This window comes from Lactuca serriola, chromosome 4 (assembly GCF_051521515.1).
Source record: "Lactuca serriola cultivar US96UC23 chromosome 4, Lser_US96UC23_V15, whole genome shotgun sequence".
Classification (NCBI taxonomy): domain Eukaryota; kingdom Viridiplantae; phylum Streptophyta; class Magnoliopsida; order Asterales; family Asteraceae; genus Lactuca; species Lactuca serriola.
In genome coordinates this window covers 159,108,809-159,180,897 of record NC_136411.1, presented here as the reverse complement: position 1 = coordinate 159,180,897, position 72,089 = coordinate 159,108,809, and the positions used below count along the sequence as shown (strand labels likewise).

General features: G+C 36.8%; 3 protein-coding genes and 1 long non-coding RNA gene across 6 annotated transcripts; 3 read left to right on the top strand and 1 right to left on the bottom strand.

The window, feature by feature from the left end:
• Positions 1 to 31,064: 31,064 nt before the first annotated feature.
• LOC145102843 (uncharacterized) lies at positions 31,065 to 32,668 on the top strand. Of its 3 annotated transcripts, none has more exons than XR_013706284.1 (6): positions 31,065 to 31,242; positions 31,441 to 31,552; positions 31,632 to 31,859; positions 31,946 to 32,051; positions 32,313 to 32,361; positions 32,496 to 32,668. It is a non-coding gene; the product is annotated as an uncharacterized LOC145102843 (long non-coding RNA). The 3 variants fall into 3 exon arrangements; XR_013706283.1 differs by having other exon boundaries at positions 31,632 to 31,863; XR_013706282.1 differs by having other exon boundaries at positions 31,632 to 32,051.
• Positions 32,669 to 42,355: 9,687 nt separating this feature from the next.
• LOC145102841 (oligouridylate-binding protein 1C-like) lies at positions 42,356 to 50,741 on the top strand. The gene is made up of 13 exons (XM_079040328.1): positions 42,356 to 42,591; positions 43,112 to 43,173; positions 43,310 to 43,412; positions 43,493 to 43,569; positions 43,650 to 43,671; positions 49,079 to 49,118; positions 49,222 to 49,309; positions 49,407 to 49,482; positions 49,590 to 49,620; positions 49,719 to 49,838; positions 49,929 to 50,014; positions 50,120 to 50,296; positions 50,372 to 50,741. The coding sequence occupies exons 1-13, from the start codon at positions 42,478 to 42,480 to the stop codon at positions 50,648 to 50,650; spliced, it is 1,275 nt and encodes a 424-aa protein (XP_078896454.1). The 5' UTR covers positions 42,356 to 42,477; the 3' UTR covers positions 50,651 to 50,741.
• Positions 50,742 to 50,829: 88 nt separating this feature from the next.
• FLU (Tetratricopeptide repeat (TPR)-like superfamily protein) lies at positions 50,830 to 52,587 on the bottom strand. The gene is made up of 5 exons (XM_079040329.1): positions 52,423 to 52,587; positions 51,903 to 52,051; positions 51,667 to 51,826; positions 51,253 to 51,570; positions 50,830 to 51,171 (listed from the first exon to the last, which is right to left on the bottom strand). Exons 1-5 carry the CDS (start codon positions 52,496 to 52,498, stop codon positions 50,969 to 50,971), a joined length of 906 nt encoding a protein of 301 aa, XP_078896455.1. The 5' UTR covers positions 52,499 to 52,587; the 3' UTR covers positions 50,830 to 50,968.
• Positions 52,588 to 53,922: 1,335 nt separating this feature from the next.
• Positions 53,923 to 59,731, top strand: LOC145102840 (nuclear pore complex protein). Its single transcript, XM_079040327.1, has 24 exons — positions 53,923 to 54,100; positions 54,265 to 54,593; positions 54,796 to 54,865; positions 54,970 to 55,085; positions 55,244 to 55,275; positions 55,362 to 55,487; positions 55,575 to 55,733; positions 55,831 to 55,923; positions 56,132 to 56,299; positions 56,389 to 56,487; positions 56,553 to 56,737; positions 56,827 to 56,884; positions 56,969 to 57,057; positions 57,145 to 57,276; positions 57,360 to 57,482; positions 57,566 to 57,679; positions 57,757 to 57,945; positions 58,022 to 58,196; positions 58,284 to 58,440; positions 58,518 to 58,720; positions 58,810 to 58,951; positions 59,107 to 59,267; positions 59,342 to 59,461; positions 59,568 to 59,731. The coding sequence occupies exons 1-24, from the start codon at positions 54,021 to 54,023 to the stop codon at positions 59,634 to 59,636; spliced, it is 3,189 nt and encodes a 1,062-aa protein (XP_078896453.1). The 5' UTR covers positions 53,923 to 54,020; the 3' UTR covers positions 59,637 to 59,731.
• Positions 59,732 to 72,089: the final 12,358 nt, after the last annotated feature.

Sequence of the window (72,089 nt, the reverse complement as noted above, 5' to 3'; positions counted from 1 at the left end):
ATGCGACAAAGAGAAACAAAGTGTCGACTCCATGGAATCAGGAAGGGAGTAATCGAGGCTCACAGAAACTACCATTCAAGATGTAATTGACGGTTTCTATTTCTACAACCCCTTGATTTTATGGTTTATGATTCTGAGATGTAGTCGATAGAGGAGAGATACATGCGACCGTGAAAAAAAGGAGAGAGAGGAAGGGTGGTTGGCGGTGGTGATGGAGGAGACCAATTGTAGGTATAGGGCAGCAAATATGAGGGTTAAGGGGGTAATGGGGGTATAATCAATGATCGATTAAGGATTTTGAGGTTTTGCCAGCAGATAAGTGATGATCCAAGTGGGAGGTGATGCAGGTGGTGGTTGACAAGAGAAATCAATGGAGGCAGGAAATCCAGTCATCACCGGTTGTGTCGAGAAGAAGGGTCCGACGGGTGGTGATAGCAGAAAGATTATATTTTATATTAAATATTTTTTAATAAAGAGAATAAGAAATAAATATAAACCAATTAAAAAGAAATGAAAAGGGCAATATAGTCTTTTTAGGTCTGGTAGGGACCAAACCCGCAACAAAATTACATTTTAGGGATCTTTCAAGTTAAGATAAATAATTAGGGCTAAGCTTGCAGATTAATTAAAACCATAGGGACCATTCACGTAATTTACTCTTAAATAAATTTTATTACTATAACATATATATAAAAAGGTAGTGAAGTTTATAATGTTGTTTAAATAAACCTTAAAATTGATTATATCTTTATCAAATTTATTTTAAATGGAAATTTTCAATAAGGCAAGTAAATATTAAAAACTCGATGACAGTTTATTTTTCATGTTTAAAATTCATGTAACGAAACATTGTGCTTTATGACTTGTATAGTATTAAAAGGTATAAATTAATATTCTACAATCTTATCTTTGGAACTGTTAGTTTGTTATATTAATTTTTATTAACTTAGAAGGTTTTGTGCAAGGGTATAAAGTAGAAGATAGCAGAAAGATTGAGGTTGCAGTGACTCTTAAGCTTTGTAGTTAAAACGTTTTCTTAGTGAGTTTGTAACTTGTTGAGAGGTTGAATCTGTGAACTGTTGTTTTGTTTGAACAAAGAAGAAGTGAAAGTGTTTTTGTTAAATCTGTCAAAATATGTTTAAAGGTTTAGTTGATGATTTGGAATATACAGTTTAAGACCATAAGTCATTAAAGAAAAGTAAAGTAAAAATTCCAAATATTTGGTTGAAAACACCACTTTCCCTTTTAATTTATGCAAAGCCACACTTGTTTCCTACAATCCTCGTAATGCTTTTTTTAAAGGCGGAAGATATCATAAATAAAGTTATAAAGTGGCTAACAAGAAACTAACAACAACAAAGCATTACAAGGCAATTAGGAATGGCTGTAAATAAAAGGTGAACAACACCAAGAATATCAATATATACTTGCAATATGTGTCCTATGCTTAACCCAATTGAACAAATTAATTTGTATTTTATACACCGTTTTCTTTGGATTGGATCTTGATTTTCTAAATAAATGCAATTTCCTTGCCTTCCAAATCGACCATAAGACGAAATGAACCAATAGAAAGAAAAAACCGACTTCATGTGGGGCCTTATTTCATTGAATCAATTACCGAAACCTTAGGCCCAATATCTATATTACACCAGTTTTGGAGTCAAGACCAAATATGCCTCTCTCTTCTTGGTAGAGCAAGTTTGGAGTGGGGACTCCTCCAAGAAAAAACAATTACCCGAATTGCCATTGATCATTCACTCATTGGTCTTTGATTTTTTAGTTTTTTATTTGAGATAATGACTTAAAAAGTTAATATATTTTTTGATTTATACACATTTGGTCACTAATTTTTTTTTTATCGTCCATATTTACTCATTCAACTTGTTAAACTGTATACATTCAGTCATTATTACCAGCTACTTCAGGTTAGCCGGTAAAAATTACTTAATAGGGTAATATATTTTTCACTTTGTATACATTTAGTCCTTAATATTTTTTGCACACATTTAGTCTTATATATATATATATATGCAAAATAAGTCTGTAACACCCCGTTTATTAAGTGAATAAATAAATAAATTGATGAATGAATCGTAGCACTAAAATTAATAATAATATAGCAAATTGTTGGTCTCGAGGGGTTGACTGTCATAATTTTTAGAATGTCACACCCCAAAACCAAAAACGGCGGAAACGTTATGGGGCGGAGGACGTCATGTACAGTATCACAACAGTGTAAAGTAGTAAACAAGCAACAACATCATCCATTGCATTAATAGTAAAATTTTAATACAGGTGTGTTCTTTCATAGAATAAGACATGAAAATAAGTAATCAAAATAAAAGACGAGTCTTGACCGCTCCGTCTTCTCAAAACCTGGTCGTCGTACCTGTCTACTGTGACCTGAGAATACAAGTTATTTTGAAAGCGTAGATCAGCATTTAAGCTGGTGAATTCATAAGTATTTTAGTGTCATTGCTTTGTAAAACTATAAAGAAAAGACTAGTAAATGTTTGAAGGATAAGTTTGTATAAGTATGAAAATCCTAGAAAATCTCATATTTCCTGCTAGTATAAAATATAGTCTTCTACCAAGACACGACTGTTTTGAAGGTTTGAACCTCTACATAAGTGAAGGTTTTTCTCTTGTACAACTATTATTATTCAAATCTAGTCTACCTCATCGATTATGTGAATGTGACACAATATAAAGGTAATAAGGAAAATAATATAATTATTGAAATCGTATCCTTTTGTACTAGGATATTCACAGTGTGGTAACTCGCCGAACAGTACAACCGTAGACACCCGTCGACGTACATTCTCCCACTGTAGCTAATATTCGGGTGTGGAATGGTAAGTCTCGTATAGTAAGTATCTATTCATATAGTATGTAATACTATCTCTTCCTATAGTATGTATTAGTATCTCCTCATAGTACGTATTAGTATCTCTTTATAGAATGTATTAGTATCTCTTCATAGTATGTATTAGTATCTCTCCATAGTATGTATTAGTATCTCTTCATAGTATGTATTAGTATAGACTCATGAATGAACTGACTCTTGTGTGATTCCTTGTACTTGGAATAGTAAGTAGTACCTCCTAACTATACCTATTATAGTTACTAGTAATGTACGTGTATAACCGAAAGAATGTCTTTGCTACCCAAAGGTACTAAATGGACTGATAGAACTTTTATGTCTATATATGTATACATAATATATAACTAATATTTAGACGACATTCGGACAACTAGCCGATACCCTAAGGCAACATCCAAACAAGGAAAAGGAATTAAAGCGAACTAGCAGTCCTAAGTCCTTTAAACATTGGTTATATAACTATACATATATAGGCATGCAATTGACAATATAAAAGTATAAAAGAAGTTTTGTAAAACCTTTGAAAAGTTAAATAAATAAGAATTGATGACTTGATGTCAGCTTATAAAACGATTTGAAAACAATTTGTTTGATAAGAACAGAAAGTATAAGTAATCCTTTATTTGAAATACAAATGTAACAGAGTTTGAAAGGAAGGATACAGTATGTAAGACAGTTTGATAAAGAGTTTAACATGTAAAAATGTTTTGAGTAATCATTTCGAAGTAGTATACTAAGTAAAACAGCTAAAAGTGTAGTAAATCCATCTGCTTGCTGGTTATCAATCAGATGTGATTGATATAATAACTAGCATGATTCAACTTGTATTCCCCCCTCCCCCATAAAAGCATTTATAAACATTAAAAACATTTAAAAGGTTAATTAAGGAGGTATGAACTCACCTGTAGTGAGTGGATCGTATGGAAGTGTCGGACAAGTGCAAGGTGTCAAGTGAAGACTTGAACACACACAATTATCCTAATAACATATAAAGACACATATGTATACAATTAGTTATTATAACACTAATTAGTCAAGTAAAAACACCCTAATGTGTGGAAAACACGTTGGTCAAAGTGTTAGGAGGCCATTGGGTTGTAACAAAGGAGTGTAAAGTATTGCTATTGAGTTTATGGCCCAAGGACCACACTTAATGGAGTTTACGGCCTAGGGGAGTTTACTCCTAGCCGTAAACTCTCTAAAGGGTCTTGTTTAGAGGCTTAAAGGTAGGATGTCTTAAGTGGTTAAGTGTTCCAAGGTTAGACAAGAGGCTATGTGAGTTTAAGGTCCAAGAATTGACCTTAACATGAGTTTACCGCCTGGGGACCATTTCTCCATGAGTTTACGGTCGTAAACTCATGGTATGATGCACTAACTCGAAGTTTGATGTCCCTAGTTCATTGCTGGAGGGTTCTAATCCAAGTTCTAAGCATAAGGAAGGAGATTAGGGCAACTTTGCACCATAAAAGGGAGTTTATGGCCTTGGGAGATCCTTGGTCGTAAACTCTCATCCAACCCTTGATTCTTAATGTTTCTAAGGCCTAAACATTTTAATCTAGTATACAACAAGTTAGAACAAGAGTGCTTACGATATAGGAGCTTGAACTGGTCGTTTTGGCCAAGAACACTAGTGTGTGTTCTTGGTGAAACTTGAAGATCTATGAAAACATGATTTTCATGGATGAAATCAATGTACGAAGCTAGATTAAGAGGTGTATGAACTAATCAAGGAAGAATACTTACTAGTTTTGAAGATCTAAGGTGAAGATCGGGATGATAGTTGAGAGGATTTGAAGGAAAATCAGCCAAGGAAGCGAAGGAATGAAACAAATGGCCAAAACTTGATTGTATGGGGTGAGTTTACGGCCGTAAGCTCCATTGTGGTGGCCATGAACTCATGTTCAAGGTGTTTTAGGCTTGTTCTTTGTACTATAGCTTCAGCAGATAAACCCCGACACTTATCCCTTAAGTGTACAAGGCTCAGAACGCTCAAACAAACTCTAAACAGGCTAAAAGTTAGCAGGAATGAGTTTGACTTTCAATGAAGTGTTTGACTGTACAGGATAGAAAATTTTGGGTTGTCACATAGAAGGCAGGGTTTAAAGTAGGGATGGTAATGGGGCGGGTTTGGGACGGGTTTTTGTAATCCCATCCCCATCCCCGAATATTAAAATCGATCCCATCACCAACCCGATTCCCAACGGGTACCCGTTTACCAAACACTATCAGGTCTATGGGTATCCCAACGGGGTAACGGGGATCCTCGTTTAACATTCAAATTAAGAATAATTTTGATGCAATGAGAATACAAAACCATTAGACTTAGTGATGCAAACATAAACTCATATCCAAAATAATTTTGATAATGTACATAACCATTAAGAGCAGACGTGTTAGTTGTGATACATAAGTGGTTACTAGTGGAAAAAAACAATAGACACTAGCATTCATAAATCATAATATCACTATTACTCTAAATACTATGAATAAAAAAATGTCAAAACACTAGCACTACAAATAAACAGGAAGCTATCTCAAGAAATTATTTTTAAATTTTTCACAACAAAGAAGATAACTCAAGGATATATATATATATATATATATATATATATATATATATATATATATATATATATATATATATATAATCATATGAACAGTTTCTGGTAACGGGTTTCAGTTACGGTTTCGGTTTCGGGTGACCGGGACGGGTATTTTGTTTACCATCCCCGTAACAAAACCCGCGAATTTTTTTAAAAGCATACCAAACCCAATCCCGACCCCGATTTACCGACCCCAAACCCACCCTAGGTTTTTGGTTTTTTACCATCGGGTTCGGTTTCTTTTGCCATCCGTAGTTTAAAGTGTAAAATTCGGACTTCAATTGAAAATATTTAAGAAGACAGACGCTGCTTGGTAACAATTCGGACTAAATTTGTAAAGGAATTATGGAAGCAGGGTTCAAATGGTAAATATAATGGGTTTTAAGTAAAACAAATAAACTAGAAAACAATTCCTAAGTTCACATGCAACCTACTTTGGATCTATGTTTTAACTATTGAACATACAACTTTGAATTGCAAAACAAGAACCCCAGAGGAGGTCACTATTTTCGAAAAAAAATAAACTAGGGTTTAGTAGTTACATACCTTTCAATTGTTATAGCAAACAATTGACAATTCCCTTGATCTTGATCTTGATCTTCTTGGAAGCTTAGCACCACAAGTGTAATGCCTCTAATGGAATCACACCCAAACTAGCAAGAATGAAAGAAGAAAAGAGAGGGGAGAGGGAGTATGCAAAATCTCTACCTTAGGGTTTCTTCAAAAGAAAGAGTGACCAAAATATGAACCAGGAGGCTCCTTATATAGCTGAGGGATCTAGGGTTTAGGGGAAACCCTAGTTATCCTTTGCTTAAGGCCTAAGCAAACCCAAGGGCCTTATCCAAGCCCCTATGGACGAAATCATTAGGGTTTCCCCTATAGATTTCGTCCACCCTCTTCCAAGGGGTTTCTAGAGCCTTCCACTCAACTATTAGATAATTGCAAACTAGTCCCTGCACCTTACAATTAATACTTTTAACCCCAAAATTAATTCTGATTAATTTCTGGCTAACTATTAATTAAACATAATGATTTCTAATTAATATATGATATGTGTATTTTTATATATATTTTTATGCACTTTATCTTAATATTTTGGCCTTATTTATTCTACTTTAGAACTAAAAAGTACTCATAATGCTTTGAATTATGTTTTGCAGCTATTTGTTGTCAATAAAGCACAAAAGAAAAGACTGAAGCGGAAACCGGGCTTAGAAGCTAAAAAGAAACAAAATGGTGCTGAGGTAGCGGTTACGCCCCGCGTACCTTAAGAGTACGCCCCGCGTACCGGCTTGCAACAGATATATATGATCGCGTGTATATCCATAGTACGCGCCGCGTAATTCCTAGTACGCCCAGCGTACTTAGGTCGGTCATAAAGATTATAAATGTCGATTTATAGCTAACCAGAGAGGGGGATTCGACTTCTAACCTAATTTAGTCGACAATTAACTTCTGTTAAGCCGTTTTGAGGGTCTAGAAGGCGGCCGGAAGGCCGTTAAGCTAACGGAAGCGGAAATCGGAAGGATTGGAGAGCGGATACATGTTGATTATCATATGGTTTGCTGACGTGACCATGTTTAGCATTCTATGGTGGTATTTTCTGTATTTAGTTTCTGATTTAGGTGTAAAAACCTTTTACTTTGTGTTTATGATTGAATGAAGCTTTGATTATTAGACTAATTGCTATATTAAATAGTTTATTTGTGTTTAATTTATCTTGCCAAGCTTGTTAAAAGATCCTTACGTGTTAATGATGATTATTTTCTGTTAATTGTTAAGTGAATTAAGTTGTATGAACATCTGCTTGATTTGCTTGTCTCTTATGATTTTTGATGACCATCGAGATTATAAGACTAGAAATAACGAATGTGAAACTAGGATTAATTTGAGAATAAGTAAGTTAATGTGTGAGCCTTGTTTGATGACCATCAACAAGAGGTTGATTAAATGTCTACATTGATTAACTATATTTACAAGTCTTGCTTGATACGAACTGAACACTAGGAAGCATGTTAGTTTAATCAACTGATCACTGTTTGAATTGACTTGTTTGCTAAAGGATTAGTTATAGTGAACGCGAATCTAATCATTTTAGGAATCGGTGAACATTGAATAAATGAATTTGTGTATGCAATTGTCTATGTTTTAAGGTGCAATTTATCTAAACCAAAGTACCTGAAGAGATTTGCTTTCCTGTTAGTTTATCGAGAGTTGTTAATTGATTTATTAAACCATTTTATTATTTTCGTGTAACCTGTAACCTATAATCAAATATAATAAATTAATCCACCGTTCCCTGTGATCGACACCCGACTTACCTAAGCTATACTGTAATCTGACTAGGTACACTGCCTATAAGTGCATAGATAGTCTAAGTTTGTTAGGTTATAAATATTAAAATTAATGGGTACTTTTGTGCACATCAATATATTAATCTTTTAACATATTAATAAATTCATTTATATTAATTTATTAATCTTATAATAAATTAATATCTCTCCTTTCATAATTTCCTTGTCTGGTTGTTAGGTAAGAGGGCAACCCAAAAGGACTGTGTTGCTATCAATTCAAGTTCATATCAATTATAGCTATGGGCTTAGACACCTAATCCAACAGTCTCCCACTTGGATAAGTCTGTAACTATAATTGCTAGTATGCCTTCTAAATTTGACCAGCAAATTGTAGCTTCCAAAAAGTTGCTGCTGGACTCTGACCCAGTCAGTTACGTGTCCTAAGATAAGTGATCATATAATCCTTCGTTCTGCTAGATATCCCTAGACAAAATACATGGAATGTAATAAACCTCTTTTTTCCAGAATCTATGTTTCCCGATTCCTGATTTGTGATGATATAGGACTTCTAATCGAACACATCAATTCAGTCCTGGCTGGGCCCAGCACAAAAGTCAACACCAAATCATCGAGGGGCCCACATATATCGCTTTTCCGGTTAGGGCAAAAGGAACGAATAAACGTTGACTCATATGCTTGTATCTTTTACTCATCAAATTATACATGACAATACGTTTTATAACACCAAGTTACTGATGCGGTTTCGTATCACCAATGCATGACCGACTTGTAAATTACAACTCATATATCTTCGTTTTAAGATTATAAGATATTATCGTCTCAGTATTACTCGTAATGAATTCCATGAAGTAATACTCTAAGCGAGGTTTTATCTAATACTCAAATCTCAATTTCCGAGTACTTATGGACGTTGCAGCAAATCTATTGCCATGTCTATCCTTAGACAATCTACAATCCAGTTCATGACAGTCTTGATTCACTACTTACTTCAAAAAGTACGAGCGACTGTGGAGTTTGAATAATCTAATTATTCAGGAAGTAAAACATGCAAAAATGAAACACAATAATAAACAATTGACAAAGGTAGAGCCCAAAATTATAAATAATACTTTATTATTTAATCACCAAAAGTCAATTACATTTACTTTGTTACAAGTTTCAAAAACTAATCTAACTACTAAAACTAATATCATCTTTCAGTCCTATGCTCCGAGCATGCTGAATGTGCTTAGCCCTACTCAGACCCTTTGTGAGGGGATCTGCTGGGTTATCTTCAAATAACACCCACTTCACTATAAGATGGCCTTCTTCTACTCTATGTCTGATGAAATGGTACTTTCTGTCGATATGTCTGGTTTTACCAAGATCTCTCAGTTCCTTTGTCAAGGCAACCGCTCCTTCATTATCGCAGAACAGTTCCATAGGCTCCAGGATGGTTGGAACAACTACGAGATCCCCGATGAAGTTCCTCAACCAAGCTGCTTCTTTCGACGCTTCACTTGCTGCTATGTACTCTGATTCACAAGTAGAATCAACCACCGTATCTTGCTTGGAACTCTTCCAAGTAATTGCTCCTCCATTCAGTAAAAATACCCATCCGACTGAGAACGGAAGTTATCTCTATCCGTCTGAAAGTTGGCATCACTGTAACCATCTACTCTCAAAGTATCAATGCCACCAAGCACAAGGACCTAGTCCTTCGTCCTTCGCAAATACTTGAGTATATTCTTTACGGCTATCCAATGAGCTCTACCTGTGTTTCCTTGATAGAGACTGACCATGCTCAAAGGAAATGCCACATCAGGTCGAGTACATCTCATAGCGTACATGATCGATCCGACAGCGGAAGCATAAGGTACACGACTCATGTCATCTATTTCCTCCTCTGTACTCAGGCATTGAGTCTTACTCAATTTGGTATTGCTCTGGATAGGTAGCTCTCCCTTCTTGGAATTGTCCATACTAAACCTCTTTAGTACCTTATCCAAGTATGTGCTCTGACTAAGTCCAATTAGTCTCTTCTTTCTATCTCTCAATATTCTAATCCCAAGAATATAGGCAGCTTCTCCAAGGTCTTTCATGGCAAAACACTTTCCAAGCCAAGACTTAACTTCATTCAAGGTTGGAATGTCGTTACCAATGAGTAATATGTCATCGACATATAACACCAGAAAAGTTACTATACTCCCACTAGCCTTGATATATACACAAAACTCATCTTCACTTCTAGAGAAACCAAACTCTTTGACTTTCTCATGGAAGCAAAGATTCCAACTGTGAGATGCTTGTTTCAATCCATAAATGGATTTCTCAAGCTTACACACTCTATTGGGAAACTTTGCATCGACAAAACCCTCTGGCTGATTCATCTAAACATCCTCAGCCAGTTTCCCATTAAGGAAGGCAGTCTTAACATCCATCTGCCAGATTTCATAGTCATGAAAGTCAGCTATGGCGAGCAATATCCTGATAGATTTGATCTTGGCTACTGGTGAGAAAGTTTCATCATAGTCAACCCCTGGGGTTTGTGTGAAACCTTTCGCAACCAGTCTAGCCTTGAATGTGTGTACATTCCCATCCATGTCTATCTTCTTCTTGAAGATCCATTTGCAACCAACTGTCTTACGACCTGGTGCATTATCAACCAAATTCCAAACTTGGTTGTCATACATGGATTTTATCTCGCTTTCCATTGCCTCTTTCCACTTGGAAGCCTCTGGGCCTGCCATTGCTTCCTTGTAAGTGACTGGTTCATCTAAGTTTACCAGTCTTCTGTCACTTATGAATGTGTCACCATCTGAAGTAATATGAAAACCATACAACTCAGGTGGCACACTCACCCTAGTGGATCTTCGAAGAGGTAATGATTTATCAACCAGTTCAACAGGAACTGTTTCCTCTGGTTGAGTGCTAGTGTCATCTAAGGTTCCTTCATTGGTTGACTCTTGAATCTATTCAAGGTCAATGGTACTCCCACTGTCCTCTTTGAATATGAGCTCTCTTTCCAGAAATACTCCTCTTCGAGCTACAAACACCACGTTCTCACTAGGTATGTATAACAAATATCCAAAAGATTGCTTTGGGTAACCAATGAAAACACATTTCTCACCTTCTAGCTTCTAGCTTGTCGTGAGTCTCTCGTCTTACGAAAGCTTCACAACCCCAGACTTCAATATGTGCTAACGAGGTAACTTTCCCTGTCCACATTTCGTGAGGTGTTTTGGCAACCTTCTTTGTAGGGACAAGATTAAGGATGTGGGCGACTGTCTCTAAGGCATACCCCCAGAAGTGAATAGGAAGCGAGGCATGACTCATCATAGAACGAACCATTTCTAACAAGGTTCGATTACGCCTCTCAGCTACACCATTTAATTGTAGTGTCCTAGGAGGAGTCAATTGTGAGACTATCCCACTTTCTTTCAGATAGTCGTTGAACTCGATGCTAAGATACTCCCCGCCTCTATCGGATCTAAGTATCTTTATCTTTCTGCCCAATTGATTTTGGACTTCATGCTTAAACTCTTTGAACTTTTCAAAGGTTTCTGACTTATGTTTGATAGAGTAGATCTAACCATATCTGCTATAATCGTCAGTGAAAGCCACATATAATCGATTAGCATCCCTTGTGGTTGATCTGAAGGCCCACACACATCTGTGTGTACGAGATCCAACAGACCTTCACCTCTTTCACAAGACCCTGTGAATGGTGATTTTGTCATCTTTCCCAAAAGACAAGATTCACACATATCATCTGATTTTAGGTCAAATGATTCCAACACTCCATCCTTTTGGAGTTGGGCTATGCGTTTCTTGTTAATGTGTCCAAGACGACAATGCCACAAGCATGCTTTGTCTACACTATTAGACAAGTCAATATTAAGTACACTATTTCCTAAGCTATCAACACAAGTCGCTGTTTCATACACACCATCACAAGGTAAAGCTTCAAACATAAAAACACCATTCTTATAAACAGAAATTGAACCATTCAAATCATTAAAAGAATATCTAAAACCTTGTTCGAACAATGCATGAAATGAAATAATGTTTCTCGTCATCTCAGACGAATAGCAACAATTTATTAAGTCTAATCTAACATCATTACTAAGCAAAAGTTGATAAACTCCGATCTTGGTTACTGGTGAAGACTTTATGTTTCCCATGATCAAGTTTTTCCTCCTATGCTCTATCTCCTCACTTTCCCTTAGCCCCTGAAAATCAGAACAGATATGAAAACCACATCCAGTATCAAGGACCCATGAACGAGAAGATAACGAGTTATTAGCAGAAATAGTGTAAATACCTGCCGAGGATGGCTTCACTTTGCCATCCTTGATATCTTGCAGATATTGTGGTCAAGATCTCTTCCAATGCCCTTTTTGATTGCAGTAAAAGCAAACGGCCTCTTTTGGATCAGAAACATGGGGAGTGGAACCATTGGGCTTAGCCTTTGGTCCATTACTAGATGACACAGCTTGAGCCTTGCTTTTCCAGTTTTGCTTGGGAGGACCTTTCCTCTTCTTCCCCGTTCCCTGTCAATGGCCAAGACATGGGTACTTGCAGGTGTGGAGGGTATACTTTTACCCTTCATCCCTGCCTCGGTTGTCTGCAACAAGTTGTGCAATTGGGCCAATGTCTGCTCAGTGTTGTTCAAATGGTAAGTTAAAATAAACTGACCATAACACTCAGGCAATGAGTTCAAGACCATGTCAATGGCCAATTCCTCATCGAAGTGAATGTTGAGCTTGACCAAACGCTCTATGTAGCGTTGCATTCTTTGCGCATGAGATACAACTGATTCCCCCTCTTTCATCTTGCAAGCCTTGAGTGACTTGACTACTTCAAACTTTTCTTGACGAGCTCGCTTATGGTACTTTTCCATAAGGTCCTTGTTCATCTCAAAAGGCCAGTAGTCCTCATAGTACCTTTTCAGTTCTAGGGACATGGTTGCAACCATGATGCATGCCACTTTGGTAGCATCATCATAGTGCTTCTTGTATGCAACATACTCTCCGGGAGTGGCTTTGGACTCATCTAGTTCTTTGAGCTCCTTTTCAAGGACATACTCTTTGTCCTCGAATCTGAGTGCCATCTTGATGTTACGCATCCAATCGTTATAGTTCGAGCCATCCATAATGACTTTAGCGCAAATGTTGAGCAAAGAGAAGTTGTGGCTGGAGGATGAAGAAGCAGAAGTGTTTCCAGGAGTAGACATCTGAAAAGAAGGATAGTTTTAGTTTAGATTTCAAGACACCTCAATACAATAACCCAAAGATATCATATCAAGGTTAGGACCCAACTATGACGATTTACAACTTAGAAATGGGATGCCGAGATCCAAGTTCAAATCTCATAAAGGTAGGTGAATGACGATTCACTAATTCCACCATTAAACAAGATAAACGAAATGAAATTCCTAATTCTTTTGAGATACATTAAGAATATTTTAATGGCATCTTTGAATCTAGGATTATGCTCTACTATTTGTGACTGGGATACCGAGGATCACAAACTAGATGTGAATAACCATGCAAATGTGCTTGGTAACCTTATTGTCTTTATCATTAATTATTGATGTGCCAGTAAACCACACACGCTCCATCAAAATGATAATTATAAGATACACATTACTACTCTTTATTAGTGCCTTTTAGTGTGCTGGTTAACCACGCACGCTCCACTAACGACCAATAAAGCATAATGTGCAATTTCATGGATTAGCATACTTTTCACATTTTTTCCTAAAGTATCTAGAGTTGGGATTTTTAAAAATAATGTTCTAGTACTTTTTTTAATAGCATTATACTTTTAATGAGAAGTAGTTGTCCTATCAAATCCATTCTGCTAACGACCCTCCACTAATCAAGGAAGCAGTGGGTGAGAGTGGACACCCATTCAACTACCATTTTATAGGCAGTTTCCTTATACCCCCCTTATAGATTAACTTCGTGAATGAGGCATACTAGCGATTTGACTGACCATATTCTTATACATATACAATATTAGACTTTTAATTATAATATATATATATATATATATATATATAAGGTGTGTTTTAAAACATTTTAAAACTCCAAGGGTTTATATAAATTTCGAAATTTAAACTATTAAATTTTGAATTTAAATAAACCAATTATTTAGATTTAATGTTTATCTATTAATTATCTTTTAATTAATTTATTAAATCTTGTAAGGATTATCCAATTAAATTAAAAAATTAATTTAATCCTAATCCTTATCCCTCTAAATTTCGAAATTTAGGGTAAGGATAATTATCCAATTAATCTAATCAAGTAACAATTATCCAAAACAAGAAACCCTAAAATGTCTAGCATATTTCGAAATTTTCAAGGGAGGAGGCTAGGGTTTTCAAAACCCTAACCCTAATTTCGATTAGGGTTCTTTGGAGGCTAGGGTTTTCGAAAACCCTTTGATCCACAACCCTAAAAATCGAAAAAAATGGCCTTTAGGGTTTAATAGCTATAAACCCTAATTTGCAATTCAACAATTGTAGCAATTCAATTTAAAACAAACAATGGCTCTGATACCACTAATGGGTTTTAAGTAAAACAAATAAACTAGAAAACAATTCCTAAGTTCACATGCAACCTACTTTGGATCTATGTTTTAACTATTGAACATACAACTTTGAATTGCAAAACAAGAACCCTAGAGGAGGTCACTATTTTCGAAAAAATAAACTAGGGTTAGGAGTTACATACCTTTCAATTGTTATAGCAAACAATTGACAATTCCCTTGATCTTGATCTTGATCTTGATCTTGATCTTCTTGGAAGCTTAGCACCACAAGTGTAATGCCTCTAATGGAATCACACCCAAACTGGCAAGAAGGAAAGAAGAAAAGAGATGGGAGAGGGAGTATGAAAAATCTCGGCCTTAGGGTTTCTTCAAAAGAAAGAGTGACCAAAATATGAACCAGGAGGCTCCTTATATAGCTGAGGGATCTAGGGTTTAGGGGAAACCCTAGTTATCCTTTGCTTAGGGCCTAAGCAAACCCAAGGGCCTTATCCAAGCCCCTATGGACGAAATCATTAGGGTTTCCCCTATAGATTTCGTCCACCCTCTTCCAAGGGGGTTTCTAGAGCCTTCCATTCACCTATTAGATAATTGAAAACTAGTCCATGCACCTTACAATTAATACTTTTAACCCTAAAATTAATTCTGATTAATTTCTGTCTAACTATTAATTAAACATAATGATTTCTAATTAATATATTAATCTTTTAACATATTAATAAATTCATTTATATTAATTTATTAATCTTATAATAAATTAATATCTCTCCTTTCATAATTTCCTTGACTGGTTGCTAGGTTTGAGGGCAACCCAAAAGGACTGTGTTGCTATCAATTTAAGTACATACCAATTATAGTTATGGGCTTAGACACCTAATCCAACAAAATATTGGATTAAATTCGCAAACAAAAGTGTGAGGAGGGGCTGAAGTTGGATTTTTGGATCAAAGTTTAGAGGAACACGGGATATACTTAGTAACCTCTTTACCCTACTGTTACCTTGCCTAGCTAATCCCTAACCCTAAAAGCACAACTCTCCAGCCGCCACTGTAATGGAACCACCCTCATCAGCCGCTGCTTGCCAAAGATCGCCATCACCACAGTTTCGTTTTCGGTGACATTGTAAGCAAATAGGACGACCACCAGGAGCCAACGAATGGACAGATTCGTTGCTCTCATTTCTTTGCCGCCCTATATTCTTCTACTCCCAGCTTTTGACATCGGCATCGTGTGGAGATGAAAAACCACCGAAGCCGCCACCGCGAGCTTCCATTGCCAGCGTGGATGAGACACCTTGCACCCGACGACATGTTAAGCGAGGTTGTTGGGAGGCACCGTCAAGATCAATAGGAGGCGCTGCCAAACCCTAGCCACCGCCATATTTCCGGACTGTCGTGGCTGTCATCACCAAAAACCTTCGCTGCCATCACTATTGCACACCATCAGGTGGGCTGTGATTATGTTTGTGGTGTGTGAGGGATAGCTTAGCCAGAGATCGAAAGAAAAACCCACCATGGCAGCTGACCATGATGGTTGTTGCCCTGAAACAGTTTTATGCCACCACAAGCCACCATGAAGCGGTGGCTGTTTGAGTAAATCTTTCGATGGGTATGTTTGTGAAGTTGTTTGCACAGTGTATGGTCAGAAAATCAAGATCCGCAACCACCACCACTCGCCACCGTCGGCCACCATAAGGTGGTTATGTGTGTGTGTGTGTGTTTAGCTTAGTTGTGTGTGTGTGTGTTAACTGAGAGTTGTATTACAAACTGTCATTAGAAATTGGAATAGTGAAAAGAAACCCTAACCACCACCGTGAGGTGGTGGATGCCGCCTCCTGCCACCACCGGCCGCCGTGTTAGGTGGCAGTATGCCTCATTTGTATTGTGACTTGTTTGGGATGTTTGTGTTGGATTAGTGTCTAAGTCCATAACTATTTTGGTATGTACTTGACCCGATGGTGCATGGTGCTTTTGGGTTGCCTTCACTAAAGCAACTTGATAGGATGAATTATGGAGAGAGAGGATTAATTATGATTTATTAATATATTATGAGAATAATATATTAAAGGAGAAATCATATTGTTTAATTAATATTAGTCAAGAATTAATTGATAATTAATTTTGTGGCTAAAAGACATTAATTAAACTTAAGGGACTAGAACTGTCAACTGTGTGATAGTTGAATATTGGGCTAATGGACTCCATATTATAGGGGTGGACGAATTCTATGGGAAACCCATTAGAAATCGTCCTAGGCCTCTAAGGAGGTAGTCCATGGGTTGCTTAGGGCCTAAGCATCCAAATTAGGGTTTCCTTGTTAGATAACCCTAATAGCCTCACTATTTAAAGGACCCTTAAGCCCCAAAAACGTGGTCAACAAGATCCTTAGGGTTTCCACACGTTTTGGGCATCCTCCTTCTCTTCTCTTCTTCATCCTCTTGCTCTTGGTGTTTGTGAGCCATTAGAGGAGTGACATTTGTGACTCTAAGCTTTCTAAAGTCATTACAAGGAGGATTTGAGATTGTTATTGCTACATAACAATCAAGGTAATATCTTAAACCCATTCTTATGTTAATATTGATTATCATGTGCTAGATCTAGGGTTTAAAGTCTTGGATGAATTGCATGTACAATAGAGAAACCTAGATCCAAGCATTAGGGTTTGTATGAGCACATAGGATGTTCTTATGGCCAAAACTCATCAGTGGTATCAGAGCCTTGATTGGTTTCTATTGCATTGATGCCTTGCATGTTCATTCATGTTGCAAAATCGAAATTTTGGCTTTTTGACTGATGAACTCGGCGAGTTCCACTGTGGACTCGGTGAGTTGGCTCCTACTCGGCGAGTCCATAGAGGAACTCGGCGAGTTCGAGCGTCAGAAGGAGGCAGTTTCGGGATTTCTTGCTGTTTTACTCAAAGATACTTGCCTTAATTGTTATGGGTCATTAAAATTCGAATTTTAATCATATTTTGAGTATATCCTTGATTAAACAAAAGATAATTACCAATTGATTAGATGATAACTTCCTTATTTGATTAAAGCTTGATTATTTGTATTAATTGGGTAACTTATCTTGCAAGAAATTGATTTTAGGTCAAATTAGATAATAATTAGATTAATTGTTTAATTTAAGTTATTTGCTATTTGATCCTTGTGTTTTGAAAAGTTTCAAGACTTGCCCTTAAGTTTTGGAATTTAAATTTTGATTAAAAGGTTTGATTTTGAAATATTTAAATTCTAATCCCTAATGTTTTAAAATTTGCCCTCAAGTTTTGGGATTTAAAAGTTGATTAAAAGTTTAATTTAAGAATGTTAAATTCTAAAACCCTAGCATTGTTTTGAAAAAGTTCAAATCACACCCTTATGGTTTTATTAATTGATTAAGGTGTATAATTAAAGGAGGTTTAATAAATCCATAAAGTTTTGGTTCACAATTTAATTGAATTATAAGTATAATTGTTAAAATTGACCACCTAGTATTTTAAAAGTGTAAAATACACCCTATACTATATATAACATTAAAAGTCTAACATTATATATATGTATGAGTAAAAGTCAGTCTTACCGTTAGTAGGCCTCATTCACGAAGCTGGTCTATAAGGAGTGTTTAAGGAAATTGCCTATAAAATGGCGATTAAATGGGTATCCACTCTTACCCACCGCACACTTGACTAGTGGAGGGTCGTTAGCCGAACGGGTAGGATAGGACAGAAACCTTCCATTATAAGTATAATGAAGTACAAAAGTAACTAAATGTTTTTTTACAAATTACCAATCTTGTTTACTTTAGGCAAAAGTGAATTGATGCAATTCCATGAAATTACACTTTGTACCCTTGCGAAGACGTTAGTGGAGCGTGTGTGGTTAACCGGCACACTAAATGGTTCTAAGGAAAGGTAGCAAATGGTGACTCAATGTTTGTCATAGTTCGGTGGAGCGTGTGTGGTTAACCGGCACATCAAATAGGTGACTGTAACATGTGGGGGCACCATGTAAGTTTGCATGGTTATTCACACCCGCTTTGTGATCCTCGGTATCCCAGTCACAAACTAGAGGGGCATATCGAGATTTAAACATGCCATAGAAAGGTTCAATGAATCTCAAAGGATCTAGGAATTTTCAATGCATTTAAAACTTAATCGTTTTTTCGTTTTTCATGGTGGAAAATTAGTGAATCGCCATTCACTTACCTTCGAATGTTCTGCAATTTGGGTTACGGCATCCCTCTCCCGAGTTGTAGAATATTGTGTTGGGTCCGAGCCTTAATATCTCATTTGGGTGATTTATTAAGGACTCAATCAATCAACTAACTTGAATTTATTTTCTCCCGTTTTGTAGATGTCAAAGTACGACAACTATGGTCTTCCCAAATCCCGTGGAACAAGCATTCCACATGAAGATGATATTCCATGATTCAATCGAGGAACAAGAGATCATGCTTCACTTCCTCCACCTCCTCCAATTATTCTCCCTAACCCACAAGATCGAAAAAGTGAAAGGTTCAATGTCACTAAAGCCCTATTGGAAATGAAACATGAAGATGGTAAACCCGTGTGTGCCCACGTTCTGGGAATGAAATCACACATTGATAGGTTGATAATGTTGGGTGCGTCATTCCCTGATAAGTTGGTTGTGGACTGGGTTCTGCAGTCACTCCCTGAATCATATAATGATTTCAAAAGAAAGTATCATATGATGGATCATGACGTAAGCCTCGTTAACTTAACTTACATGCTCATTGCTGCTGAATCATAAATGATTTGGCAAGGCAATGGAGCATATTTGTTGGGAAAGTCAACCAACCATGCTTCAGAGGACGTTCTAGAAGAACCGACCTGCGTTTGCTGCCAAGTGAAAGGGCGTTGGATACAAGTCTGCCCTAAGAGCCTGAAGAGTCCAAAAGATTGGAGAGTCAAAGAGTATGGTTGTGCTTCAGGTAAAATCCACTATCTAACTCCATTAAGTTCCTATTCGTTGATTCTTAATACATAATGTGATAAGATTGCATTTGAATGTTTTGCAGGATCAGTGAAAAGAGAGGAAGCTTGATGAAAGAGCAAGATGAGTCTAATCACAAAGAAATGGATCTCGATACCATGGACTTGAAGATTAGATTTTAAGCTTAGAGAGTTATGATAGAGTTGTTAGGAATATTTGACTACATAGTTCTTCAGTTGATTTTGCATTGTAAGGACAAATGTTTTCCGTTGTTTTTATGAATAAAATAAATTTTGGTTTGACTCATTTATTTATTTATTTATTTCCTTGTAATGAAATCGTTATGAAAAATTGATGTTCGTATATTTCTACAACGAGTGCATGTGATTCTTAATTATGTTATTTGTGGAAATGTCGAGAATTTACCAAATAGGGAGAGTTTCTCATCACCCAAGTTTCAATTGGACAGAAACTTGGAATCATGCAACTTGGTTGCATGATGAATGAGAAATTTCATATTTGGAAATTAGACTAATTCGTTGACAAAGTTTCAAGTGAAGGACTAGGAGATCGAGTACACAAAGTTGTGTGTTGATCAAATCCACCACAAGAGTAACAAAGATATTCGTCATGATTTACTAAAGGTTTAGTAAATATGATTATACTTATAAGATTAAGTGTAATTCTGAATTGATTGAAAAAGTTTAAATCAATAGCAGAACGAATAAGAAGAATCAAGTAGGCAGAAAGATAAAAGTTTCTCTATTCTAAGAAGGGAGAGTGCCTTTTATTATGTTTTATGATAAGTCTTAATGATTGAGAACCATATCTCAATTGATCCTCTAAGTGAGTCTTAGTTCAATGGTATGTCTGAGAAGAGGAATCAAGAATTGAAGAAATGGTTAAATCAAAAAGTCGATCATACTTCGTTCCAAAACAAGTCTTAGAGTTAAGATTGTGACATTGAGTGACAAGTCTTAAGAAGGTTTATAACATTCATAAAATGTGGAATTTGAAAAGGTTTTCTTTTTCTTGCACATTTGAAAGTGGAAAGTTGTGATGTCTTGGATAAGACAAAGACCAACTAGGACCAATTTATGAAGTGTTTCGTCTTGATAAAAGGTACACTAACTCTTGAATATTTGGTTGTCAAGAAATGTTTATTGACAAGAGAATCTTATATGTCAAGGAGTTAGTGGGAGTCTTAATGGTCTTGAAAGGTTTCAAGAACAAATCAAAATAAACCTTATCGATCATCACTAGCACACGACTTGAGGTTCACGACCTATCGTGCTGACACTATCTTGTTTCTGTGCCATTTCAATTGAGTTAATTATGCATGTGAGTTCTATGAGTTCTCATTTGAATGCATAAAAGACAAGCACCTTGATTAATGAAAACTACATTGATAGGAAAGGGTGAGTTGTTAAACTACTCGGAAGACATGGTGGGCACTCGTGTTACCATAAAGGCAAGAAATCAAGATTTAGAAGTTCGGTCCATATGAGTTTGGATTTGTCGCAAACTTTGGTTTTGACAAATTCGCATGGATAGGAACACATACACCGTTAAAATCTAAGTGTCATAAGATTCTCTCCTTCATGAAAATGACTGTGAGGAAATGCTTTCACTAAGAAAGATTTTAAGAAAGATAGTGATTGTGAAATTGTATTCTCAAATTTGATTATGGTTACGGTATCCCTTTCCATGATTCAAATTGTGAGATTTGACAATTAGTCTAAATTGTTTAGACACACATATGAGCTATCTAAGACAAATGTGTATAAGTTTGAGAAGCTTAGATAAAGGATTATCAAAGCATTAGGTATTAGAAACATGAACTTAAGAAATTCAATAGGTATTGTTTTCTGGAAGTTAAGCTGTTTCTGAATACATGTCAAAGCTAGTGGGAGCATAAGAGTTATGCTTATGTTTATAATAATCATCGTGATAGTAGGAGCATAAATGTTATGCTTGTATGATTATTAAGGCAAGTATTGCAAGTTAGCAATTTTAATTATAGAAAACAATAGTTATACTTTGCAAAGTCGTAAGGGTTGAAAAGTTGTTTTGTTATAATTAAGGGAGAGAATATTATGCTTCATTTCAAATCTAAAGGCTTAGGTTGTGGAATGTTAATAAATTTAGTCAAGGATACATAGTGTGTTTTTAAATTTCGATTATGATTATGTCATTCCTCTTCATAGTTCGAATTGTAAGAACATAACTCATAAAATATTATGGCAGAAGATTGATAAAGTATCAAATATTTATGTAAGATATTATGCGTCGTGACCCATATGCTTCAGATATAGGATCGATTGCAAGTGCTATAATATTTGTCCATTCTAAAATTTTCCAAATGTCTAGCGCATTAAGAGGGAAAAAGGACAAGAATCGGTCTTGACTAAGATAATTAAACAACTATCAAAGGACGATCCAAAGCTCGCTGAGGATTGGTCACTTGTGAGAAGTTGGAAGTATGATATTGGATGGACCATATCGACATTATTATGAATAGATAAGATTCTATTGAGAATGAGTTGTCATATGGTAAGTATGGAAAGGTTTCCATATTGGGAGTTGAATATTGAGAATCAATGTCTAGATTAGAAACTTTTATGCAAAAGGATGTTCAAAGGAATGTACTTTGAGTGAGAGACATCACATCTAAGGAATTGTATTGTAACAATCTCCGATAGAGGACTTTGTAATTTCATTGGCAATAGTCATTGTGACTTTAGTGCGGTGACATTACGAAAGGATCATTACATGAAATGTTAGAATCTAACATATCCTATAAGTGGCAATAATTTGATATTCTTTCACTCGTGAAAAAGGATTAGGAGTTGTGAAATGAGTATGATAGGATATGTGTTCATTTGATCTATTTCACAAAGTAAGGACCATAGGTAAACATTGTGTGCATGCTGAGAGCATGGGACAAGTGTAGTAATAATTCAAGTAAGAAGTTGATTACCCGAAACAACAAATAATGAGTAATCAATATGGTGATTAAATAAAATGTTTTATTTATACCCAGAGTTTGAGGCCATATGGGATTACTATTATTCTTGTGTTTCACTTTGCATGTTTTGACTTCTTGAATAATTTAATTGGTTCAGAACAGTCAAATTATTCGAACGGACCACAGTCGTTCATATGTTGGAAGTAGGTATGAATGAAGACTGTCGTGAATTGGTGTGTGGATTGTCTAAAGTGTATTAGACATAAGCAATTGTTTGTTGCAACGTTCATGAGTGCTTATGAATATGATTTGAGCATTGGATTAAACCCACTCTCACTTGGATCACTTCATGGATTTCATCACGAGTGATTGGTGAGACGATAGCATCTTATATTCTTGAAACCGAGATGTGTGAGTTGTATCTTGCGAGTCGGTTGCACATTGATAATATGTAAACGCACCAGTAACTTGGTGTTATAAAACATATTGTTGTGTGTAATTCGGTAAGTGAGTGCAAGGGAGCATTGAGTCAAAGTTTATCCGTTCCTTTTATCGAAAGTAGGATAAAAGCGATATCTTTGGGCCCCTCGATGATTTAGTGATGGCACCTAAGCGCTTGGCCAAGTCGGGACTAAATTGATGCGTTCAATTATAGTCTGTTGTCAGTCATCATAAATCGGAAGTCGGGAAATAGTATAGAGGGAATGATTAAGTTCATGTCTCATATCTATACGATATCTAGAATGGAGGAATATATGATCCCTTATCTAAAGGACACGCGTATCTGATAAGATCAGAGTTGACAGCGGCTTTTCAAAGCTACGATTGCAGATCAGGATCTGAAGTCATATGCATAATAGTTATTAGACTTATCCAAGTGGGAGATTGTTGGATTAGTGTCTAAGTCCATAACTATTTTGGTATGTACTTGACCCGATGGTGCATGGTCCTTTTGGGTTGCTTTCACCAAAGCAACTTGATAGGATGAATTATGGAGAGAGAGGATTAATTATGATTTATTAATATATTATGAGAATAATATATTAAAGGAGAAATCATATTGTTTAATTAATATTAGTCAAGAATTAATTGATAATTAATTTTGTGGCTAAAAGACATTAATTAAACTTAAGGGACTAGAACTGTCAACTGTGTGATAGTTGAATATTGGGCTAATGGACTCCATATTAGAGGGGTGTACGAATTCTATGGGAAACCCATTAGAAATCGTCCTAGGCCTCTAAGGAGGTAGTCCATGGGTTGCTTAGGGCCTAAGCATCCAAATTAGGGTTTCCTTGTTAGATAACCCTAATAGCCTCACTATTTAAAGGACCCTTAAGCCCCAAAAAACGTGGTCAACAAGATCCTTAGGGTTTCCACACGTTTTGGGCAGCCTCCTTCTCTTCTCTTCTTCATCCTCTTGCTCTTGGTGTTTGTGAGCCATTAGAGGAGTGACATTTGTGACTCTAAGCTTTCTAAAGTCATTACAAGGAGGATTTGAGATTGTTATTGCTACATAACAATCAAGGTAATATCTTAAACCCATTCTTATGTTAATATTGATTATCATGTGCTAGATCTAGGGTTTAAAGTCTTAGATGAATTGCATGTACAATAGAGAAACCTAGATCCAAGCATTAGGGTTTGTATGAGCACATAGGATGTTCTTATGGCCAAAACCCATCAGTTTGGACAGAAGGACTAAAACCCTAATGGGCCTAATGAACCCTAATGGATATAAGGACTTGACTTGTTAGGGATATTGGGCTATGATGGGGTTGGAAACCCTAATTAGGGTTTAGAAAACCCTAATATTGGATTTATAGGCTTGGACTTATCAGGACCCACATTTGGGCCATTTGAATGGAATTGTGTATTAAGCCTCATCACACCATATGATTTATCTGGTAGAGTGGTGGACTTAATGGATTAAGTCCTTAATGGGTTAAGTGAGAAACACTTAACCCTAATTATCGTCTTATGTGAAACCCAAATTTCACGTGGGTTTATTGTTGGGCCTTGATGATTGGGTTATTGCTGGGCCATACAAGAATAAGTATATAGACTAGAATATATAGATGGGCTTTAGGGTAAGGCCCATATGTGAGGGTTTGGGCCCAATTTGGAAAATTAGGCCATAAATGGGCCATAGTTGGGCCTTCATGATTATGAGATGATGAGTTTTAGGTAAAACAAATAAACTAGAAAAACAATTCCTAAGTTCACATGCAACCTACTTAGGATCTATGTTTTAACTATTGAACATATAACTTTGAATTGTAAAACAAGAACCCTAGAGGAGAGAGGCTATTTTCGAAAATAAAAAACTACGGTTGAGTAGTTACATACCTTTCAACTGTTATAGTAAACAATTGACAATCCTCTTGATCTTGATCTTGATCTTCATGGAAGTTTAGCACCACAAATGTAATGCCTCTAATGGAATCACACCCAAGAACTAGCAAGAAGGAAACTAGAAGGAGAGAGAGGGAGGGAGTATGCAATTCTTGGCCTAGGGTTTCTTCAAAAGAAGGAGTGCCCAAAATGTGAGCCAAGAGGCTCCTTATATAGCTGAGGGATTTAGGGTTTAGGGAAAAACCCTAATGCTCCTTGCTTAGGGCCTAAGCAAACCCAAGGGCCTTATCTAAGCCCCCATGGACGAAATCATTAGGGTTTCCCCTATAGATTTCGTCTACCCTCTTCCAAGGGGGTTCTGGAGCCTTCCACTCAACTATTAGATAATTGCAAACTAGTCCCTGCACTTTACAATTAATACAGTTAACCCCAAAATTAATTCTAATTAAGTTCTGGCTAACTATTAATTAAACATTATGATTTCTAATCAATACATTAATCTTTTAACATATTAATAAATCATTTATATTAATTTATTATCTTATAATAAATCAATATCTCTCCTTTCATAATTTCCTTGTCGGGTTGCTAGGTTTGAGGGCAACCCAAAAGGACTGTGCTGCTATCAATTCAAGTACATACCAATTATAGTTATGGGCTTAGACACCTAATCCAACAGTCTCCCACTTGGATAAGTCTGTAACTATAATGTCTAGTGTGACTTCTAAAGTTGACCAGCAAATTGTAGCTTCCAAATGTTGCAGTCGAACTCTGACCTAGTCAGTTACGTGTCCTAAGATAAGTGATCACATGAACCTTCATTCTGCTAGATATCCCTAGACATAAGACATGGAATATAATCAATCTCTTTGTCCAAAATCTATGTTTCCCGATTTCTGATTTGTGATGATATAGGACTTCTAATCGAACACATCAATTTAGACCTGGATGAGCCCAACACAAAAGTCAACACCAAATCATCGAGGGGCCCACATATATTGCTTTTCCCGTTAAGGCAAAAGGAACGAATAAACATTGACTCATATGCTTGTATCTTTTACTCATCAAACCATACATGACAATACGTTTTATAACACCAAGTTACTGATGCGGTTTCGTATCACCAATGCATGACCGACTTGTAAATTACAGCTCATATATCTTCGTTTCAAGATTATAAGATATTATCGTCTCAGTATTACTCGTGATGAATTCCATGAAGTAATACTCTAAGCGTGGGTTTATCCAATACTCAAATCTCACTCTCTGAGTACTCATGAACATTGCAACAATTCTATTGCTATGTCTATCCTTAGACAATCTGCAATCCAATTCATGACAGTCTTAATTCACTACTTACTTCCAAAAGTATGAGCGACTGTGGAGTTTGAACAATCATATTATTCGGGAAGTAAAACATGCAAAATATGAAACACAATAATAAACAATTGACAAAAGGTAGTAAACTCATAAATAACACTTTATTATTTAATCACCAAAAGTCAATTACATTTACTTTGTAACAAGTTTCTGAACTAGGCTAATCTAACCACTAAAACTAATATCATCTTTCAGCCCTATGCTTCGAGCATGCTGAATATGCTTAGCCCTACTCAGACCCTTTGTGAGGGGGTCTGCTGGGTTATCTTCAGATGATACCCTCTTTACAACAAGATGGCCTTCTTCTACTCTATGCATGATGAAATGGTACTTTCTGTCGATATGTCTGGTTTTACCATGGTCTTTGGGTTCCTTAGTTAAGGCAACCGCTCCCTCATTATCGCAGAACAGTTCCATAGGCTCCTAGATGGTTGGAACAACTCCGAGATCTCCGATGAAGTTCCTCTACCAAGCTGTTTCTTTAGACGCTTCACTCGCTGCTATGTACTATGATTCACAAGTAGAATCAGGCACCGTATCTTGCTTGGAACTTTTCCAAGTAATTGCTCCTCTATTCAGTAGAAATACCCAGCCATATTGAGAATGGAAGTTATATCTATCCGTTTGAAAGTTGGTATCACTGTAACCATCTAATCTCAAAGTATCATTGCCACCAAGTACAAGGACCCAGTCCTTTGTCCTCCGCAAATACTTGAGTATATTCTTTACTGCTATCCAATGAGCTCTACCCGGGTTTCCCTGATAGCGACTGACCATGCTCAAAGCAAATGCCACATCAGGGCGAGTACATGTCATAGCGTACATGATCGATCCGACAACGGAAGCATAAGGTACACGACTCATGTCTGCTATTTCCTCGTCTGTACTAGGGCATTGAGTCTTACTCAATTTTGTGTTGCTCTGGATAGGCAGCTCTCCCTTCTTGGAATTTTCCATACTAAACCTCTTTAGTACCTTATCTAAGTATGTGCTCTGACTAAGTCCAATTAGTCTCTTCTTTCTATCTCTCAATATCCTAATCCTAGGAATATAGGCAGCTTCTCCAAGGTCTTTCATGGCAAAACACTTTCCAAGCCAAGACTTAACTTCGTTCAAGGTTGGAATGTCGTTACCAATGAGTAATATGTCATCGACATATAGCACCAAAAAAGTTACTATACTCCCACTAGCCTTGATATACACACAAAACTCATCTTCACTCCTAGAGAAACCAAACTCTTTGACTTTCTCATGGAAGCAAAGATTCCAGCTGCGAGATGCTTGTTTTAATCCATAAATGGATTTATCAAGCTTACACACTCTATTGGGAAACTTTGCATCAACAAAACCCTCTGGCTGATTCATGTAAACATCCTCAGCCAGCTTCCCATTAAGGAAAGTAGTCTTGACATCCATCTGCCAGATTTCATAGTCATGAAAGGTAGCTATGGCGGGAATATCCTGATAGATTTAATCTTGGCTGCTGGCGAGAATGTTTCATCATAGTCAACCCCTGGGGTTTGTGTGAAACCTTTCGCAACCAGTCTAGCCTTGAATGTGTGTACATTCCCATCCATGTATGTCTTCTTCTTGAAGATCCATTTGCACCCAACTGTCTTACGACCTGGTGCATTATCAACCAAGTTACAAACTTGGTTGTCATACATGGACTTTATCTCGCTGTCCATTGCCTCTTTCCACTTGGAAGCCTCTGGGCCTATCATTGCTTCCTTATAAGAGACTGGTCATCTAAATTCACCAATGTCCTAGCATTAATGAATGTGTCACCGTCTGAAGTAATATGAAAACCATACAACTCAGGTGGCACACTCACCCTAGTGGATCTACAAAGAGGTAATGATTTATCAACTGGTTCAACATGAACTGTTTCCTCTGGTTGAGTGCTAGTGTTATCTAAGGTTCCTTCATTAGTCGACTCTTGAATCTCTTCAAGGTCAATGGTAATCCCACTGTCCTCTTTGAATATGACACCCATTCAACTACCATTTTATAGGCAGTTTCCTTATACCCCGTTATAGACTAGCTTCGTGAATGAGACATACTAGCGATTTGACTGACCATAGTCTTATACATATATAATATTTAACGTTTAATTATAATACATATATATATATATATATATATATATATATATATATATATATATAAGGTGTGTTTTAAACTTTTTAAAACTATAGGGTTTATATATAAATTTCGAAAACTAAGCCATTAATTTTAAATTTAAAATAAACCAAATAACTACATTTAATATTTATCTATAAATTAACTTTTAATTAATTTATTAAATCTTATAAGGATTATCTAATCAAATTAAACAATTAATTTAATCCTAATCCTTATCCCTCTAAATTTCGAAAATTAGGGTAAAGGATAATTATCCAATTAATCTAATCAAGTAACAATTATCCAAAACAAGAAACCCTAAAAATGCTAAGCGTATTTCAAAATTCAAGGGAGGAGGCTAGGGTTTTTCAAAACCCTAACCCTAATTTCGATTAGGGTTCATGGAGGCTAGGGTTTTTCGAAAACCCTTTGAACCAAAGATCCTAGAAATCGAAAATTTGGCCTTTTAGGGTTTAATAGCTATAAACCCTAATTTGAAATTCAACTATTATAGCAATTCAATTTAAAACAATAATGGCTCTGATACCGCTGATGGATTTTAGGTAAAACAAATAAACTAGAAAAACAATTCCTAAGTTCACATGCAACCTACTTAGGATCTATGTTTTAACTATTGAACATATAACTTTGAATTGCAAAACAAGAACCCTAGAGGAGAGAGGCTATTTTTGAAAATAACAAACTAGGGTTTAGGAGTTACATACCTTTCAATTGTTATAGCAAACAATTGACAATCCTCTTGATCTTGATCTTAATCTTCTTGGAAGCTTAGCACCACAAGTGTAATGCCTCTAATGGAATCACACCCAAACTGGCAAGAAGGAAAGAAGAAAAGAGATGGGAGAGGGAGTATGAAAAATCTCGGCCTTAGGGTTTCTTCAAAAGAAAGAGTGACCAAAATATGAACCAGGAGGCTCCTTATATAGCTGAGGGATCTAGGGTTTAGGGGAAACCCTAGTTATCCTTTGCTTAGGGCCTAAGCAAACCCAAGGGCCTTATCCAAGCCCCTATGGACGAAATCATTAGGGTTTCCCCTATAGATTTCGTCCACCTTCTTCCAAGGGGTTTCTAGAGCCTTCCACTCAACTATTAGATAATTGCAAACTAGTCCCTGCACCCTACAATTAATACTTTTAACCCCAAAATTAATTCTGATTAATTTCTGGCTAACTATTAATTAAACATAATGATTTCTAATCAATACATTAATCTTTTAACATATTAATATATCATTTATATTAATTTATTAATCTTATAATAAATCAATATCTCTCCTTTCATAATTTCCTTGTCCGGTTGCTAGGTTTGAGGGCAACCCAAAAGGACTGTGTTGTTATCAATTCAAGTACATACCAATTATAGTTATGGGCTTAGACACCTAATCCAACAGTTGGGCCATTAGAAATGCCAAATATTTGGACTGGACTAAATGCTTGGGCCTTAGAATAAGACCATGTAAAGGTTTGGGCCTAATTTGGAAAATTGGGCCATATGTTGGGGTTTGATTCATAGTTTAACTTTTGGGCCTTTGGATTGGGCCTTGGGCTTGAATCAAGCCAAGATGGGGTAATGTAGCTTGTTACTCCATGAACTTATGGTTATGTTTTGGGACCTAATTATTAATTGGGTGATGTTTTGATATTGACAGATCGGGAGTCTGTCCTCCAGCAGTTGGGGTTGTGTCCGTGGGACTTTAGGTTACCTTCTAGTATAAGTGGGTCTAAGGCACCAAGGCCAACCCACTAGTAGTTGATTATAGATGAGATGATTGTCTTTTTGATAATTGTATGGTTTGATACTACCTGGTAAGTTTATGTGCTAGCATGATATGTTATATGTGATAGTGGTAGTAGGAGGGAAAATAGTCCCCGAGTTCGGTTGTTAGGACCGAAGGGTAGTTCAGGCACCCCGGATATGTCTGACGGTATCATTATGTTATGATATGTGTGGTAGTAGTAGTAGTAGTAAGGGGAGAAATAGTCCCCGGAGTTCGGTTGTTAAGACCGAAGGGTAGGTCAGCACCCCATAGGGGTGTAAGTGAGCCGAGCTACTCATGAGCTACTCGGGATCGAATCATTAAAAGCTCGACTCGAGATCGAATTAAACGAGCCCGAGCTGAGCTCGAGCCTAGATTTGAGGCTCGTTTACTAAACGAGCTCGAGCCGAGCTTCAATTAATGGGGCTCGCGAGCTTAAACGAGCCTATATATATATATACACACACACACACACACACATATATATATATATATATATATATATATGTGTGTGTGTGTGTGTGTGTCTATATATATATATATATATATATATATATATATATATATATATATATATATACATAGAGGCTCGTTTAGGCTCGATTAGGCTCGCGAGCCCACTAAATTGTTCATGAGCCGAGCTTGAGCTTCATTTTAAGGCTCGAATCGAGCTCGAGCTTCCTCAAATTAAACGAGCCGAGCTCGAGCTTGGTCAGGCTCGGGCTCAGCTCGGCTCGTTTACACCCCTAGCACCCCATAACTACTTTACATTGGTAGGTCAGCACCCCATAACTGCTTGACATGAGTAGGTCACCCCATAACTGCTTGACATGGGTAGGTCACCCCATAACTGCTTGACATGGGTAGGTCAGCACCCTAGAACTGCTTGACATGGGTAGTTCGGCGCCCCAGAATGGCCAGACATGGTAGGTCGACACCCCAGAATGATCAGACAGGGTAGGTCGTGCAACCAAGAATTGTCCGACAGTATGTATGTTATCACTACAAATAAAATTACATTTAGTGGCACAATATTTTAGTGGCATATTATATTGTGTGCCACTATAATTAGTGTTTAGTTGCACATTTTGTTTTGTCCCACCATATCTAATTGAAAATTCTAATTTTAAGTTGGCGCTACTAATTCCCTCCTAACACTCAAAACTTAAAAGAATCACACTTTGTATATTTGCCCTAATCAGACGCCAAAGTAACAAAGACGACTTCTCACTTTTCTCGCTTCCACTCCTCCGCTCCTACGTGACAACCAACGCATCCCCACATCAGACTTGTGACCACCATATCAGAGCGACGATGTAGCCTCGCATCCAACCGATACAATCTTCCCCTGGAGGCAGTACGATTTCCACACAGACTTTCGATTTCATTGATTTCCTTTTGCTTTGAAAACATTCAAGTTTGGACTAGTCACGTTCGTTTCATTTTGAAACAATATCGTCGATTTATTAGTTTTGAATTTGTTATTTTGTTAAATTGATTTTAATATAATAGTCAAACTTGTAATTATTGGGTAATTTGACATTTTTCATTCTAGGAACTTTAGGTTGTCAAGGGGACGAGGGTATATGTTTATGGATTTTGTCCAATGCACTAATGGTCACCTATGACCACTGATGCAAGAGTTATATTCCAAAAGATGAATCAAGGTGAATACGATTTCATAATTTATACTTTGTGCTTTACATTTGTACTTTTCAAGGTGATGTTTATGTGGGTTTGTATTAGGCACACCAGGTGTTCGACATATTGTCCATTGGAAAACTTCAACTACACCAGAATGGCCAAATATCAAAATGAAGAATGAAGTGGAGTATGTTGAAATTTCTTTATAGATAACAAGGGTGGGTCCATTGACTCCTTTTCACTCTGCATTGATTTGCCCTTGGATTTGAGTTTTTTTTTGGATATCAGAAAATCGGAAGGGTATGTAGCATGAATAAAAGTGGGATGAAGGTGGGTAAGTTCTCAAACAAAGCTTGACAATGTACACATTTACATTGCACTACACACAATTGCAATTGTCTGTATGTTTCTTGCAGGCAAGGTTGAAACACTCCTCATCCTTTGAAAGACGATGTTATCCTTGTTTCTTATGAGATTAGTAATAAAAAGGATCTTGAGGCAATAAAAAGAATCAAACAGAAGGTACAATCATTTCATTTAAGCTAAGCTGCCTTTTAAACTTTTCAAGAGTTTAAGTTTGTATATTTATTCTATCCTTACATGTGTTTTATAAATTTATTCAAATGGGGAATCTTTTTATAAATTTTGACTATGTAATAAACAAGTTGTTTAGGGGCAGAATGATGGTCACGATGGTATGTATCATTTATTATGACTTTTGGAAACATTATATTAAAAATATTAGTTAATGATGTTACATTTTACATTACATGTGTTTTGCAGGTATGAGAGTTGACGACAAAATGAGACTTGCCAATCCACCATCAACGAGGTATGTGAAAGGTTAAATAAATTATATTTTATTTTTTGAATAATTTGAACATTGATGTAATTACATATAAAATTAATGATTATTTTAGTATTACATTACATATTTGTGACAATATTACTCTTTATTTGTTTCAGGGTCGATCAAGTTTCGTGTTTGTTCCCCTCAAGTCGATAGTATTGTGTTTTGTGTATTAGCACAACATTTGGAATTATTGAATTTTTTATAGACATTTGTGTTCTAGATATTAAGAATATTGTTGTTAGACAAGTTTTAATTGAAATAATGATATTATGTGTTCCATTTTGTATCTTAATCGTCTTATTTTTATTTTCTACATTCCATTTAAAAGAAAAAAGAAAAAAACGAATCTAGATTAATAAAATAAATTTTTTGTTAAAATGAATCACTAAAAGTATGAAAATAACATTTATTTTACCAGTTTAATAGTGGCATAAAAATAATGCCACTAAAATCTACAAGTGTTGTAGTGACATAGTAGAAAAGTTCCACTAAAACCAACTAGGCTAGAACGATACAACCAAAAAGTGCCACTATAGGCCTTTAGTAGCAGCACTTTTAGTGGTACTTTTTTTTGTGCCGCTGATTTTCCAAAGGGTCTTTAGTGGCATTTTTTTAGTTTTTAGTGGTACTTTTTTTATGCCACTAAATGTCATTTTATTTGTAGTGTATGTGTTATGTGGTATGATGGGGGAAGTCACTAAGCTTTGTGCTTGCGGTTTTCAGTTTTGGTTTCAGGTACTTCGTTTTCAGAGGAGATGAATTGGCTCAATCGCAGCGCATCACACTATATTTCCGCACATGAGATCTTGGGGATTACACTATGATATTGTTTTAGGATAACATGTTTTGATTATTTCTACCTTGGTTTTGACATGGGATGTTATTATGGATGTTTCTATACTGATTGGTTTTATAATAACTTAATTAAAATCAAATTTTTGGTCTTGAATTTTGGGGATGTTACAAGTTGGTATCAGAGCCTTGGTTTGAGGGATTCAGACACACTCTCGGGTGTTTCTGAACTCAAACTAAGGACTTGGTATGAAAATTTTCAAAAGTAAAATCATTTTATAAAAAGAAGTTCGAAAAAAGATAAGAACTTTGAAAAGAGAACAAGATGTGTGATGCGTGCAATCAGCCGAGCTCAAGTAAGTTTTCCCCAAGATATCCATACGTGTTATGATATGTTATGTTATGATATGACTATGAGAAATGCATGCTAGATTAGGGATAAGGATCTAGGAAGGATGCCTTATATGCCTATTGTATGTGCTTGTAGACTTGCATGCTAGTATTGATCAGTCAATGATAGGATTATCTGATCTCTATTGCACGCGGCTATATTCATGAGGTAGCTAATTGAAATTACTAGGAATCTTTCAACAGCTGAGGACTGGGTGAGTTCGGGAACCTAGGAAAGCCTAGGATATGTTTCAGTGGGTTAATAGTGAGGTTCAATGAGACTTGGGTGTACCAGTTTGAGGAAGTGATTTGGAGGATTCGGGAGGATTGCTGAGGAAAGTATGGGTAGGTGTGGAAGGTAGTATTGGTCCCGTATTACTGAAAGCACAAGATCCATACTTGAATCAGTGAGAGTCTTGGAGAATCTGAGAAGCTTCAGGGAGGAGTTTGTGACCCGGTTTGGGGACAGAGGATGTTCCAGTTGTTGCATCTTAGCCATTGGCAAGTGAGCTAGTGACCATGACAGGGTGTCAGACCCTAAAGGATATGATTTCCAAGAGGTTGCAGATGCGAGATCGACTTGGAGCACTTTGAGAAGAGAGTTCGTGCCAGGTGCGTATAGAAGAGGGTCTCGGGAGGAGACCCATGACTTCTGATCATCAAGTGAAAGCCCAACAGGGCCGGAGTCAGTGCAACACGTGCGAGAAAGTGCATAAGGGAGTTTGTCGCTCCAAGGTTTTAGGCCGCTACAGGGTAGTGAGGTTGGTCATGTCAGCAAAGGTGACCAGGATTCCTCCAGATGTTGCGGGTATGTCATCTTCTACTGTTACTAGATGGATGTTGGGAATACGTATCACTTGGAATTGTGTGTGAGTTTGGATAAGTCAGATCTCGGGTTGGTTTTCTACTAGTTTTTGGGTTATCAAGGATCTTCATATGCCAATCTGCATGTCGAAGAGTCCTTGATGAACCTATAGAGGGACATATCTTGCAGAGTGGGTTCTGCGTGTACTGTTATCATTCCAGATCTTTATCAGGATCCGTGCAAGAGTATTATCTATAGGGTATTAGGTCAGGGTTAGAGCGATAGTTCTCCAGTGAAGTCTGAGTTCAATGGTTCTATCATTTGTTCAGGTGTGATTGACAATTGCTTATGGAAGAACTTTGGAGTCCAAGGCACTGTCGTTGCTAGGAAATGGTTGGTAGCATGAAGATGGTAAAGTCAGTTGCGAGTTTTAGACTTATGGGTTGTGTTCGGTTAGAGTTCAGTAGTGCTGCGAGATTGGGAGTGGAAACGAGGATTCGTTAGCCAGAGTCAAGATTATCGCCTTTAGTTGACAGCATGGGAGATAGACTGAGGTGTCAGACTGGAACAGATTTCAAGAGTACTCTTCAAGATTTCAGAGGATAGTCAATCTTAAGGTTTGACTGGTAATTTCTCATTAGCATTGGTAAGCTCAGATTGTCGGCAGTGAACTATTAGGAAATAAGAAGGATTGGGAATCCTTCAATTCTCATGTACCATGAAGACTTAGTCGAATTTAAGTAGGGGAGAGACTTTTTGTAAAGTTCTCCAAATGTGAGTTCTGGTTGCGCGATGTGCAATCTCTTGGGCACCTTGTCAACTAGAAGGGTATTCTGGTCGATCCGGCCAAGATAAAGGTCGTGATGCAGTGGGAGATTCTGAGGTCTCCAACTGAGATTCGGAGTTTCCTGGGTCTAGCAGGTTATTAGCGGAGATTTATACGAGACTTCTCCGAGATTGCGGTTCCTTTGACCCGACTGACCAAGAAGTCGGTGGCCTGAGCAACAGATAGCCATCGAGACTCTCAGACAGCTGGTTTCAGGAACCAGGTTAAAGTTCTGGTTAGGACTCAAGTTCAGTGGCGTGTTAGGTCGAGTGCGTGTTCGACCAGTATGGAAAGTGTTGTAAGTATGCGGGTGTAGCCGTAGCATTCACTAGCAGCTAGACAGTGTTAGAGTATTGTAAGTATGCGGGTGTAGCCGTAGCATTCACTAGCAACCAGATAGTGTTAGAGTGTTTTAAGTGTGCGGGTGTAGCCATAGCATTCACTAGCAGTCAGATAATGTTAAAGCGTTGTAAGTCTGCGGGTGTAGCCGTAGCATTAACTAGCGGTCAGATAGTGTGAGAAGTGTTGTAAGTTTGCGGGTGTAGCCGTAGCATTCACAAGGTTATCAGATAGTGCTAAAGTGATGTAAGTCTGTGGGCATAGCCGCAACATTCACTAGGTTGGTAGATAGCATGAGTGCGTTGTTAGGATGTGGAAGGAACAGTAGTACCCACCATTTCGGGTGTAGCAGTGAGGATATGGAAATCCACGAATTAGATTTTGGAATTACCCAGATGGATAGATATGGTTGAGCCAGTGATAAGACTGTATGGGCGCCATTACAGTTATGAGATCGAGGAAGCAGTGGACTGCTTAAGGTCGTTCGTGATATAAGGCTACCATTGGTTATGTAGCAATCACTTTTAGCCTTGGATTTGGATGTCAGGATTCAATGCATGGACCCGATCGGTTAGATCGGGAGGTTGTTAGAGCCACAGTGGCATGATAACTAGTGGAAACTAGCTCCAGACTTAATTGGTAACAATTCAGACTTAATTTGTAAATGAATTATGGAAGCAGGGTTCAAATGGTAAATATTGGATTAAATTTGAAAACAAAAGTGTGAGGAGGGGTTGAAGTTGGATTTTTGGATCAAAGTTTAGAGGAACACGGGATATGCCCGGTTACCTCTTTACCCTACTGTTACATTGCATAGCTCATCCCTAACCCTAAACGCACAACTCTCCAATCGCCAATGTGATGGAACCACCCTCATCCGCCGCTGCTTGCCAAAGACCGCCACCACCACTGTTTCGTTGTCGGTGACGTTGTGAGCAACTGGGACGACCACCGGGAGCCAACGAATGGACAAATTCGATGCTCTCATTTCTTCGACGCCCTATCTTCTTCTACCCCCAGATCTTGACTCTGACGTCATGTGGAGGCGGAAAACCACTGAAGCCGCCACCGCGAGCCTCGTCTGCCAGCATGGATGAGACACCTTGCACCTGACGACATGTTAAGCGAGGTTGTTGGGAGGCACCGTCAAGATCAAGGGGAGGCGCTGCCAAACCCTATCCGCCGCCGTATCTCCCGACTGTCGTGGTTGTCATCGCCAAAAACCTTCGCTTCCTTCACCGTTACACGCCACCAGGTGGCCTGTGATTATGTTTGTGGTGTGTAAGGGATAGCTTAGCCGGAGATCGAGAGAAAAACCCACCATGGCAGCCGACCATGGTGGTTGTTGCCCTGCAACAATTTTCTGCCACTACAAGCCACCGTGAGGTGGTGGTTATGTGAGTAAATTATTGGATGGGTGTGTTTGTGAAGTTGTTTGCACAGTGTATGGTCAGAAAATCAAGATCCGCCGCCACCACCACTCGCCACCGTCGGCCACCATAAGGTGGTTATGTATGTGTGTTTAGCTTAGTTGTGTGTGTGTGTGTTAATTGAGAGTTGTATTGTAAAGTGTAATTAGAAATTGGAATAGTGAAAAGAAACCCTAACCACCACCGTGAGGTGGTGGCTGCCGCCTCCTTCCGCCACCGGCCGCCGTGTCGGGTGGCGGTGTGCCTCGTTTGTATTGTGACTCATTTGGGATGTTTGGACAAAGGGACTAAAACCCTAATGGGCCTAATGAACCCTAATGGATCTAAGGACTTGACTTGTTGGGCCTATTGGGCTAAGATGGGGTTGGAAACCCTAATTATGGTTTAGAAAACCCTAATATTGGATTTATGGGCTTGGACTTATCGGTGCCCACATTTTGGCCATTGAAATGGAATTGTGTATTAAGTCCAATCACACCATATGATTTATCTGGTAGAGTGATGGACTTAATGGATTAAGTCCTTAATGGGTTAAGTGAGAAACACTTAACCCTAATTGTCATCTTATATGAAACCCTAATTTCACTTGGGTTTATTGTTGGGCCTTGATGATTGGGTTATTGATGGGCCATCCAAGAATAATCATATGGACTAGAATATTTAGATGGGCTTTAGGGTAAGGCCCATATGTGAGGGTTTGGGCCCAATTTGGAAAATTGGGCCATAGATGGGCCATAATTGGGCCTTCATGATTATGATATGTTGGGCCATTAGAAATGCCAAATGTTTGGACTGGACTACATGGTTGGGCCTTATAATAAGACCATGTAAAGGTTTGGGCCCAATTTGGAAAATTGGGCCATATGTTGGGGTTTGATTCATAGTTTAACTTTTGGGCCTTTGGATTGGGCCTTGGGCTTGAATCAAGCCAAGATGGGGTAATGTAGCCTATTACTCCATGAACTTATGGTTATGTTTTGGGACCTAATTATTAATTGGATGATGTTTTGATATTGACAGATCGGGAGTTTGTCATCCAGCAACTGGGGTTGTGTCTTTGGGACTTCAGCAGTGTAAGGTGAGTCACCTTCTAGTAGAAGTGGGTCTAAGGCACCAAGACCGATAAATGAGATGATTGTCTTTGTGATAACTATTTGGTTTGCTACTACATGGTATGTTTATGTGCTAGCATGATATGTTATATGTGATAGTGGTAGTAAGAGGGAAATAGTCCCCAAGTTCGGTTGTTAGGACCGAAAGGTAGGTCAGGCACCCCATATATGCCTAACAATATGATTATGTTATGATATGTGTGGTAGTAGTAGTAGAGGGAGAAATAGTCCCTGGAGTTTGGTTGTTAAGACCGAAGGGTAGGTCAACACCCCAAAACTGCTTGACATGGGTAGGTCAGCACCCCATAACTGCTTGACATGGGTAGGTCAGCACCCCCTTGACATGGGTAGGTCAGCACCCCAGGACTGCTTGACATGGGTAGGTCGGTGCCCCAGAATAGCCAGACAGGATAGGTCGGCACCCCAGAATGGCCGGACAGGGTAGGTCGGGCACCCCAGAATTGCCCGACAATATGTATGTTATGTGTTATGTGGTATGTGGTATGATGGGGGAACTAATTGAACTTTTTGTTTACGGTTTTCAGTTTTAGTTTCAGGTACTTCGTTTTCAGAGGAGAGGTGTCGGCTCGATCGTATTGCATCACACTATATTTCCGCACATGAGATCTTGGGGATTACACTATGATATTGTTTTATGATAACATGATTTGATAATTTCTACCTTGGTTTTTGACATGAGATGTTATTATGGATGTTTCTATACTAATTGGTTTTATAATAACTTAATTAAAAATGAAATTTTTGGTCTTGAATTTTGGGGATGTTACAAAGTCATTTTGGTTTTTGTACTCATTCAGTACTTATGAATGATTTTTTTAGGTTTTTCTCACGAAATCTTACCTGAGACATTCATTAATGAGGTGTTTGAGCCTTTTGATGCTTATGTCCATCGCGATCTTGACTACTTGGTTGCTTTGGTCATGTATTCTGAACATCATAACTTGTCCATACGATCTCATATTTTAACAATCTTTATATCCATGCGAAAGATCTTTATATCTATGTGCTCGTATTTTAGTCTACTACAACTTTCATTTAGATTACTTGTATTAAAAAATAATATATTTTTACCTACGATTTTTATATCCATATGTAGGGGCGGATTTAGCCTGGTCTTGGTATTGCACCAACAACACCCATTTTTTTGTCCACAGTGGAAAAAATTTTGATTTTTTTTTCGTTTATACCTATTTTTCATGTATCAGCAACACCTATTTAATCTCGACAACACATACTATGTATTCTTGCGTCCGCACACGTCCATACGCTTTTTATGAATGCATGTATGGATGTTTTTATTTTTTTATTTATAAAACAGTAAGTAAAAATATATTACATTTTAATGAGAGTAATCTTAATGAAAAAATGAACACGTGGATATAAATATCGTTAAAATTTGATATCGTATGAAGAAGTTACGACGTTCAGAATATAAGACTTAAGCCAAACCACAAGACCTATGCAACCAAGCAGTCGAGATCGCGTTGGACATAAGCATCAACAACCCAAACACCTCATCAATGATTGTCTCACGTAAGATGTCGTGAGAAAAAACTAAAGAAATGATTCATATGTACAGAATGAGTACAAAAAAAAAACTTATTTTGAAACAAAAAATGTTAAGGATAAATATGTACAAAAATTTTAAGGACTGAATGTGTACAAAATGAAAAATATATTATCCTATTAAGTCGTTTTTCTCGGCTAGCCTGGAGTAACCGATCATAAGGACTGAATGTGTATAGTTTAACAAGTTGAAGGGGTAAATGTGGACGAAAAAAAAACTCAGTGACCAAATGTGTACAAATCGAAAAATACATTACTCTTTTAAGTCATTATCCCTTTTTATTTTCCATAGAATCTCTCTCTCTCTCTCTCTCTCTCTCTCTATATATATATATATATATATATATATATATATATATATATATATATATATATATACAACTATTGTGCGGACGTGTGAACAATGTTATTCTATGATAATCACTAAAAGAATAAGTTGTTTATTGATGTGAATATGTTCAACCTCACACAATTATTTTCATTTACATTCATTCTCATTAATTCTTATTCATTTTTGTTCTCACACATCGTTTTCCACTCATTTTCATTCTTACAAAATACGACTCAATAAACATTTTGACAACATTCTGACAGAATGTGAATAATAAAAAAAAGTCTATAATAACCTTATAAACGATTTAATTGGTGAAAATGTGTGATAATGACAATAATTATGTAAAAATGAACGTATTAACATTATTAAACAACATATTTTCTTCATCATTCTCACAGAATAACATTGTCCACACGTCCGCACAATAGATGTCAATCCACATTTGAACCTATATATACATATATGTATATATATATATATATATATATATATATATATATATATATATATATATATATATATATATATACACACATACATACACACAGACACACGTACACACTACAATAATTGTATTAGTTCATTGAACTCTCATTCTTCGATCCTTTATTTTCTCATCCTCTTTCATTTCCAACAAACGTAATTGGACATATTATTATGGAGAGTGATAAAGTCGGAAACAAAAGAACTTTTTTCTCGTTATTAGTGACATTGTATCGTTAAATGACTTTTACAACCTTGGTTTGGATTACTATTTTTAATTATCATTGGGACCAAAGTCATTTGGATTGAGCTCCATAACAACTATGTCCAATTAATTAGGATGGGTCCATTATTCAATTTATTATTTGAAATTTTATTTTCTCATGAATTGAATTAACATATTAACCATGAATGTTGTTCATGGTATCGAACTATCATCATCATTATCAAATAGAAAAATGACACAAATGCTTTACAAAGTTTTTAGGATTCGTCGATTCAGTCCCTAAAGTTTTTGCCAAGCTTTACGGGTCCTAAACTAGGATATGACCTGCTCTTTTAGTCCATGTCAACTTGTAATAGCCGATTCACCATGCGATAGTGACCATTTACACCAAAAAAACCTACATTGTGTCCCTATAAAGCCAAAAAATAAGTTTGGGGATCAAAAGCTTATGCCACAAGATCGAAGTGATTTGGGAGAAGAATGAAAGATAGCAACCCATTCGATTTCTTGTGTGTCTTCGTGTATGCCAACATCCATCAACAAAAATCGACTTTATTAGCTATAATTCTTTTCTTCTAAAGTCGATTCACATTCAATTCGCACCCTCCCAAGAAATCGATCGTTGCTCTTATTTTCGTCTTCACCCTTGATCGTTACACACACTCACCGAAGATCACATCCATCTTCTACTTCTGATTGATTCTCGATCACAACCCCCTTCCACTATTTTCTTTGATTTGATTTCAGTTCTTCAAGGAATTGACCCCTTCTTCCTTCTTCTTTGTTCAAAATCGTACAAGCTACCTCTCCTTATCTCTCTGAGTTGCAGGTTTGATGGATGCGAGGTTGAGAAGTATGTGTGGGTTTGATGAGGTTCACAAAGATAACGAGAGTTAATCTTTTTTCTTCGGTTTGCAGGTGATTGGTTATGGTGGCTGACTTGTGATTTTTGTGGGTTATGGGTGCTTCAGTGGTGGCTGATTTCACGATACAAAGGGGAGGAATAAGGGTGGTTGGACTAGGTTGTTGTGATATTGGTTCGATGGTGATTAAGGTGAGTTATGGTGGCTGTAATGGCTGAAGAAAATGTTGATGATCAGTTGGTTCAGGTAGGGTGACGGGTTGACGGAAGAGGTTGTGGGGAAGGTGGAATAAGGGTGGTATTGAGTGGAGGTGAAAGTGAGACTAACATATGATCCCCGAACTTATTTTTTTGGTTTTATAGGGGCACAATGTGAGTTTTTTTTTTTTTTTTTGTCTAAATGGTCACTGTCGTATGGTGAACTTTTTTTAGAGACTCATAAAACCCGACAAAAACTTTAAGAACTAAATCGACCAACTCTAGAAATTTTGTAGGACATTTGTGTCATTTCCCCTTATCAAACATGTTGTACGAGTTGGGGTTCAATATGTTCTCTTGATTTATGTCATGGTCTCTGTGCAATTACTATTCATATTCCTTATTGCCAGTGATATTGTCGGTGATATCCTTACCTTATGTCTTATTCGTGCTATATTAAAACTTTTGTTAACGTCATGCGTAAAAGAAATTAAAATTTTGATGTACATAACAAACGTGGAGGGGTGAAACGTTAATATAGTCATAGTACAAGGCTAAGTTTGTACTAGTGTCCTGTTCGGGTCTGTTTATTTCTTCTTGGGCTTTCCATTGGTCGTTCTGTTTCTCCCACGCGGAGTATCGAAACCCTAACCCCCCAAATCACTGAATTTTACTCGATCCTGAAGCAGAGCAGATTTGTATTCGTCAATAATGCAACATCAACATCAGAGACTGAAACAGCAACAACAACAACAATCTTTGATGCAGCAAGCTCTCCTTCAACAACAATCTCTTTATCATCCTGGCCTATTGGCTCCACCACAGGTTCGCACAAAACACTGTTTCAATGTTGTAATTTATCCCCACTTATACACATGCTTCTGACTTCATCCTTCGTCTGTTAATTCTGTCATTTGGAGTTTAGGGTTTTCGTTTTTTGATTGATTATCGATTGATGATGCTCGTTTTAGAGCTTCTGGATAGTTGCGTTTTTAATCTGAGAAAATCAGTGTTTACTTAGTCTGCTGGCTAGTAAAATATAAAAAGTACTTCTGACTTCATCCTCATGTTGTTCAATTTTTGATTTTGTGATTGATCATGAATTGTTAATGGCCGCTCTTGGAGCTCATTTTAGCTGCGTTTTAATTTTAGCTGGTGAATGCTTGTGACTTCATCTTTTTTGGGAGTTTGGTTTTTGATTTTTGTTCTATCGATGATGCCGAGTTTCTTTGATCAGTTCCATTCTTTTTTGATTGAACCCCAGTTCTTTTTGTCTGTTGGCTACAAAAATATCACATTTTGAATCCTCTCGATGAAATTCATTTTTCACCTTTTCATTTTGCAGATTGAACCAATACCAAGTGGAAATTTGCCTCCTGGGTTTGATCCAAACACATGCCGCAGTGTGTAAGTAGTTTACATCTTGCTTCTTATCATCTTTTTCATTTCCATGCTTGATCATCATAAAAGTTTTTTTTTTTTTTTAAATATAAAAATCCCACTTGGGCCCACTTAATCCTGTTTTATTTTGAGAAAAATGCAGGTATGTGGGAAATATCCATACACAAGTGACTGAACCACTTCTTCAAGAGGTTTTTGCAAGCACTGGACCTGTTGAAAGCTGCAAACTCATAAGAAAAGACAAAGTACCTATTTTTTACTACTTTCTTGCTCCTTTTTCAAGAAATTATAAGTAATATTTATATAATTTTCTTCATGTCTGTAGTCATCATATGGATTCATTCACTATTTTGATCGAAGATTTGCTGCACTTGCAATAGTGTCTCTAAATGGAAGGCATTTGTAAGTGGTGTGTTCATAGAGGTATATTCTGCACTGCAATTTCACTTCAAAACATTCCTCTTATCAAATAAGTTTTGCAGGTTTGGACAACCTATCAAAGTTGTTATGAACTCAGATTCTCTCAAGATAAATTAAAACCACAACTGATGGATTCACACTTCTTCTGGGATTAATGAACGAAAACAGAGATTACACAAGAAATTGATAAGAAAAAGAATGAAATAGAAATAGCAATTCGAGCTGCTACGGACTCCCAGAGAAGTAGAAACTTCTAATATTCTTCCATGCCATCACCAGGCTCCCTACCCATCCTTATAACGGAATGTCAGTATTTCTCTAAATTCCCACTTTGCCCCTGCTCCATGTCAGCAACATCCTCCTGGGTGATAGTGGTCCCTTGTCCTTTTAGAATCTTTTTGTGTTTCTTTCTTTGGTACGTGAAATGTAGTGGTGGGTGCACCACATTACCCTGCCCCCAAAGCAAGACCTTGTCCTCAAGGTCAAAGTCTGGAAAGGTGCCTTGAATAGTTGTGAAATCTTCCCAGGTGGAATCAAAATCAGGAACCCCCTTCCATTTGATCAACACTTCTGTTCTTCGACCTGTGTCTTCTTGCTTGGTACGAACCCCCAGCAATGCTTCTGGTTCCCAGTCAAGACGCATGTCTTCCATTAGGTGGGTTGGCAATTTCGGGTATGCTGACTGATTGCCTATTGCTTTCTTGAGTTGCGAAACATGAAAGACCGGATGGATCCTAGCATCCTCTGGTAGCTGTAAGTGATAAGCAACCGCACCAATTTTTTTGATAATCACGAATGGTCCATAAAATCGAGCCGCCAGCTTCTGGAAAGGTCTATTTGTCACTGACCTTTGTCTATACGGTTGCAATTTTAGATAGACCCACTCTCCTTCTTCATATGACACATCTTTTCTACCCTTATCAGCATCTGTCTTCATTTTTTGTTGAGCCTGAAGCAAGTGGCCCTTAAGATCATCCAACGTGGCGTCTCTTTCCAACAGTTGTTCTTCCACAGCCAAAACTCCTGTTTGCCCTTGCTGAACCCGTATAACACGCGGCGGGTCACGCCCATACAAGGCCTTAAAAGGCGTGATTTTGCTGGCGGTGTGATAAGCGGTGTTGTGCCAAAACTCTGCCCATGGTAACCATTGCGACCAGGAACGAGGCTTACCGTGGATGAAACACCTTAAATACATCTCCACCGACTTGTTGACGATCTCCGTTTGTCCATCGGTTTGCGGGTGGTAGGCTGTGCTTCTTAATAACTGAGTCCCTTGTAATCGAAACAATTCACGCCAAAACAAACTCATAAACACCTTGTCTCGATCAGAGACTATGGAAGATGGAAACCCATGAAGACGAACTACTTCCTTAATGAAAATTGCTGCAATTGTTGTTGCTGAGAAGGGGTGTTTAACCGCTATGAAATGGGAGTACTTAGTAAGGCGATCAACTACAACCAATATGGCATTGTAACCATGCGAGTTAGGTAGGCCTTCGATAAAATCCATGGATATCTCATCCCAAACCTGGCTCGGAAGGGGTAATGGTTGTAATAACCCCGCCGGATGAGTAGTTAAAGCTTTTTGGGTTTGGCACACGACACAGGCTTGTACATGTTTCTGGACACTCTTCCTCATTCCTACCCAATACCACTCCGCCGCCAACCTTTGGTAAGTTCTTAATTCCCCTGCATGTCCTCCCATCACCGAATCATGGAATTCCTTCAATAGCTTGGGAATCAACTCCGATTTTTGAGGTATGACCAACCTACCTTTATACATCAATTTCCCACCTTCCATTGTGTAGCCTTTGTGGTGTTTTCCTTCCTCACATATGTCTTTTTTTACCTGCTGAATGAAGGAATCTTCAGCTATTTCTTTATCCAATTCTCCCAACGGGAAGGTCCAAGTAGATGTAAGCATGTTGATTTCGGTTGATTCGGAGAGTTCTCGAGAGAGAGCATCTGCCACCTTATTGGTAGCCCCCGGTTTGTACTGAATCTCAAAGTCGAAGCCCAATAATTTATACATCCATTTTTGGTATTCTGGGCCCACTTCTCGTTGTTCCATCAAATATTTGAGACTGCGTTGGTCTGTTCTAATTAAAAAATGGCGTCCCATCAAGTAATGTCTCCACCTTTTAACAGCCAAAACAATGGCCATCAATTCCTTTTCATAAATCGATTTAAGCCTATTCTTTACCCCTAAAACTTGGCTATAAAAAGCCACTGGATGCTTGTTTTGCAGCAGGACTGCTCCTATCCCTTTTCCGGAAGCATCCGTTTCAATGATAAACAATTTGGTAAAGTCCGGCATGGCCAATATTGGTGCTTTCATTAGGGCTGCCTTTAGAGTGTTGAAAGCTTGGATGGCGATTGGTGACCACCCAAAGCAATCCTTGCGTAATTGATCCGTCAGAGGTGCTGCAATACTCGCATACCCTGAAATAAACTTTCTGTAATATCCTGTGAGACCCAGGAACCCCCTGAGTTCACGCAAAGATTTTGGAATGGGCCATTGTTCAATTGCTTTTACCTTTTCAGGGTCGACTGCTACCCCTTGTTTTGAAATAACATGGCCTAAGTAGGCTATTTGGTTTTTACCCCATTCACACTTGGCTGAATTAGCATATAACTCGTGTTGCTTCAATGTTTCCAAAACAATCTTCAAATGGGACAAATGTTGACTTTCGTCTCGGCTATAAATTAGGATGTCGTCAAAGAATACCAGCACAAACTTTCGTAGATGAGGTCTGAAAATCTCATTCATGACAGATTGAAAGGTGGCTGGGGCATTAGTAAGGCCGAAGGGCATAACCTTGAACTCATAATGCCCTTCATGCGTTCTAAACGCTGTTTTATGAATATCGTCCACCTTCATACGGATTTGATGATAACCTGATTTCAAATCCAGCTTGGAAAACATCCGTGATCCGTGTAATTCATCTAAAAGCTCGTCTATCACGGGTATGGGAAACTTGTCTTTAACCGTCACCTTGTTAAGGGCCCGATAGTCAACACAGAACCTCCACGAGCCATCTTTTTTTTTAACCAACAACACGGGGCTAGCAAAAGGACTTCGGGACGGTTGGATGATTTTGGAGTCGAGCATGTCGTGAAGCAATCTTTCAATTTCTGCTTTTTGGGTATGAGAGTACCTATAAGGACGTACCGTCACCGGTCCAGTTCCCTCCTTCAGATTAATGGCGTGCTGGTGATTCCTTAGTGGGGGTAGGCCTCCTTTCCAAGAAAAAACAGAAGCATACCTCTGTAATACTGGAAGTAGAAAGGGAGGGCAGTCTTTAATGTGATTCACGGGCTGTTGGTCCTCCACTTGGTTCAACTGGACCCAATATCCACCTCCCACAGAGCCAATGGTTCTAATCATGGTTTTTAAGGAAATTTTTGCCCTTTCTAAGGATGGGTCTCCCCGGAGAGTCACCCCGTGGCCTTCTATTTGAAACTTCATGACTTGCGTTTTCCAATTAGTAGTCACCGCCCCTAACTTCTCCAACCATTGGATTCCCAGAATTACGTCTGAATTTCCCAAGGTGAGCGGTAAGAAATCCTCTCTAATATCCAGCCCTTGAATATGTATTAATACCCCTTGGCAATTTCCTCTTCCGGTCACTGATTCTCCTGTGCCCAAAGAAACCCCAAACCCCGGAGTAGGGTTGACTGGAATCTGTAATTGATCTATAGTTGCCAAGGAAAGGAAATTGTGAGTTGCTCCCGGATCAATGAGTACCACCACTTCTGTGTCCTTAATGATTCCCTTAAGTTTGAGGGTCTTAGGATTGAGGTTACCAGTAACTGAATTCAAACAGACACCTGATATCAATGGGAGTTCGTTAGTGTCCAAATTTGCAAATTCATTGACTTCGTCTGGTGGGTCTTCTTCCCCTGTTTCTTCTTCTTGCATTAAGAGTACACTGAGTTCCTTCCTCTTGCATTGATGCCCTGCACTCCATTTCTCATCACAACGAAAGCAAAGCCCTTTTGATCGTTTATATTGCAGTTCTTTATCCGACAATCTTCTCACTTCCCCGCCTGGTTTGCTGGGGTTCTTAATCGACACGGCTGGGGTGTGGGTTGGTACCGTAGACGATCGAGGGGGGAAATAAGTGGTTTTGAGCGGGGTTATCAGGGGTGTTCCAGAAAGAGTACCTGATGTGTTAGTCCGAGGAGTTACAGTGGAGAGAGAGGATTTCCGATGGAGTTGGGAATTAAGCTTGCGTTCGACTTTGATGGCCAACGTCATAGCTTGTTCCACTGATATGGGGCTCAATAACTGGACCTCAGACCTAATTTCCTCCTGTAGCCCGTTGATGAAGTGGCCCAAGGTGATGTCATCAGGTATGTTGTTTAATGGGGCAAGTAGTTCAATAAAGGCTCGTTGGTATTCTAAAACCGACCCAGATTGAATTAGGGCTAACCACTGCTGGTGTAACGTACCTGCAGTAACCGGACGAAACTGTCGTAATAGGAGAGATTTCATCTCATCCCACCGTGTCACCGGCCGGCGAGTGTGCTCCCACTGGTACCAGAGAAGGGCGTCTCCTTCAAGAGCCACCACCGCTGCCTCCATTTTATCAGCTTCTGATAATCTGTAGAAATTGAAATAGCGTTCTGCACGTAATATCCATCCATCGGGGTTTTCCCCGTCGAAGAGGGGCATATCGAGTTTCCGAAATCGCCAATTGGTCCCTCCTGTTGGTTCACCGTTATTGGTTCGGCCGTTGCCCCCATCGCCACTACCTCCCGACCCACCTACGACGCCGCTGCGGTATCCCCCAGCGGATTCTTTTGGTGTCGCCAAAATGGAAGAAACAGGTTCGGACTCCTTCTCCCCTTCTCCTGACTTCATCCCTTTAGTTACAGCTCTCAAAACCTCTTCCAACTTCTGGTCCATCTTAAGCTGATTTTGGTCCATCTTCAGCTGGATGGAAGCTATGGAGTCCGCCTGATGTTGGATCTGATTACCTTGGGTCTCTAAGCGATCATACAACACACCTAATTCTGACTCCAGCGATTCAACCCTCTTGAGTTGAGCTCCTCCAGCCTCTTTCCCACCTCCCTTTTCTCCAGCCATAATCCCAGGTGGTTGGTTGCTCTGATACCAATTTGTTATGAACTCAGATTCTCTCAAGATAAATTAAAACCACAACTGATGGATTCACACTTCTTCTGGGATTAATGAACGAAAACAGAGATTACACAAGAAATTGATAAGAAAAAGAATGAAATAGAAATAGCAATTCGAGCTGCTACGGACTCCCAGAGAAGTAGAAACTTCTAATATTCTTCCATGCCATCACCAGGCTCCCTACCCATCCTTATAACGGAATGTCAGTATTTCTCTAAATTCCCACTTTGCCCCTGCTCCATGTCAGCAACATCCTCCTGGGTGATAGTGGTCCCTTGTCCTTTTAGAATCTTTTTGTGTTTCTTTCTTTGGTACGTGAAATGTAGTGGTGGGTGCACCACAGTTAACTGGGCATATGTCACTGGACAAAGGGAGGACACATCAGGTAGGACTTAATATTAATACCCTTTTTGGAAATAATTTATAATATACCCATATTTATTTTTTACTTTCTTTCCTCATGACATTATCACTTTCTTCCCTTCAAGGTCATTATAACATATTTGTTGGTGATCTTAGCCCTGAGGTTACTGATGCTATGTTGTATGCATGCTTCTCTGTCTATTCTAGCTGTTCGTGAGTACATGTTTTATCTCTCTATACATACATACATATAATTATACATATATGCATTTTACATACTTTTTTTTTTCATGTATTTGCATCATTAAAGGGATGCGAGGGTTATGTGGGACCAGAAAACTGGACGTTCAAGAGGTTTTGGGTTTGTTTCTTTTCGAAACCAACAGGTTATATTAATATTCTTTCTAGAACATTCTGGAAGACTATTTGTTATTCGTCTCTTCATACAAAAATTATATTTAAGCAAAAAAATCTAACGTTATTCCTTTTTTAGGATGCTCAAAGCGCAATAAATGACTTAACTGGTAAGCGTGACACACTGACACACATGTTCAAATATTATTTTTAGCATTGAGTTTTGATTTAACTTGATTTTAGAACATTTACGTGTTTTTATTTTTAGGAAAATGGCTTGGGAGTAGGCAGATAAGATGTAATTGGGCTACAAAAGGTGCTGGTGTTAGTGATGAAAGACAAGGTTCAGATTCAAAAAGTGTTGTAGAGCTAACAAATGGATCTCTAGGTATGCAATACTCTAGGCATAATTATAAAATAAAACTATCAAAAGTTGTCATTTTTTTTATCTATATATATTTTTTGTTTTGTTTTACAGAGGATACTAAAGAGCCAAGTGATAGTGATGCACCTGAAAATAATCCACAGTACACAACCGTTTATGTTGGCAACCTTGGCCCTGAAGTAAGACCTCCTACAATTTATCTGTATATCTATATCTATATCTATATCTATATCTATATCTATATCTGTATAATAATAGAATTGAATAATTTTTTTTAAATGTAGGTTACACAGCTTGAGCTACATCGACATTTTCATGCCCTAGGTGCAGGGGTGATTGAGGAAGTGCGTGTGCAGCGTGACAAAGGTTTTGGGTTTGTTCGATACAGTAACCACACCGAGGCTGCACTTGCTATTCAAATGGGAAACACTCAATCTATTCTTTATGGCAAACAAATCAAGGTACATTTTTTTTAATTAATAAAATTCATTTTTAATGTTTTATAAAAAAAATCATAATCTTTTGCTGTTTGATAGTGTTCATGGGGAAGCAAGCCTACTCCACCAGGAACGAGCTCAAACCCACTTCCACCACCGGGTCCCGCCCCAATGCTTTCAGCTGCTAATTTATTAGCAATGAGCAGGATGGGTGGGGTGGGTGGGGTCCACCACCCCACCCATCTTATGCACCACCACCACCACCCTCAAAGACAACATCATCTGGGTATAGGTGGTGGTGGTGGTTCAAGTCAGGCGATGTACGATGGTGGTTTCCAGGGTGTTGCTGCTGCCCAACAACTCATGTATTATCAGTGAGATTATGTGGCGTTTTAACTTCTTTTTTTATATATATTTTTTCGTATGTATTGTTTTGTTGAGTTTTATGTGGCAGTTGTTTTCCTTTTCACTTTTTTTTTGTCTTCCCATTGGTAGATTGTTATATATTGGTTGAGTATGGATACATAATTACATGTCTGTTTTTTGAATAAAAAAAATATCATCCATAATGTCTTTATAAATCATTAAGAAAAACATAAATTTCAAGAAAGTTGGAAACAACCATTAACAATTACAAGCCTCTACTACAAAACTTCCATCCATGATGATGTGGTAAAGAAACAGATGAACCAATCATCAATCCGCTTGTAATCTAGCAATGTATTGATCATAGAAAGTTGCTGCTTTTTCTAAGTCACCAAGCTCAGTGTAACAATCAGCTATTGCTCCATACGCTTCTGTGTTCCCTGAGTCCTCACCTTCTCTTTCTGAAATTGATAAAACCATCGAATGGTATTTAATGGCTTCTCGATGCTTACCTTGCCTCTGCATTGATGCTCCTGAAAAATTAATAATAAAATTAGGTTAGTGGGTTGAGTAAATTACACCATTTCATCCTTAAATGTGAAAGAAAAGAAAACCTAGTCCTCTTGCAGCCTTTTTTTCCTCGATTGGATCTTTAATCTTCTGAGCAAGCTCAAGTGCGGTTTTAAACTCAAAGAATGCATTTTCTGGTTTTTGATTTCTGAGAAAGTTTTTCCCGTTTTTGAGATGAGATATCAACTCTTGCTTTCTTGGATCAACAAAGACTTCATTTTCAGGTATTTTAATGGCAGGAGCATAGCTTAAAGCAGGTGCATATGATTCTATCTTTGCTTGTCTTTTTAAGGCTGCATTGATCTGGCGAAGCTGTTCATTTAGCCTCTGTAATTCTGCTTTTCTTTGTCTAGCAAGTAATCCTTCAAAATTTCATAATTTGAGAATGGATTTTATTTATAAATTATAAATTATAAATAATACAATGAATGCATCAATGCATAGTGAATGTTACTTACCTCCAACAGTGGCTCCAATGAGGGCAACAAGTAATAACACAGGCATGTTCATGTTAAAGATAGACTGGGTTGCATCAGAGGTGTCTGCCATGGCGTCTAAAGGTGTAGCTAATAACAATGCGTTACTGATTCCTACAAACCCCATTCCCATTCCCAATTTCTACCAAATGATGAACATGAAATGAATCAATTAAACCTGTAAAATTGAAATTTTTTATGGGATTCAACAATCATACCTGGTTTAAACCCAAGGGGCCATAGAATTGTTGACCAGTTTCATTTGTTGTTGATGCTGCACATTGATCTAGCTTCTTTTGCATAGCATTGATGCACAGTGAAACTCCATGGGAGGTTCTGAAGTTGTGGACAAGAGGAACAAGCTTCCCTTCAAAAAGAAGTAGAAACAAGCGATTAAAAAGCTACTTATCGCTTTCATATCACATCTAGAAAATCAGAAAATTGTCAATTTAAGTATCGTGAGCAGTTTTGAAGCACGAATCGAAGGGGAGGACCCTAAAAACCCATCGAACTAATTGACTTGCAAATTGAAGGAACTTGATATGGCATTGTAAAAAGATAGGAAGTCTAGAGTTCATATATAACAAAAGTAGATCGCAAAATTCGACATAAAATTGGGAAAATTATGCAGTAAGTAAAAAGATAGGAAGTGTGGATTCGCTATGATGAAATATAATTTTGCAGAAATGTTGGCAGATAACGATTGTTTAGCAGGGTGTGATCGAAAAGATTCCTGACCGTAGGTTATCCGGTGAGACGGAGTTGAGATTGGTCTCGGAAGAGCACAGGAGGAGCAACCGGCGACCACCGTCATTGTTGTCTGTAGATAAACCAGTTGCGCTTCGACTTTTAGCAGACACTACGATTTCTGGTTAAGGGATGGGGCGGACGGACGGTGGAGATGAAGCCGGTGTTTCTATATAACCTTTATTTATATTGTTTTAAAATATTCGCTTTTAGTTATAAACAAAATTATTTTAAGAAAGCCAAACATTTTGAAATCTATATTAAATTTTTTATTTTTTATTTTTTTATACGACTTAGCATTGAATTTGTTTAATTTAGTTGGTTTTCAGAGTTTCTGACCAGTGGGTTTCTGATCATCTTCTCTGACCAATAAGAATTTATAAGAATTTTCGGACAACCATAAATCCTTGGGACAACCATATTCATACATGAAGGGGTTTTAAACCTAGATTTTGAGGACCAAATTCATAGTGTTTTTGAACCTAGACTTATGAGCTATTTTTGAAGTTGGATTTTATGCTTAAACACATGACGAAGATGGATACAATTTTTGAAGGAGATGATCACGAACACAAACATTTCTTGATTTTCTGAAGGGGCAGACATGATTTTTGAAAACAAACTCAAAACTCAAAACTAGATTTCTTGAGCTTGCATCTTTAGATGATGTTATTGAGCTTGCATATTGAGACTCGAAATTTGAATGGGATGGACACAATTTTTCTAGGGGATGAACACGAACACATGTATAGATGTTCTTGACCTTGGTTGCCAGAGAATTCATGTATGACTAAAGAAGATGATTAGAAAGTCGATGAAGATGTTAGAGACATCAGAAACCAACCAAGTTTACAATAACAGGTATTTCAAACATTTTAAACAAGTTCAACAATAATCATGCACAAAAAATAGCGACTAAATGTGTATATATGACAAAGTTTATTATCTTTACAAGTCATTAATCCTAAAAATAAACCGAGACAATCTATCTTAAAATATTAAAAGGAGTTCAATACAAAAGCAACAATATATTTTTATTGATTAGTTTATTATAGTATATTACCTTTATGTATTTATTTTTATAACAATTTATTTTGAAAGATCTTCCAAACTATTATAATATCATCTAAAACAATTTTTACTATCAAATGTTTTATTGGTAAAAGAATCAAAGTATAAATCAAGATTTGATAGATTATTTAAAAGGTTATCTAAATGATTCTCATCCCATGGTGGTGGGACTCCCCATTTAAAACATAAAATCTTTAGAAAATAAAAATAAATTATCACGTTTTTATGTTTTTTTTTTCTTAAGTTTTTTGAACAATGTTAACATTAATCTTCCATTTTATGCACTATTTTGGTTTCAAGGGAAAATCCTGTCATTTATATAAACAACGGGCCATTTAGTGTATTTAAGAGATAACTTAGGGACTACTTATGTAATTTACCCTAAATCATCCATACCTTCTTCTTTCCGCGCTCAAATCAGTATTTCTAGGGTTTAAAGCTACTCATCAAAACCCTCACAACGCAGATAGTTCATTAATATTTGTTAACAGAAAAAATTGTAAGTTGGTATCGCTACAATGAATGTCGACATGGATACGTCTCCAAGTTATTTTGATCCTCAAGACTTAAGCCTCAGAGAGCGTTTCCGGCGTTACGGGTATGAATCGGAACATTGAAACTCTTCCCCAAATTAAGCAAATTGGCGTTGTTACTATATTCTTCAAATAAAACTTCGAAAATATTTCATGGACTCACGTCTTCTTGAGAATTTTATCAGTCGTAAGTTGTTTTTTTCACTAACCCATAATTGTGTATGCTCAGAAAAAGGAATTCGCCTTCACCGCACCAAGAGAATTATCAATCGAAGTTCAGTAATGCTGCTCTATATCTTGAAAATATCAAAAAAGAAGTTGACCATTCTGATGGTGATCAATCAGAAGGAATAAACGCGAGAACTCAATCTTCGTTCAAAAGGAGATCACCCTCAGTAGATAGTCGCGGAATAGCTGAAATGGCTATTGCTAACGATTCAGTTGGTCGATCAAGAACGCATTCCTTAAAAGCTTGCAAGCTTGAGGAAGATGCATCACCTGATAGTGGAGATGCAACATTTCCTTTATTCGCATCTCTTTTTGATGCTGCTCTTCAAGGTAGGCAATTTATATGCTTAACTATGGACGTTACAATTGACATTACAGTTGACGCCTTTGATCTATTTTACTTTTCCCCAACATGATTCCACCTTTAGGTTCTATGCATACATATCATGAACCATATAAACACTAATGTATGCTATAAGTGGTAATGGGTTCAACTGGTTCTGTACTTTATTGTTTAATGTATGTCTTGCAGGGTTGATGTCCATCCCTGATTTGATATTAAGACTTGAAGGAGCATGCCGCAATGTTTCTGAGTCAATTAAGTATGTGTCATACCCCAAAACAATCTGATATGCTAGTGGAATTTCTATATTTCGTGTTGCTTGTTCCTATAAAAAGACTACATATTTCTTTTGTTTATCTACAGCAACAGCTGTACTGAGAGACACAGGATTGTTGAGGACAAATTGATGAGGCAAAAGGCTAGGGTGCTACTTGATGAGGCTGCTTCTTGGTCACTTTTGTGGTATTTATATGGGAAAGGTAACCTTTTACCTAATTATTCATTTGGATGTAGGCTGGATTTGTATATAAACTCAATAGCTTTTTATATATATTTAAACAAACCACTGATTATAGTTTTTTACTTTCTGGGGTCCCATCAATTTATAGTTTCTTTTCTTCTCTTCCCATTTGAACAGGGAATGAAGAGCTTCCTGAAAATCTTATCCTGGTATCAAGCTTTTATGTTTACTCACTTTGTTTAATTTATCTTAAAACTCAAGTTTTATAGACTTTATTTAAATGTTTTTACTTCAGTTGCCAACAACTTCACATCTGGAGGCTTGCCAGTTTGTTGCAGCAGATCATAAAGCTCAATTATGCCTTAGACTTATCCAATGGCTTGAAGGATTAGCCTCCAAGGCTCTTGATTTGGAGAACAAGGTGATTTGTTGTTGAAACAATTATCACTAAAATATATCCAATTTTTATTTTTATCTTTTTAAATATCTTTTACATCCTTGTATACAGGTACGTGGCTCTCATGTTGGCACACATCTCCCCACCTCTGGAGTCTGGAATCACACACAAAGATTTCTAAAGAAAGGCTCCTCAAATGACAAGATTGTTCATCACTTGGATTTTGATGCTCCAACACGCCAACATGCTCAACCACTTTCTGATGACAAAGTATTCTTTTCTTCATCTGCTTCCATCTTCTGCATCTAATTAGCTAGTTTTTATAAACTGTATCTTCACTCATGGAGTTAACTTTATATCTAAACAGAAACAAGATGAATCTCTTTTGGAAGATGTCTGGGCTCTATTAAGAGCTGGAAGATTGGAAGAGGCATGCCATCTTTGCAGGTCTGCAGGACAGGTATCCATCATATAAATAATATTAATTTGTTTATCATAATTCATAGCATCATACTTCCATTTTGAAAAATCTTTCTGATTATAGCACTGGTAAATACAAAGCAATCTGTAACTGCTATAAGAAAAATCTTGAAAGTAGAATGTTTTATTTCAACAAAATGAAAGTAGGATGCTATAATGGAAAGTACATTGCTATTTCTTGCATTTAGTCATGGAGAGCTGCAACCTTATGTCCATTTGGAGGTTTGGATCATTCTCCTTCCATTGAAGCCCTCATAAAAAATGGAAAGAACAGATCTCTTCAAGCTATGGAATTGGAAAGTGGTGTGAATAATCAGAGACGCCTCTGGAAATGGGCTTCATATTGTGCATCAGAGGTAACATAAGATATATTTCAAAATGTTTAATTAGTTTACTATTTTATCATCCAAAAAACATATTAATTACTGTTTTATGTTTATTAAAGAAAATCGCAGAGCAAGAGAGTGGGAAATTTGAAACAGCAGTATATGCAGCCAATTGCAGTAATGTGAAACGCGTTTTACCGATTTGTAACGATTGGGAGGTACTGTTGACTTTTTGACTTTTTGACCGTTTGGTGTATTGTATTTGAGGTTTGACCAATTTCAGGCTGCATGCTGGGCGTTGACCAAGTCATGGCTTGATGTTCAAGTTGATTTGGAGTTATCTGGTGAAACTGAAAGAAGTGAAGATATTACTTCTGAATCACTTCTTGGACCTGAAAATTGGCCACTTCAAGTATTGAATCAACAACCACGTGACCTTTCTGCCCTTCTTCAAAAGCTTCATTCAAGGTAAAAATTAAAAATCTGGGATTTTGTTTTTAGTGCAACAAAGATTTTTAATTTTGGTACTTAAATTCTTTTTTTGTTTTATGATTTAGTGAGTCTGTGCATGAAGCTGTAATTCGAGGGTGTAAGGAGCAACATCGCCAGATTGAAGTTAGCACTTTTTTACATTTTTTTTTCATATGAATAGAAATAAGTCAAATAACATGATTTTTTTTATTATTAATTTTGAAACAGATGAGTTTAATGTTGGGGGATATTCCTCGTTTACTTGACCTTATATGGTCATGGATATCCCCATCAGGAGGCGATGAAGATATCTTCAGGTAAATAAATTCATTTCGTTTTTATTTTTTTTAATAAAAAATTTGCATTTTTAGATTTTCTTGAAATTGTTTTTTTGTTTCTGGAAGGCCTCATGGGGACCCTCAAATGATCCGTTTTGGGGCACATTTAGTTCTTGTGCTTCGGCATTTACTTGCTGATGAAATGAAGGATGCTTTTAAGGAGAAGACAATGACTCTTGGTGATCTTATTCTTCACATGTGAGTCTTTTTCATCTTAATACCTAACTTTATTTCTTTTAACTTGTTTCGACTTAACATGGGCAAATATGTAATTTTTTCAGGTACGCAATGTTTCTTTTCTCAAAGCAACATGAAGAGTTGGTTGGAATCTATGCATCTCAGCTTGCACGCCATCGTTGCATTGACCTTTTTGTCCATATGATGGAGTTACGCTTGAATGGCAGGTGATTTTTTTTATATTTTTTAACAAAATATTTACTTTTATACACCTTTTAATGTTTTTAATTTTTTTTTTAAAATTTGGCAGTGTTCACGTGAGATACAAAATCTTTCTTTCTGCTATAGAATACCTCCCGTTTTCCCCTGGAGATGATTCAAATGCCAGTTTTGAAAAAGGAAGCTTTGAAGAAATTATTGAAAGGTTTCTTTTTAAATCCTTCTTAATTTAACTGTTTCCATTTATTACCTTTCTCATTTAAAAAAAAAAAATTTAAACAGAGTTTTATCAAGATCACGAGAAGTAAAAGTTGGAAAATATGACATGTCATCTGACGTGGCAGAGCAATTTCGGTTACATAGTCTTGAAAAAGCCATGGTCATTCAATGGCTTTGTTTTACTCCACCTTCCACCATTAACAATGCTATAGCTGTTGGCATTAAGCTTCTCATTAGAGCATTAATCCACAGGTAATTAATTAATTGTTTTCTTAATTATTAATTATCACATGTTGCTAAACATTTTTAGTATCTCTCTCTTTTTTAGCAATGTGCTATTCCGGGAATTTTCTTTAATTTCTATGTGGAGAGTTCCATCAATGCCTATTGGTGCTCATAAGTTGCTTAGTATACTTGCTGAGCCTTTAAAACATTCATCAGAAGCTTTGTTTTCAACAGAGGACAATGATGTTTCTGATAGTATGCGAGAGTTTGAAGACTGGGTATGCTTCTAGAAGCTCTACAATTACATAACCTTTTACAAAATCTTATTAAATAAATAAAACCAATGTTAATGTTTCATTCAATAGAACGAGTACTACTCCTGTGATGCAACATATCGCAACTGGCTACAAATTGAATTAGAAAATGCCGGAATTGACCCTCAAGACATTTCAAACGAAGAGAAACACAGAGCAAATGTTGTAGCTATGGAAACATTATCTTCATCCATGGCTTTGCTGCTAAGTAAGTAAACTATAAACAAAAATTACAAAATTACCCCTATCTTTTTGGTGATTCTGAATTTTTACATTTTTGAATAGGAAAAGAAAACCCATGGTTGGTTCCTACTGAGGATGAAATTTATGAATTTATGGAGCCCACAAACCTTCAACTGCAAGCTACAGCTATGCTTTGTTTGCCTTCTGGTGAATGTATGCCTCCAGATGCCTCATTGTGTACAGCTCTCACAAGTGCTCTTTATTCTTCAGTATCTGAACAAGTTGTATCACATCGCCACTTGCTCGTATGTTTCTTTACTTTTTTTTTTTTTTTTAAATTTTATTTTCAAATTTAATACAAAAGATGTATCTTATTAGCTTATTTCATGTTCAGGTGAATGTAGCGATTTCTACAAAAGATAGGTACTCTATTGAGGTTTCACTGCAGTGTACAGCAACAGAGAGTGATGGATTTGGGTCGAATAAAGTTGCTGATGGTGGCCTTCTTGCTGCTATTGTTGCAGCTGGCATTAAAGGTATATATATATATATATATATATATATATATATATATATATATATATATATATATATATATATATATATATATATATATATATTTGGATGAGATTGGTATAATGTGTAGATTTTTGAAAGTATAATGAAAGTTTGGATGATGTTGAATTGATAGGTGAGCTGGCGAGATTTCAAGCAGGGGTAACAATGGAAATAATGAAAATAGATGCATGGTATTCTGGTAGTGATGGATCTGTAGGAAATCCAGCAACATATATCTTGAGGGGTTTATGTCGCAGGTGTTGTATTCCAGAAGTTATTCTTCGATGCATGCAGGTATATACTTTTTTTTTTTGATAAATAAATTTAAAATGATATCAATTTTATTTCATTTTAAAATAAAAATGTAGGTTTCTGTTTCTGTTATGGAGTCTGGTAATGATACGCATGAAATCCATGATGAATTGATTGAATTGGTTGCGGCTCCTGAAACTGGCCTCATTCATTTGTTTAGTCAGAACCAATTACAGGTGATTTTGATTTTTTTTTTTTTTTTTTTTTTTTTTAAATTTTTGTTTTTGTTTTGGGGTTGGTTTATGGTGGTTTGACTTATGGTGGTGTTATATTGACTTTCAGGAATTTTTGTTGTTTGAGAGGGAATACTGCTTATGGAAGTTGGAGCTAAATGAGGAAGCAGCTGCTTGAGTTTATTTTTGTATTTTTACTTGTGTATTATTTCATAATGGTGGATATTGTTTTTCAATACATTTATTTTTATCAAAATGGAATTAGTTTGAATGTGGTGGATGTGTTTTTTGTTTGGAGCAATTTGTTCATTTTAATTGTGTGTAGGTCTTGTCACAATCCATTTATTGAATATATTTTGCATGCAAATTGTGTATAGAGAGGGTCATGCGTTTTAAATGACTAGTCACTTAAAACTCCTTATAAATGAAATGAATGAGGATAAGCAGACAACAACTTTATCAAGTCTTGTATAAGTCTTGAAAGGGAGAGAATGAAGGAGAGGAAGTCGTTTGATTTGGAGAGAATGTAAAAGAAATTCTTGTTTTGATGCTTCTGAATTTTTTTAATGTAAAGAATTGGAACGAAGTGGATTGATAACTTCCTAACTTTCATTGCAATTTGGTAGGATTAGGATTGCAGCCAAGAAAATGTTTATTTTCTTTTCATTTCTTTCCAATTTGAGAATATTAGATACGATTTTTTTTTCTTTCTTTTCTCTACTCTTCTCCCCTTATCTTTTATATTCTTTGCCAAAACTTGAGCACAAAGTGTTAGCTATATGAATCTTTAGGAGGTATTCTAAATCTTGATTCTTTTGGATTCTAAAGAAGGTCTAATCCATCGACTCTTTTGTCAATCGTGAGTTCTTGTTAAGAATACACATCATTGGTACAGAGCAGTCGTCTCTAGCCATTGTTTCTTACATGCACTCCATGACTAAGAACCAACAAAAGAACATCGAAGATAGCTTATTAAAGCAAAACCAATGAGGTGGAGCAAAATACTCCCATTCCATCCGCACAACCTGAGGTATTAGTAAAAAATATTTTGAGTGAATTTGGGGGTAGGTTAAACATTTAAAGCTAATGAGGAATCAACACGCCATGTCTATGGTTGAAAATGTTAAGGCAATAACAAACATATATGATAGCAAGATTCTCTATTCCAATGAATTAACTAGTTAATGAGCCACAAAGAGGAGAGGATGTTAACAAGAGAAGGGGAAATAATACAGTGGGAGAAGGAAACAATTACTCATCTTGTCTAACAAGGTGAAATTTCCTAAGTTTGGAGGGGATTAACTAGGTTCATGGTCATACAAAGTGAAATAATTCTTCCAGTTGGATCCAACACCATATGTAGCTAGAGTGAAGTTAACAACAATCCATGTGGAGGGGATCCATTGCAATGACACCAAGCCTTAATGAAAAATAGAGGTCCTGAAGCTGCATTATCATGGTTAAAGTATTCGAAAGCTTTGAAAAAATGATTTCATCAGTTATTCGATGACCAGAAGGTTTTGTAGATGTGTCTCCGAGTATTCCTTAATCATTTCCTCTAAGAAGAGGAGTTCCTCTAATTCTATGATTTTTTCTAGAATACTCTTTTCTTCAATATCAGTCAAAAAAGGTTCGGATTGCCTAGTATTCCACCAATAGGATTCCATACTTTTTTGAAATGAGAGAAATCCACCAAGACAAAAATACTATAGATGCAAGATATAAAAGAGGAGTGAATGCTTTTTTTTTTTTTTTTTTTTTTTTTCCATTTTTTCATCTATGAATTGTTAATGAACCTATCTCATTCGTCGACTCTATGTAATCTAATATTTCTCTCCTGCATCAGTTCTATTACAAGTTATCGAACCTATGAATTTAGAAAAAAATACAGAAATAGACGAAAAATTGGAATGGATAAATAATCAAAAAATAATGTTTACCTATATCTCAATTGGTCAAATTCGAAGCACATATCTCCTTTCGATGAATGCCCAGAAAAATTGAAATAATGAATAATATTATTCAGATTTTGAGACGAAAGAACTCCTTTTCTATCATTATATAAAAATCTCTAATATTTCGAAAAAATTGAACTTACTATGAGTAGTCAGGGATAGAATAATTGGGAGCAGAAAAACTTAGACAATCTTTAACAAGTAAGGAGTACTATGATGCTTTCAACGCCATTTTAAACAAATTACATATGCCACTTAAATATGCTCTAAGTTGTTTCATAACGGTATTGGAAGATGAAATTCAGCTACAAGATCAAATGTTTAATCAAACCTCGATAAATTACAACAAGACCACTCAAATTTAAGCGGTTCAAATTTGACCCAAAATCATCTTGCTACATACACCAGACCATTAACCAAATTGACACCTTAAAATACAAATGCATTAAACAAAATTATGATAAAGCCATGGACTCAAACTATAGCAAGACCCAATAATAATAGACGAACCCTATCACCTGCTAAGTTTGAAGATAAGAAGGTGAAAAGGTTGTGCTACTTTTCTGATAAAAAATATGATCCATGAACATCGTTGTAAATGTCCCAAAATTTATCATAAAATGGAAGCAAACGATGAAGTAGTTCACAAATGTTATCAGATTGTAGTAAATGTTATGGCTAGAACAAATATCTACTAAGCAATGAGATTTACCAAATAGTTCTTATGGTTAGAAGAGCTTATAAATATTGATGGATATGTGAAGCACTCATAAATTTATTGAGGATAAATTACCCTATGAATTAGGGTTTAAGTTTTCAACACGCACCCTATCAGTGTTAAGGTTGTTAGAGGGGGACAGATTATCTATGATTAAGCTGTGACGAGGTTTAATTGGAAGATGAAAGTGTTCACCTTTTCAATAGATGTCAATGTTATTACCTAGGAGGAGATTATTGGTTTTGGGAGTTTAGTGGTTTACAACCTTGGAAAATATCAAACACAACTATGCTAATAACACTACAAAATTTCAAGCTTAAGGGAAAAGAGTTATGCTTAGAGGGAGGGACTGCAAAAAAAGAAATTAAAGACATAGGACCCGAAGAAATAGAAGAGGTTATACAAAAAGGATGAGAGATTTCAATGGTCCAGGTTATCTCTATTCGAGGTGAAGGACTACAAAGTAACATCAATATGTCCCTAAATACTAAAACCTAAGAGATTCCCTTAGAGATACAATATTTACTAGAAAAGTATGAAGTGGTTTTCTAGACATTTACTACTTACCTCCTTTAAGATGTGCATGTAACATCCCTAAAATTGAATGTTAAGTATTGCATTGAATTTTGATGTAAAAGGATTATTTGGTCTAAAATGACAATTGTAATGAAATGCAAGCACCAAGTTTGGTTAATACCTTGTTATGTGATGAAATGATTCGTTAAAACTGTTATTATGATTATTATAAATAAAAATTTTAGTCATCTGATTGTGCGATATGAATTTTTATGGGTGAAGATGTAAACTTGGTTAAGCATAAAACTGCAACCGCAAGATACACGACTCACAAAATGGAATTACACTTCACATAGAGGTCCATTTTTGACGTAAAACGGTGATGTACATTGCTATTTCCAAAATGAGCAATGTACATGGAACACAACACATAAAAATAGGAATTACACGACGTTTTTGAAAATAAGATGCTAAACTGAGTCTAGTTAGAACACGAAGTGTGCATGCTAGATTACGTGACAAAATTTAAGAAAACATGATGCATACATGTAGGTTACAGTGTGAAGATTAGCAACAAAAACGATAATTGAAGATCTCAATTTGGTTGAAGTAGATTATTTAACCTCATCCTTCACAAAAATGCTCACTCGAGTTCCACAACTTCTAGGAACAATTTTGAGTTTTAGAGCCAACTGTTTGATGAAATTCAAAAGAGAACAAGGTTTAAGCCAACTATGTGAATGAATGTAGCTTCTTATCTTCATTGGTTACGCTTTATGTTCATTCATGGTGAATTTTGTGAGAATTACTTGAACTTGGTCCAAATGCTATGGATCTTTAATATATTGTATTATTAAGTGTTTTATTCATGATTTCAAGCTTTGATTGATTCCTATGAATGAATCCTTGAATTTTACATTTAGGGTTAAGAACCCTAAATGTTGAAACTATCGGAAACTTGAAATTGGGCTTATGACTTAATGAAATAAGTCATATAAATGAGATATTCATGGACCATGATAAATTTTGTTGACAAAGTTATAAATGAAAATTTTATGTGATCAAGTGAATGATCATATTGAATATGGATTAGAAATAAGTTCTTTATGGAATAATACATGTTATTAAGGGATTAATGTGTTATTAAAATAGCTTTTGTCAAGGATATTGATCAAGTGCACCAAGTGAAGACTAGGAGACCAAGTAATAGTTAGTTTTCACTAACTAGTAAGGTGAGTTATGTGACATCTCCAAATTTACGGTCATTTTAATTTTTTTATTTATGCTTATTTTAAAACAAAGTATTTCTTTTGTTTGCGGAATTGGTCCCAAAAATATTATTTCACTGTGAGATAATATTAACATTAAACATTTCCGAAGAAACATTCGATATTTATATATTTTCAAAACTTCGGATGTCATAACTGATACAAAACATAAGCAAAAATAGACCTTATATTAATTTACACTAATGATCTACATCTCCTTTAATCTCCCAGTGTAATGTATCTTCGCATCGATACCTGTGATACAAATAAACCGTGTGAGTCAGGTTGGGAAACCTAGTGAGATACATAGGGTTTTCAACCCACAATATTATAATCTTTAATTATAAATTCTTCAACATTTAAATAATTCAATTACCCCATTCTCATTATCCTTACTTTCTAATCCTAGTATGGTGATCTCGAGAGATCTTTACTAAAGGATCTTTATTGACAACATGATAACATTTTGGGTAAGCACAATAGTATAAAAGTACTAGGATTAGTCATGACAGTACATGTAACAACCCAAATTTCCAATAAAAATTTTCATTTTTAAATAACCAAATCATTTCCATAAGATATAAAACTCCAATCACATTTGTTTTCAAAAATCCATAACATCAGATAAATTATTCAAAATATTAGAGTGTCCCAAATAAAACGCCAGAGAGTGCATGTCGCGCCATCATGCCGGCTCTTGCCCTTAGATCCTGAAGTACCTGAAACAACAAACAAACTGTAAGCTAATGCTTAGTGAGTTCCCTAGAGCATACCCCACACAATCTACATAATCACATAACCCATATTAGCTATATCAGCTACATACACCACATAAGCCATGCATGAAAACATATAAGGATGCCCTGGAAACCCTCCAGGGTCTTACTTCGGGTGCCATGGGAACCCCCACATGGTATTAGCCCAAGGATGCCATGGAAACCCTCCAAGGTCTTACAACTAAGTGCCTCGGGAACCCCCCGAGTTCTTTACTAAGGATGCCATGGAAACCCTCCAAGGTCTTACAACCAAGTGCCTCGGGAACCCCCCAAGGTCTTTACTAAGGATGCCATGGAAACCCTCCAAGGTCTTACACCTAAGTGCCTTGGGAACCCCTCTAGGTCTTCCATGAAAATATCACAGAGACTGCTAGCAGATCACGTATCACATAACAACTAGTATATCACCTAGAAAATAATGGGCCAGACTTGGTGCCTTCGACCCATTGGTATGGTGAGGAGACTCACCTCTCAAGGAACGCTTAACTGGTAAGATTAAATCCCAACTCACAGATCCGAAATCAACTGCCTACAACCACCATGCAAATAACTTCATCAAAATCCCAAAATACCAAAGATACCCTTAAAGTCAAACTTGGTCGACCATGGTCAAAGTCAAAGTCAACAGTCAAGGTCAACAATCCATGTTGACCTAACTCGTCGAGTGCACTTGCTGACTCGTCGAGTTCCTTCAGTTCTCAGAAGACCGGGGAGGAACCCTAGTCAACTCGCCGAGTTAACAGGACAACTCGTCGATTTTGCATAGTGTCCAGAGGATCGGGGAAACCCGAATCAACTCGTCGAGTTGGTAGGGCAAATCGTCGAGTTTTCCTAGTCTTAACACATTCAACCACTCTTCCAGCGAGTCCAAAGCCCCAAACTATAGATATGATCTCCAAAGGTGAAGATACCACGTAAAGTTGCTAACTTTACGTCCATGCATGGTATCAAGAGGCTAAAACACTAAAACAAAGCTTGTTAAGGGACTTAGAGCATGAAGGAGGGCCAATACTTGATAAAGTTGGCAACTTTAAGTCCCCAAAGGCCATGAGATGTCCAGATCTGAAGCCACATCTTCATAACATGCTAAAATCCAAGAATGGTCCAAAATAGACTAATAATGGCCATAAACTTTCAAGGGAAGAGATCTAGCAAAAGAATGGTCAAGGTACTGACTTTATACCTTAATATAGTTGCCACAACAGAGAAATCTACGGATCTACAACTTCTCCCTTCAACTATGCACCACTAACTTCAACTCCTTCAAGAAAACACCAACGAACACACTCTTTTAACTCACACACACTCAAATATGGGAGATGAGACACAATTTAGGGTTTCTCTGGACTGAGGGCGCGATGAGGGAGGCTAACAATGAGGCTTAAGGCCTTTAAATAGGGTGCAAACCCTAAAAATTAGGGTTTTTCTTTCCAGCGTCTACTCGTCGAGTTGGGGCTTCCCAACTCGTCGATTTAAGTCTTTAATCTGCGTCCGAATAAATCCCTACACGACGAGTTGGAGCTCCCCAACTCATCGAGTTCCAACCAAAACCCTAAAATATTGAGAACTAAATAATACTTGGACCAAGCGTTACAGTACAATAGTACTTGGCTAGACACGACAATACAATAGTACTTGGATAGGTACGACAGTAAAATAATAATTGGATAGGCACGGAAGTACAATAATACTTGGCTAGATACGGCTGCACAGTAGTACTTGGATAGGCACGACAATACAATAGTACTTGGATACGCATGACAATACAATAGTACTTGGATAGGCATGCCAATACAATAGTACTTGGATAGGCACAACAGTGTAATAGTACTTGGATAAGCACGACACGTCACAACTTACTATTTTGCACAACTCTCACTTAACCTATCACAATCAATAACTTACATGACCTTAACACAACCTCTTATTTATTATTACGCCTTACATCAGATTTCCTTATATGTTTGTTGCTAAGGACTTTTCCTAAGGATCATCACCTACATCGCATAGACAGTACTGTTTCGGGGATTACTCCCCCAATGTAAGGGTTAGAGTATCATTGCATGAATACGTAGTTACTACATCGTCTGAACTTGTAATTCATCAACTACATGTTATGAGCCTGCTAGTGTTTCCAAATGACTTGTTTAGATTAGTCAGCGGTTGTCATCGATACTCTGGTAGATGATTACATCGCAACATCGTAAGTCAAGGTCAGAGCATCTCCTAGTCATCTCCTATTTGTCATTACCTATTTATCATCACATATCTACCATCACCAACCTATCATCTCCTATCTACCATCACCCATTACAACCCACTACATATTTATAAATGTATAATACTTATATGATTAAATCAGTTAAACATCATCTCATAATATCTTATCTAAAATATAATATTCTCAGCATAGATAATAAGCATATAAGCATGCAATTATCTAGATACTTCATATCTATGTGTAAGATAAAAGTAACTATGCACTCACATGTTAAAGTGATGACTCGAAACTCGGACAACTTCGCTTCTAGCAACTGTCTTTTCCTTCAATGTCCTATTATCATTATCACTAAGTCTTAGTCTAATATTTCTTGTGACTAATTATTAGGTTTGTCGAAAAAACCTGAAACCCGTTCTACCCACCCGACCCGTTTCGAATTCGGGTAGAACGGGTAACGGGTATGAACATTCGGGTAATAGGTTAACCCGATAATAATATAGGTCGGGTTTTAGGTATGAATATTTATTTTCGGGTATACCCGAATACCCGAATTCGTCTTTTAAATAATATCAAATATACAATGCAGTCACGTACGCACACTTCAAATAAAACAAAACTCTTCGTTTCCTTCTTATGAATGACGACTCGACAGCCGACGCAAACTTGCAAAGGGAATACGACGCTGAAGCTGAAGTCCTGAACTGTCACCACAATTCTTAGTTTCTCTCTATCACACGTAATGGAATTAAAAAAGTACATAACATATTATAATGATTTGTATTGTTATTATAGATGTACTTGTTAATTGTATGGAGTATTTTTCTACCCAATTTTTTATTAAACCAACCAACATGTAAAAAAAATATCAATAAGTGTCATTTAAGAAATTTTCGGGTATACCCGATAATTACCCGACCCAACCTCAAACCCAAATACCCGAAACCCGAAAACCCAAATTACAATATAGGTCGGGTATCGGGTATTATTTTCTTAAGGAAATACCCGTTCTACCCGAAACCCGAAAAGTTTACCCGTTCGACACCCCTACTAATTATTAGTCTAGATTCATCACAATTCAAAGTTTATTGATCTATAGCTGATAAGGGACAACCAGGTAAGATCATACAGGAGGTAGGGTCCGTTTGGTATATAGAGTATACTGTTTGGAAATTCCACTTTAAATACCTCACTAAATCTAGCCTTGTCATCATCCCCGTAAGTAGATCAATTAATATAATGACTTGGAATCATTGATAAATCTTGTTTATATGTTTATAATAATGATAATGAACTTAAACATAAGTTACACTTAAAGCATAGTAAATGCAACTTAAATTAAAGAGTTCCTAAGGAATAGTCGGGAATTACGCTGTCAGAATCTACACCCGAAAGCTCCTTTTCGTCAGGATCCTAGATACCTCAGAGCCTTGCTAAACACTCCTAAAGACTAGAAAGACTTGGACTCAAGAAGAAAGAAGTTTAGGAGCATTTGGATTTGCAAGATGTGAGCAAAGGAATGATTTTCACAACTTATTTATAGGCTGCTAGGACCAATTACGCCCATCATAATTTTGGGGTATGCCTGGCGTAGTGTGTACACCCAACGTACTTTGGTGCTACCCCCAACATAATGGCATGGGAAGCAAGAAAAAACGCAGGTAAAACTTCAATCTTAAAAAAATTCATAACTTTCGCATACAAGTTCCGTTTTTGACGTTCTTTATATCCACGCGTAGCTATCAACAAGGTCTACAACTTCATTTAGACTCCATCTGCTAATTATTAATCAATTTAAAGTTTTATAATATATGAAGATTACACTGTTAATGAACATGTAAAATTCATAACTTTTACATACAGACTCCATTTTCGACTGTCTTTATATCGTTGAACTCCTAGTAATGAGATCTTCAATTATCATTTAGATTCTTTTGGCTAAAAATCGACTGATCTAAATTTCGATTTTTGAGTTGTATATTGGTACACTGAATCTTAAAAAAATCATAACCTCCTCTAATGAAGCCAAATTAAACGTTCTCTCTATGTACACTCTCGTTTTGACGATTACTATGACTTGCTTTTAGACCACTTAGGCTAAAAAGTAATTTATCAAAAATTTAGTTTTTACGATACATATAGTCGTGCCAGTTTAATCGTGAAACTTCGAAGAAACATAACTATTGGATTAATGTCTAAGTCCATAACTATAATTGGTAAGACTTGACCCGACCCGGCATGGTCCATTTGGGTTGCATGACATCATGCACTTGGATAGACTATAATGAGAGAAATAACACTTAAGGTTGATTAATATATTATAAGTTCTAATATATTAATAGGATTATTTAATTAGTATTGATCAAGAATTAATCTATAATTAATTAAGTGATCAAAAGAAGACTAATTAAATATATGGGTTGATTGTGTAAATCATCCATACTTGTATAGTGGGCTAATGCTCCATGGATAATCAAGTCGGGCTAAAACCCATAGGATGGTCCATGGATGCTTCATGGTGTATTTGAACCCATGGATCCAAGGAAATGGAAATTCATGACAATTAGGGTTTACCCTAATTGTAACAACTATATAAGATCATATTCTTTGGGAAAAATCGGCCACTATGAATAATAAGAAAGGGCTAGCCGATTTTAGGAGTGTTCAAGTTTCTCTCAAGTTATTCCAAGTGTATTTGGTGTTGTGTGAACCATTTGAGGTGTCACACTTGAGGCACTAGGCACTCAAGCTTCATGAAGACATTCTACATCAAAGAGGTATGTATTCTATCTTGTTATATTCATTATTTTGTATGCTAGATTAGGATAATACCTTGGATGTTCATAATTGCATGTATAATAGAGAAAACATAGATCCAAGGTATTTAGAGTTGCATGTACACTTAGGAGTGTTAGAATGCTCATAACCCAACAGTGGTATCAGAGCCTAGGCTTGTTTTCTTGTTATACTTGCAAAAGTAGCTGAAAAAATCGAGTTTTGATGTTGTCTACACAGCAGACTCGCTGAGTCCATGAATGGACTCGCCGAGTCCAAGGCAAAATGCATCCAACTCACCGAGTTGGTTCGTGCACTCGACGAGTTGGACCCCCTGACAACATATATTCGATTGTTTTGGCTGGAATTGGACTAGGAACATTACCCTAAGATGTTTTTGGACTTATAAACTTGTTTTTGATGTGGTAATGTTCATGCTAATCCAATTTCTAAGATAATTGTCATAATTTCAAGATTTGTATTAGTTTGTATGTTCATTCTAATTTCTTGAAGATTGATGATTTGAATTATCTTGTTCTTAGAGTAATAGAAAAGTTGTGTGAAATAGTTGATTTCAATCCATTTTAATCTAAGAGTTGATTCCAAAGTGTGTTTTTGTAACTTGTCCTCAAGTTATATGAAAAGTCACATTTAAGAATCACAAAACTCATAAAAGTTGGCAAAGGTTACAAAATGAAGAGTCTAGTTCTAATTAAATGTTTTTTTTGACTCCATAACTTGTCCTCAAGTTATGGAGGTTCAAGAGTCTCTTCATTAAATAATAAATAAAAAAAAGTGTAACCTTAATTAGTTCCATAAGTTACAATAAAAAAAGTTATTTTTTTATTAATTAGTTTAAAGTCTTCCATAACTTTTCCTCAAGGAACTTGAAGAGTTTTTAATTAAAACTACTTTAAACTCATAAGTTATGGAATTAATTAGTTTTGAATAGTTTCAAAACTTGCCCTCAAGTTTTGGAATTTGAAAAGTTTTTTACTTATGAATACTTTAATTCCAAGTTAAGCCCTTAGAATTTTAAAGAGTTAAAATTCAACCTTTATACTTTATAATATTATAAGTTAATAATATTTATATATGTATAAGAGCAAGTCAGTCTTACCGTTAGTAGGCCTCATTCACGAAGCCGGTCTATAAGGGGGGGGGGGGGGTATAAGGTTATTGCCTATAAAATGGCACTTTAATGGGTGTCCACTCTCACCCACCGCTTCCTTGACTGGTGGAGTGTCGTTAGCCGAACGGGTAGGACAAGGACTAGAATTCTCCCTTCATTAAAAGTATTAATGATAAATACTAAGTAACCAAACCATTTATAAATACCCAATCTTAGTTACTTAGGAAAATGTGAATAAGGTGCTAATCCATGAAATTACACTTTGCACTTTGTTTAAGTCGGTTAGTGGAGCGTGTGTGGTTAACCGGCACACTAACTCATATTTAACAAGGTAGGCAAAGGGTAACTTAATGTTTATCATAATATCGATGGAGCGTGTGTGGTTAACCGACACATCGATTGAGGGGTAAACACTTAAGGGTACCAAGTATACTTGCATGGTTATTCACACCTTGTTTTGTGATCCTCGGCATCCCAGTCACAAAACCTGAAGGGCACACTCGAGATTGAAACATGCCATTGAAAAGTTCAATGAATCTCAAAAGATCTAGGAGTTTCAAATCCAATTAAAACCTAATAATACATTTCGTTTATCTTGGTGGAAATTGGTGAATCGTCATTCCCCTACCTTCAAATATTTTATAGCTTGGATTACGACATCCCTCTTCTAAGTTATAAAATAGTTTGTTGGGTCCTAGCCTTAATATTTCATATTGGGTGTCATATTAAGGACTTTAGATCAACTATCTTGAATATCTCCCAAAAGATGTCTGGTTTAGACATTTATGATCTTCCCAAATCTCTTGAAAAAAGCTTTCCTAAATGAAGATGATGTCCCATGGAAATCATACTTCTTTCACTTCCTCCAGTTATTCTCCCTAACCTACAAGTTCTTGAAAAAATTTAAGGTCACTCAAGCGCTATTGGCAAGGAAAGGTCTATGTGTGATCACATCTTGGAGATGTAGTCACATATTGACAAGCCGGGAGAGTTGGGTGTCAAAGTCTTGAGAAAGTTGGTGGTTCAATCACTTTCTAAGTCTCATAGTGAGTTGCTTTTGTGGAAAAGAAGTGTTGCTTATATGATTCCATTGATAGCAATATTGGAAATATAAATTAGATTTTTTCATTTGTGGTAGTGTCTAAATTTACCAAATAAGGAAATATACTCCTCACCCAAGTTTCAGTTGGATAGAAACTTGGAATCATGCAAGTTGTATAGCATGATGAATGAGAACTTTCAAGCATTGGAAAAATTAAGACTAAATACTTGT

What these genes read in the sequence shown, in the direction of transcription:
- LOC145102840 (XM_079040327.1), top strand. Translation starts at nt 54,021, where the DNA reads ATGAATGTCGACATGGATACGTCTCCAAGTTATTTTGATCCTCAAGAC. An exon ending in TTTGAAGAAATTATTGAAAG is followed by an intron (nt 57,680 to 57,756) that starts GTTTCTTTTTAA and finishes AAATTTAAACAG; the next exon opens with AGTTTTATCAAGATCACGAG. An exon ending in TGCGAGAGTTTGAAGACTGG is followed by an intron (nt 58,197 to 58,283) that starts GTATGCTTCTAG and finishes TTCATTCAATAG; the next exon opens with AACGAGTACTACTCCTGTGA.
- LOC145102841 (XM_079040328.1), top strand. Translation starts at nt 42,478, where the DNA reads ATGCAACATCAACATCAGAGACTGAAACAGCAACAACAACAACAATCT. An exon ending in TCTCTAAATGGAAGGCATTT is followed by an intron (nt 43,570 to 43,649) that starts GTAAGTGGTGTG and finishes TAAGTTTTGCAG; the next exon opens with GTTTGGACAACCTATCAAAG. An exon ending in TTTATGGCAAACAAATCAAG is followed by an intron (nt 50,297 to 50,371) that starts GTACATTTTTTT and finishes GCTGTTTGATAG; the next exon opens with TGTTCATGGGGAAGCAAGCC.
- FLU (XM_079040329.1), bottom strand. Translation starts at nt 52,498, where the DNA reads ATGACGGTGGTCGCCGGTTGCTCCTCCTGTGCTCTTCCGAGACCAATC. An exon ending in GCCCCTTGGGTTTAAACCAG is followed by an intron (nt 51,827 to 51,902) that starts GTATGATTGTTG and finishes ATCATTTGGTAG; the next exon opens with AAATTGGGAATGGGAATGGG. An exon ending in CATTGGAGCCACTGTTGGAG is followed by an intron (nt 51,571 to 51,666) that starts GTAAGTAACATT and finishes GAAATTTTGAAG; the next exon opens with GATTACTTGCTAGACAAAGA.